Source organism: Ranitomeya imitator, chromosome 10 (assembly GCF_032444005.1).
Source record: "Ranitomeya imitator isolate aRanImi1 chromosome 10, aRanImi1.pri, whole genome shotgun sequence".
NCBI lineage: Eukaryota > Metazoa > Chordata > Amphibia > Anura > Dendrobatidae > Ranitomeya > Ranitomeya imitator.
In genome coordinates this window covers 14,466,663-14,533,972 of record NC_091291.1, presented here as the reverse complement: position 1 = coordinate 14,533,972, position 67,310 = coordinate 14,466,663, and the positions used below count along the sequence as shown (strand labels likewise).

General features: G+C 44.3%; 1 protein-coding gene across 1 annotated transcript; it reads right to left on the bottom strand.

Moving 5' to 3' along the window:
- Positions 1-11,866: 11,866 nt before the first annotated feature.
- On the bottom strand, positions 11,867-48,031 carry LOC138651415 (carcinoembryonic antigen-related cell adhesion molecule 1-like). The gene is made up of 8 exons (XM_069741597.1): positions 47,897-48,031; positions 47,435-47,743; positions 27,619-27,894; positions 23,269-23,505; positions 21,979-22,308; positions 17,202-17,300; positions 15,516-15,595; positions 11,867-13,271 (listed from the first exon to the last, which is right to left on the bottom strand). The coding sequence occupies exons 1-8, from the start codon at positions 47,970-47,972 to the stop codon at positions 13,212-13,214; spliced, it is 1,467 nt and encodes a 488-aa protein (XP_069597698.1). The 5' UTR covers positions 47,973-48,031; the 3' UTR covers positions 11,867-13,211.
- Between the last annotated feature and the right edge of the window lie 19,279 nt (positions 48,032-67,310).

The window sequence follows — 67,310 nt, the reverse complement described above, 5'->3', positions numbered from 1 at the left end:
GGGTTCATCAACTTTATTACTGGTGTGTTATATTAATAGGAAATTATTTCAACAGCTTAGTGGGAGGAAAAAAATGTGAACATGTGAACCTGGGTGGGTCGAAATCTGGGGAAATTTCATAAGTTGTGAAGTCATCGACTAGTTTGCAGGAGTCACTGAAAAGTCACTGACCGATTCCCTGTCGACAATCGCTGCCCGTAATGAAAGTTTCGAAATGTAAACCAGCTGTGATTAAAGAAATTACACAGATAGAATTTTTCTGATGGGTTTAGAATAGTTTGATAGAGATAATTAGCTCTTGTCCTCTGTATTTATGTTGACCTAATAATTCTTTGAGTCAGAATTGTGACCTGTGCAAATCTTTATGACTAGATGCTGTTATTTTGCATTACTGGACTTTTGCCAACTCTACCCTAATCTGCCAGGTTGGCAAAGAAGAACTTAACCATGTTGGCCATTAACAAAATATGAGAAACGTGACTGATGAAGAATAGAAAAAAGATGAGACTAGTAGTACTAGAGGAGAAGAGAAGAAAGATGTTCCTCTAGGACTATGTCCCCCAACTCCAGTCCTCAAGAGCCATCAACAGGTCGTGTTTTCAGGATTTCCTTAGTATGGATCAGGTGATGGAATTGTTGCCTGTCTAGGTGATGGAATTCTCACCTGGGCAATACTAAGGAAATCCTGAAAACATGACCTGTTGGTGGTGGATCGCCCTGAGACACAGGGCCACAGGTACTCGGTACCGGTCCTTTCTGTCTCAGTTCTGGGGTTGTCACGGTAGCTGGACCCGGCCGTGACCCTGCTAAGGGGCGTCCAAGAAAGGTGATAGTACAGTCTGTCAGGGGTTCGTGACGCCACCTGTGGTGTTCGGTCAGGGTGACCGACGCTGCTGTGGGGTCCGCTGGGGTGATGGAATGGCAGCTGGGTGGTACAACTTCCCACAGGTGAAGTATGTCCCCAGGGCTTCCCAGTAAGGTGGATGGTGATGGTGTGAGGTGCAGGCAATAACGAGGACACAAGGTTGCAGTCTCTTTACCTCTTTACTGAAGACTCCAAGATCCTCAATCCAGAGCACGTTTAACCGGGCTATCAGAGACCGGCCGGTCCGATGGGCACATCCAGAGTTTTCTTCGCAGATGGAAATCGTTGCTTACCAATAGCGCCTGTGTGTTGTAGTCCTACCCTGCTGAGCATTCGGAATAGTCCTCACAACTGCTGTTCTCGTTTGTTCATTCTCTACAGCTCTCTCTCTCTCTCTTTAGTTCCAGATGTTGCTAGTTTCTCGTCCCCCAGTATGTTTTGGCTAGGACGCACCCGTATGACGGGAAGGCTTGGAGGTCTTCCGGGACCCTAGAGACGCCCCTCTCCCAATGTTGCCCCCTATGTCTTCTTAGGAAATTTAAGGTAGACAGCCAACCTATAATTGACTGTCCGGCGGAGTTTGAAGTAAGGCCTGAAGTCAGTTACTCCTACGGTGTTCCGGCCACCGACTACGCACCTCAGTAAGATGTTGCCTCTCTCTCTCGGCACGACTCTTACTGGCTCTCCTTTGTGCTTGATCTCGATTACACTGTTCCACAATATCCTTCCCTTCGTGTCTCTCTCTTGGATACCGCCGCAGGGTGTGCAGGCGCGGTTCCGTTACGTTCTGTTCTGTTCGCTAGGCACCTGCCAGGTTCCCACGCCTGACAGGGACCTCCCTGTGCCTTCTCCCTGCAACACCCCCTGCCACGGGATGTTGCCTGGTTCCAACCCAGTCAGCTTCTCACTAACTTCCTCCCCAGCCATTAGTTTTACCAGTGTGAGGAGTGGCCCAATAAATAAAGCCTTTTTCTCCCCCTAGTGGCCAGAGTGTGAAGTGTAATGTGTTCTGGTGATACCTGGTCAGGAGAACTCCTTAGTGCCATTAGACGTACCGCCACTCTCCTTAGCGGCAGAGTGCCATACTGCAACGACCAGGTCTCTGGGGCGCTGCACTGGCTCTTGAGGACTGAATTTGGGGAACACTGCTTTAGTAGATAGGGATAGATATAGGGTTAAGTTATGTTGAAGTACAGTCAGTAGAGTTAGAATCTCCGCCATACCACCGGGCAGAGAAGGATCGTTAGATACATCAGTAAAGATGGTACCAGGAGAAATTCTGGCAGTGAAAGGTAGATTCGTTCAAGACGTTGGCCCAGTGAAACTGTTAGAAGATGCTAATGGAGTGAGAAGGGTCTCATCGCAACCCGGAGAGAGAGCTGCAACAGTGATTGTCCAATTACAGGTGGTGGAAGTCCAGGGACACTATCGACCATGGAAAGGGAGAGGCGACTTATGTGTTTTCTCAAAGATTACGTTCTTAAATGTTGTGATGTTCCTCAGTATCGGAAGAATTCTGCATTTGAAAAGTGTCTCCTCTACAAAGTCATATCTATGTTTCCTACTGACGTCGGATGTAAAAGACTCGGCTCTCTCACCCTTACAAGTCATCATTACATGGAGTCCCTTAAAGGAATATCACTGTACAAAAAAACTTAAGAGTTTCCCCCTTTCAGAAAACTTTCTTCCATAGAAGAAACCTTCTTCCAAAGTGTTACTTACTCTTCCTGGGTCCAGGACACAGTCTCCACCGCTGCCCTGGTCTTTTTTTAGTTTGTCTGCAGCGTTGACATTACTTCAACATCACTGCAGCCAATCAGTGAAGTGAGCTTAGTGGCTCTGGGCATGAGTCGCTAAGCTCACTGGTTGGCTGCAGCACTGTCGTCGATGTGACGTCAGCGCTGCAGACAAACAGCAGGGAAGACCTGGAAAGGGTACGTAATACTCACTTTGTTTTTTTTTTATAATTTATTGATTATAGAATAATGATATTTTAATATATAAGAATATATAATACATTTATTATTCAGAAAGACAGATAGAAGAGAAATGTTTATTTTCCTCGGACCTCACTGATGGTCACTAGGTATCCCATGAACGACACATTTAGTAACTGATGTACACGTGTTAGATGGACAGACAACTGGATTGTCTCCTCTCCTAGACTCTTACACTAGTATTGCACAATTTTGGCAGGAGGTTATTGTTCCTTGATTATTATAAGGCGAGTATCGAGTGATCCCCATAACTACCACAGAGAAAGAGAACGATCCCTGTTAATCATTATCTGTAATAAGTGATATTATAAACATAAGGTTTACTAAAGGGACTATTCCGTGTCTGAAAACTCCTTTTTCCTGGTGCAGTTTGTTTTTACAAACAAACACTGCTTTACTCCCCCTCCCCAGGTCCAGTGTCAAGTCTCTGCTCCTGGTATCTGTTATTGTCTTTGGCACAGACATCACATTTACAGTCATTTCCACAATATTTGCATAAAACACTTGTACAAACAAATGCAAGACATTTTATATTACATTTTTAGCAAAGAAATATGCTTCTTTTTCTACTTAAGAGCCATTTTTAGTCTTCCTTCTGCCTCCTGAACTCATTACTTCCTCAAACATGCTGCTAAATAAGTTTATAGTTGGCTATTGAACTCTTTGGAAATGGATTGAGGAGATAGAAGCATACAGATAGAGACAGAGATAGTGCTTCTTCTTTCTTGTAAGTATTTTATTGCGTTTCAGAGCTGGATTCACATCTACACTGCTTAGTACAGATCTTTAATAGCTTCCCCGCTGCTGCTTTCAAACATATGCTAAAGAAAGACAGGAGAGCAAGTGTCACGGGTGTATCAGGGATGACTGACACTCATCCTGGACCCGGCTGTAGAAGGTCTTTGCAATTAGCTCACTCACCTTCTTGATCTTTGTATCTGTGTTGTGGAGCGATACCCCTCTCCCTTTAGGTATACCTCCACCTTCTGCTGCTAATTAGACACCTTTGCTGAAGGTTTATATTCATTCTGTGTCTGCAGCATGTTGCTGGTGTTAGCTCTTACATGTCTCTGTCTAGTTGGAAGTACTAACAGTCGATTAGTTCCTTCTCAGAGGACCATTGGTGGATTGCTGGCGTGACATCTCGGTTGTCTTGTCAATCTAAGGGTTTCCCTCGTTCGTCTACCCTCTCTGTCTTTATCAACGCGAAGGGATTTTAAATATTTGCAATGTCAAAAAATATCCTTCCTATTGAGTACTGAGACAGATTTGATTACTTTACTAAGAGAAACTGAGGTGTAGGTGACATAATGCTGGAGTTGGTGCTGATATGAAACACATAAGGCTCCACTAAAAAGGGTGCACAAATAGGATACCACTCCAAATAGTCTAAAAAATAAATTTGGCACTCCAAAGTTAAATGTAGAAATCTTAGATAGTGATTTATTACCATAGGTACTTCCACTGTGTATAAACGTTGACGTTTCGGCCAGCACTAGGCCTTCATCAGAAATAATCCTCAGTTCTTGGAGACAACACAACAGGTCAGGTGTAACAGGGCATCCTCAGCACTTTAGTGCATGAACCCAAGCGCTTTATTTCATCACACAAAGACTCCACTGCCCTGCTACACCTGACCTGTTGTGTTGTCTCCAAGAACTGAGGATTATTTCTGATGAAGGCCTAGTGCTGTCCGAAACGTCAACGTTTATACACAGTGGATGTACCAATGTTAATCAATCACTATCTAAGTTTTCTGCATTTAACTTTGGAGTGCCAAATTTATTTTTTGGTACTGATATGAAAGTTACCAACAGAAAAGTTTATATTTAAGGCTGGTTTCACATTGGCGTTTTTTCGGGTGCGTTTTTGCGGTAAAAAACGCAAAAAAACGCATGGTGAAAAAACGCATGTAAACGCTGCGTTTTTTTGACGCATGCGTTTTTGCATGTGGTGAAAAAAACGCGGCGTTTTGACGCGTTTACATGCGTTTTTACATGCGTTTGCGTTTTTTAAACACATGCTGAGAAATGTGTGACAGCTGCCAATCATCAAAATAAAGTAAAAAACCCACTATAAACAGAAATAGTTAGGGTTAGGGTTAGGGGTAGGGTTAGGGACCATAACCCTAACCCTAACCCTAAAGGGATCCTACCCCTAACCCTACTCCTAACCCTAACCCTAAGGGATCCTAACCCTAACCCTAACCCTACCCCTAACCCTAACCCTAAGGGATCCTAACCCTAACCCTACCCCTAACCCTAACCCTACCCCTAACCCTAACCCTACCCCTAACCCTAAGGGATCCTAACCCTAACCCTAACCCTACCCCTAACCCTACCCCTAACGGATACTAACCCTAACTCTACCCCTAACCCTAACCCTAAGGGATCCTAACCCTAACCCTACCCCTAACCCTAACCATAAAGGGATTAGGGTTAGGGTTAGGGGTAGGGTTAGGGTTAGGATCCCTTAGGGTTAGGGGTAGGGTTAGGGTTAGGGGTAGGGTTAGGGGTAGGGTTAGGTTCCCTTTATCACCTTTATGTTGGGGGGTGGCATATCAGTGTGTTTTCTGTTTTTTTAATAAAAAAACGCATGCGTTTTTTACCGCAAAAAACGCATGCACCAAAAAACGCATGCGTCCCCATTGACTCCAATGTATTTTTTGACCCAAAAAAAACGCATGAAAACGCATGCGTTTTTTTTTGGTCCAAAAAACGCTTCTAAAAATACTACAAGTAGCATTTCAGAAAATGAACGCATGCAGTAAAAAAACGCATGCGTCAAAATACGCGACCAAACGCGTACACAAAAAAACGCATGCGTTTTCAATGTTGAATATAGGAAGAAAAAAAACGCATGCGTTTTTTTGAAAAAAAACGCTGCAGACAAAAACGCAAGTGTGAAACCACCCTTAGCTAGTGCTGTATGTATCAGAGCAATTGTGGAATCGGTAAGTACAAATGCTTTTAATGAAGATACAAGGTAAGTATAAAGTAAAGATCCCATCCAGCTATACTCCCATAAGTGACCCCAATCTCAATGACATTAACGAAGGAGTAACTTAGTCATACCAGGTGAGAGGTGAGGGGACGCTAATGTGGCACCATTGAAATCAGGACTAAGTTACTCCCTCTGATACATACAGCCCTAGCTTAAATATAAACTTTTCATATCAGCACCAACACCAGCATTATGTCACCCACACCTCAGTTCCTCTTAGTAAAGTGATGAAATCTGTCTGTTAAGTACTCAATAGGAAGGATATTTTTTGACATTGCAAATCCCTTCTTTGTACGTCTATGTATTTTTGCAATTTATTTTATGCGGCCACAGCAGCGTACCCGTTGGACATTTTGCTTTTTGAAGATTAATTAACCTTGTTATTTATTTTAATGGATCTCTCCAGTGCTTGGCTTCCGTGAGTCTAAGCTGCGTGTTGAAATTGTTAATAGAAGTTCCAATCAATATATATGTGGATATTAATGAACGATCTCTCTGTCTTTAGTTGTAGTGGGGACTGACTAGTGCATCCCTTCCACTCCCTAACCAGGGCCTATCACTAGGGTCAGGCAGGGATTAGGTTCCTGCTCGGCTATAGGTGCAGAACCTACATAGGGATGGTTAGGGCAGACAGGGTGAGTTTAGATCTGCCTAAGGGTCTCCACTCCCCACTTCACTAGTGTTTGGGCTCTGCCCTCCCTCTCCCTTTTGTTGTGCACTTACTTATCCTTCACCTAGCGTGACAGCAGGAATCCCTCATGTGTGTGTGTGCTGTGTATTGCAGACATAATTGCAGCAATTCTCCCCCCACTGGCTCAGAAACAAATGAAAATTAGAGATGAAAGGCTGGAAAGATGGATTTTAGCTGTGTTTCTGAGTAGATGGGGATTTCAACTTAGATGATATCCTGGTATTCTCATCTGACAAACAAGATCACATGATGCACGTTTCATGTTTCAACACACAGTATGATGCCCCCACTCTACTCATACACAATATGATGCCCCCACACTCCCCATGCACATTATGAAGCCCCCACACTCCCCCATACACAGTATGATGCCCCCACACTCTCCTATACACAGTATGATGCCCCCACACTCCCCCATACACAGTATGATGCCCCCACACTCTCCCATACACAGTATGATGCCCCCACACTCCCCCATACACAGTATGATGTCCACACTCCCCCATACACAGTATGATGCCCCCACACTCCCCCATACACAGTATGATGCCCCCACACTCCCCATACACAGTATGATGCCCCCACACTCCCCCATACACAGTATGATGTCCACACTCCCCCATACACAGTATGATGCCCCCACACTCTCCCATACACAGTATGATGCCCCCACACTCTCCCATACACAGTATGATGCCCCCGCACTCCCCCATACACAGTATGATGTCCACACTCCCCATACACAGTATGATGCCCCCACACTCCCCCATACACAGTATGATGCCCCCACACTCCCCCATACACAGTATGATGCCCCCACACTCCCCCATACAGTATGACGCCCCCATACTTCCCATACACTGTATGATGTCCACACTCCCCATACACACTATGATGCCCCCTCACTCCTCATACAGTATGATGCCCCTACACTCCCCATACAATGAATGATGACCCCACTCTCCCCATACACAGTATGATGCCCCCACACTCCCCCATACACAGTATGATGCCCCCACACTCCCCCATACAGTATGATGCCCCCATACTTCCCATACACAGTGTGATGTCCACACTCCCCCATACACAGTATGATGCCCCCACACTCCCCCATACACAGTATGATGCCCCCACACTCCCCCATACAGTATGACGCCCCCATACTTCCCATACACTGTATGATGTCCACACTCCCCATACACACTATGATGCCCCCTCACTCCTCATACAGTATGATGCCCCCTCACTCCTCATACAGTATGATGCCCCTACACTCCCCATACAATGTATGATGACCCCACTCTCCCCATACACAGTATGACGTTCCCACTATTTCACTCAGAGCGTTCAATGCCTGCTACAGAGTATGATTCCCCTCACACAGTATGATGCCCCTACACATTACAATGCCCCTACTGTATGATTCCCCACACAGTGTTTTGCCTCCCACAGTGCCCAAACCTGTATATTGACCCAACATTGCCCTCTGCAGTCTGCATGCAGTCTTAAAAATTGCAAACATTACTAATACGTGAAAAATAAAGCACATAGTGACACTGATGTATAACAGTGCCCAATGATAAAGATGCAGCACTTGTTTCACTACGAGCTCAGCAACATTTGGTGTCATTGACAAGCATTAACAATAGTGTCACCTACTGGCACGATTTGAGTAGAGCACCATCAGAGGCAAAAAGTGCAAATTTAAAGGGAACCCGTCAATAGATTCAATTGATTCATGCTGCCCAAACCACAAGAAGCTTGAAGCAGTGTCTGTGTGAACGATTGCAGCCAGTTATGGTTTTCTCTGAATCACTCCAAAATTTCCGGAAAAAAAAAAACAAGGTTTGAAAAGTCGTCTATTCCAGTTGATTGACAGGTCTCTCCAATATGTGTACATTGGGAAAATGTTCTTTAACCCCTGATTTCTTGTTTTTTTAAATATTGCACCAAACCCTCCATTGGGATGTCAATATTTTGTAAATTCACCAACATTACGAGAACTTGTCTACGGTTAGATTTGCAGAGAAATCAGCAACAGAATAAGTCATTTTATCACTCGGGATTTAACTAAGCAGTTATCAACTGGTGATATCAATAAAGCGGCTCTGATCGGTAACTGCTGTGCACATAAAGGGGCAGCGCTGGTCTAATCCAATCGGATGAAATCGATGCACGAGATCTTCCTCTTTGACTTTAGGGGCCACGGAGGGTCGTGGGATCCGGCACTGCTCCTCTTATGACCCCCACATAGTAATAATACCCATTTAAAAAGCAATAACCCCCTTTGTTACCTCTCAACTGTAAAAAAAATTCCATCTAGAAAATAATAATGCTCCTTTTGAAAGTTAAAATTTTCCAATGACCCCGTTATAAAATAATAATGTTCCAAGAGTGAGGGCCATTATGTGTCCCCCAGAATGTGCAGAGAAGCATACCGAACCACTGATCGACGATATCCGATATTTTTTGGTTATCGGCCGATCCAATCCGATAACGATACTTCTGGATATCGGAAGGTATCGCTCAACACTAAACAACACTGATATTGACGCCATATGCTGACCGGTCCGGAAGAACATATAAGAGATTACAGCACAGTACAACATAGTAGTATAGATAGCGACTCACAGAGGACGTTCTTTCTGATGGAGCTCTGTTCATGTTTCCCGTTATTTCCATCTGGCCCAGACCGACATGACAACTTCTCCGGGCAAGACTCATCTGCTGAGATTACCACAAAGGCACATTTCACTTCTCATGTTTCCAACACCGTCCTCATCCTGCTGATGGCCAATGCTTCTCAATTTTACTGCTCCTGCTGTTTAGCACAAAAAACAGTGCTCCATTTAGTACCCCACAGAATAATGCCAACCACTGTGCCCCTTACATCGTAATAATGCCTCTTTTGTGTCCTCTAGATGATAAAATTGCCAGGTAGAAACTATTAATGTCCTGTGCAAATGCCTTTGAAAACAATGTTCACATTTTGCCCCTTTGATGGCCACAATACTTTGAGTGCCCCATAGCAATAATGCTGCTTAAGTGCCCACTTAACATTTAATATTGTCATCTGAATCCCCCAATGAACAGCTCCTCTATACACAGTATGGTGCACCCACCGCTCACCGATACACAGTATAATGGGCCCACAGTTCCCTTATACAGAGTATGATGTCCCCACAGCTCCACTATCCACAGTATATTGGGCCCGCAGCTCACATGCATTAGCCCCTTAACTGTTTAACAGCCCCACATTAGCCACCAAACTGTATAATGGCCCCTGCATTAGAACCCAAATTGTATATCTGGCTTCATATTAGACCTCCAACTGTATAATGGCCCCCACATTAGATTGTGTCTTCCTGCACTACCGCATGGCATAGCGTGCTGATACAGTTGAGGGTAGCGTAGCTCCAGATGAGACCCTCAGATGGCAGGGCCTATGTTAATCGTGCCCTTTGCCCCCTCTAGTAGCTATGCTGCTGGTTCCTACAATACAAGTTATAAGTGTCCACTAATAAAAAATGTCTGAATACCCCCTACAAGTTATAATGTCCCCTAAATGCTTCATAAAAAAGTAATACTATCCTTAAGTTCTTATATATCAAGTAATAATGTAGCAAGTGCTCCTTAACAAGTACCACCCAAAAGTAATAATACTCGAGCCCTAAGTGCCTCTTAAAAACCAATGCCCCATAAATCCCCACTTAACGAACAGAGCCCCAAGTGGCCAATTAGCAGGTAAAATTGCCCCGCAGATGCCCCCCCCCAAAAAGTATTAATGACTCTAGTGCCCTCAAAATCTAATCATGGCACAAGTACTCCCAAAAAGTAACAATGCCTCCTGAGTGACCCACTAACAGTAATGATGTCCTGAGTCCACCCTTTCCAAAAAGTAATTGAGTAGCCCGCCAGGGCCGTGGGGTACCCGGTACCGGGTCCGGTGGTGTTCACAGGGTGATGTCACGGTGGCGACCCAGTCCGTGACCCTGGGTGCCCATGTAAAAGGGAATAGTCTTTAAAGGGAATAAAGTTTATGTTCGTGAGGCCACCTGTGGTATTCGGTCAGAGGGGACCGACGCTGCTTTAAGGGGTCCTCTGGGGTGATGTTAAGGCAGCTAGATGGTATACCTTCCCACAGGTGAAGTGTATCCCCAGGGCTTCCCAGTGTGTAGATGGTGGATGGTGAGAGGCGCAGAGAAGAACGAGGACACAGGGTTGCCGTCTCTTTACCTTGTTTGCTGAAGACTTCAGGCAGTCACAGTCCAGGGCACCAGATCACGGAACAGGCAGGGTCCGGCCGGCTTGGAAGCGAATCCAGAGTCCCCTTTACCAAGTGGAGTTAAAAGCCTTCCTCTAGCGCGGTGGTGTTGTAGTCCCTTACTGCCTACAGCTTCAGATAAGGTCCGCACAGATGTTCTCTCTCTGTCCCTGGTATAGGATATGACAATACCCATATGACTGGTGACTTGAGCCTGTTTATAGGGACTCTAGCATGCCCCGGGCTCTAAAGGTGTCACCATGTCTTCAGGTGTGTGTGTGGGGACAGGTAACTTGCAATTCAGCTGCCCTGCCATTTTCTGCTGTAAGTCGTAGAGTCCTTACAACCTCGGTGGTCCAGCTACCGGTTATCTGCACTTCAGAGGGAGGCAGCCTGATCTTAGCTGGTCTCCCCTGATGTTACTCTCCCGTGCTTCGCTCTCCTGCACGCTCACTGAACAATGTTCTGCTTTCTGCATGTCTCTTCCTCCAGGGGCTGCAGTACTTCAAACTACAGGCCCCTTCAGACCTTCCGACACTCTATGTCAGTCTGCTCTTTTCTGTGTCTCTCACTTTCTTAACTGAAACTGAAACTGAACTTTTTCCCTCCAGATCAGGATGTATTTAAAGGGGAGTTCACCTTAAACAGGTTTAGAGCTCCCCTTTCTGGTCTGGAGTGTGAACATGTTGTATGCATTGTGGTTACCTGATAAAAGATCTCCTTCATCGCTTCCAAACGTAATCCCCGTGAGGAAAGCAATGCTACTGTGACGACCAGGACCCTGGGGGGTCACATAATCATGACCCAAATGCCTTTAGAACACAATACAGCATTAAATGCAATAAAAAAGTAATAGTGGCCACAGTGGCTGTTAAAAATGGTTAATGCCCAAGAAAAAAAAATCCTGACCTAGATTCCAAAAATCCAACCAGCTGAGTTCTTTTCTACACCGTGAAAGCGTAGGCGGAGCGATGAGGTCATGTCTAGGACACTTACATTCTGTATGTGCTTCTGCTCTTCTAGAGGCCACAGGGTGCTTTACATCTACGGTCTACAAGGAATTTATTGTTCTATATATATTTATGAAGTGTACGCAGAATCACAAACAGGAAAAGGTTCCAAAAACTTATACAAATTGGTAACCATATACCGGTAATATAAAAAGACATAACAGAAACCAGCACCCCTAGCAATATTTTGAAAAAGCATTGTGGGACACAAAGGGGTTGTTCCTTCGACTCCAATGTTTCACGTATGGAGAGCAAAAAAAAGAGAAACTTGCACATACAAAAAAATAGAACAGAGCAGAAGGAGCAGAGAGAAAGGAAAATTACATCAAAAAGGGGTTAGGGCATAGATTAGACCAAGGATAGGTAACACACTGGGGAATTAGGAAAACAAAGACTTCCGCCAAGAGAAAGACCACTCAGGACAAGTTTTGAAGAATATTACAATAATTATTGAAATTGTCAAAAGAGTCATAATAAAGTGAAGACGCCAAGTTCTCCATGCACATAAGTTCATCAGTCGTGGAGCCCCATTGCACATATATATTTTTTTCTAAGCAGGGGAATACGTGCCTGGGTAGCCATCACCAGTAAACGGAGACAGGACCACCTATATGTTGAGATAATATTCTCATGGTGATAAAGGAGGAAGAGAACTGGATCCAGATCCATTGACATCAGATATTACGGTACTCATTCCACATTTTCTCAAAAGGTTATCGGGCATCACATTCCCAATATGTCTACCAATAGTTGGCATAACAGCAAAGATGAGACCTCTTTACCAACAGAAGAGTCCTTTATATCCAGTTTCTCGGAAGGATTTATGGGTTAGAATGAGTATATGGTGCTTTTGTTCAGAGATGAGCGTCATCCTCAAGATCTGCCTCGTAAGCAGGATCATGGAATGGGTTGGTCTCGGGGGCCTTGAAGAAGGGAGTAAATCACTTTCATAGAATTGTATCAGTAGCTATTTAGAATCAGTCCAGACGATTAGATCATTTACGTAGTGGTCGATGGTCAAAGGTTTGATGGAGCAGCTGGATGTCAAGAGGTCCCTTTCCGGTTTGACCATCAAAAGTTGCCAAAGTGCGCTACCATTTTATTGCCCATGGTTGTTCCGATGTGTTGTAGATATGTTTTGACAATAAAATGAGGGTTAACTTAGTGGAGAGCAACAATATATATTTTACTGGTTAACATGGTGCCAAAGTTTTTACTTTCAAGCATTAAAAAAATATTTCTGTTGCAACAGAGGAAAAATGATTTCAGTGTCACAACGCAAATGTTAGTCTTACACAACAGCAGAGATCAAATTAAAATGATGCATAAAAAATAATGGAAAAAAAATACTGTATAAATGTGTAATTACTACCAACCACCATCAATTCTTCCGGCCTGCCAGAACATTGCAGTATAAAGATTCTTCTGGATATTCCATTTGCTGGATAAAAAGAAAAGCACAATCATTTAGTTCTAACCAAGGGGCCACAGGACCTGCTACAAAGAGAACTGTCAATCAAAAGGACTTTATGACTTTTTGTCAGGGCAGAAATTAAAGAGGACGTGTCACTTGCCATAAATATGTAATGGTTTTGCCCAATGTATAAATTGTTCTCCAATATACGGCATTTATTTTTTTGTTCCGTGCCTCTCTGTAGGAGGTATCTGTTTACGTTACAGCTTATGCATTAAGCCCAGTCAATAAACTTGATAAGGGGTATTCCTCCCTTCACATTTAAGGCAACCTATCAGGCGATTCATGCTGCCCAAATCTTTGGGAACGCGAATCACAGCTAGGGATGAGCGGACCCGAGGATGTTCGGGTTCATTGGGTTTGACCAAATTTTAGTCCAAAGTTCGGTTCGGGTACCAGAACTCTACACAAGGTTGAGCCAGAACCCAAATTCCACAGAAGTCAATGTGGACTCAAACTTTGGTGCTGTAAAATGGTAGTAGTAAGGGAAGGGAGCTGCCCAAGAAGCAGAGTCTCTCTCTCTCTCTCTCAACACTAAAACGGACAGTACAGACACAGAGGACTAATAACTGCATAAAGTGTATGAGAACATGATGCAAGGAACCTGATTATGGTTTAAGTTTTTTGAATGGGCCACACAGGGATAGTTAGGATAATGCGTTGAGGCGGTAGGCCAGTCCGAACAAATGAGTTTTTAGGGCACACTTAAAACTGTGGGGATTAATCGTATTAACCTGGGTAGTGCATTCCAAAGAATCGGCGCAGCATGTGAAAAGTCTTGGAGACGGGAGTGGGAAGTTCTGATTATTGACGATGTTAACCTCAGGTCATTAGCAGAATGGAGAGCACGGGTAGGGTGGTAGACTGAGACCAGAGAGGAGATGTAGGGTGGTGCTGAGCCATGGAGTGCTTTGTGGATGAGGGTAGTAGTTTTGTACTGGATTCTGGAGTGGATGGGTAACCAGTGTAATGACTGGCACAGGGTAGAGGCATCGGTGTAACGATTGGTGAGGAATGTGGTGTGGAAATACATGCCACAACTAATATTGTAGCAATTTCTCGGATGGGTTTTTTCTGTTTTCGCAGCTTAAGGATGGCTTGTCTCACCTGCATGGAGAGCTCCTTTGACCGCATGTTTACTTCACAGCAAAACCTTCCAAACGCAAGCACCACACCTCAAATCAACTCCAGGCCTTTTATCTGCTTAATTGAGAATGACATAACGAAGGGATTGCTCACACCTGTCCATGAAATAGCCTTGGAGTCAATTGTCCAATTACTTTTGGTCCTTTTAAAAACAGGGTGGCACATGTTAAGGAGCTGAAACTCCTAAACCCTTCATCCAATTTTAATGTGGATACCCTCAAATGAAAGATGAAAGTCTGAACTTCAACTGCATCTGAATTGTTTTGTTTAAAATTCATTGTGGTAATGTCTATAACCAAAATTAGAAAAATGTTGCCTCTGTCCAAATATATATGGACCTAACTGTATTCTCTGAATTGCCGGAGTGATTCACAAAGTAATAATCGTGCAACCAGATGATAAGTCATGGTGGTCAATGTTTGGGCAATATAAAGCCTCTAACAGGATTTCTTCCCCCAACTATCCATATGTCCATGTAGGTCTTTCAAAGACAAGTCCAGCAATACCTTTACCTGGCCAATCTGTTTCTCCGTTACTGAGATATCAGGGTTTGAATTAATATGTAAATGAAGCTTAGATCTGAAACCTCTGTCACTCCAGCTCTATTCTCCATCCAGAGCTGCCTTAACCTGATAGACTGACAGCCTTTTTGCTGTGTGACTTAAGGCAAAGGAGCTTTCAGTCAAGGAGGAGGAGGTGACACTGGGGAATAGAGCTGGAGTGACAGAGGCTTCAGATCTACCATAGCTTTTCAGCCTCATTTGCATAAAATTTCAACAACTGATTTCTCAGTAATGGTGGTACGGATTGGCCACGTAAAGGTATTGCTCGACTTGTCTGTGAAAGAGCTACATGCCTATATATATAGTTTTGTGGGTGAAATCTTCCTTGAAGGAGATTCTCTAGTGGTTAGACCCTACGGAAGCTGGTGGGCTGCAGAGACTCCAAGGAATTTACCCCTTTCCCCCCCCCCCCATTATATACAAGGCCGATCTGGCAATGTTGTGGGATTATAGAGGTCTACCATACTTGTACTATTCATCTGGAAAATCTTACTTATCTTACCTTTGCTCCTGGTGCAGTGTTTTCATAGATGTGCGATGGCGGCGCATTACGTTTTTCATGAACTAATGCTTTAGGCTTCACTGGGAAAAGGTCACAAAAAAGAATGAGATTGAATACACGTATAGAACGAGAACCCACTTTATTTATCATGGCTTTTCCCGTGGGCGGCACGGTGGCTTAGTGTGGGCGGCACGGTGGCGCAGTGTTTAGCACTACAGCCTTGCAGCGCTGGGGTCCTGGGTTCAAATCCCACCAAGGACAACATCTGCAAAGAGTTTGTATGTTCTCTCCTTGTTTGCGTGGGTTTCCTCCGGGCACTCCGGTTTCCTCCCACATTCCAAAGACATACTGATAGGGAATTTAGATTGTGAGCCCCATCGGGGACAGTGATGATAATGTGTGCAAAAATGTAAAGCGCTGCGGAATATATACACGCTATATATATATATGCGCTATATAAAAAATAAAGATTATTATTATTATTATTATTAAGCTTTCATAAGCTTATTATGCTTATTATTATTTTATTATTATTTTATTATTTTCTTCGTTAAAATACATTTCATTTTTTTAAATCAATTTATACATTTTATACATTTTATACATTTATACATTTATACATTTATAATTTAGCCTTTTATTAGCCTATTATTATTATTATTATTATAGATAAGTCAGTAGATACATGATACAATACACATAAGTGTATTGTATCATGCATCTATTGACTTATCTATAATAATAATATTATTTTTTATTTAATTTGTTTCTGGAATATATTTGTATTTAAAGGGAAGATATCAAAAGATGAGGGTTTTTTTTTAAATCGATTTTTTACTTTAAATTTACTTTTTATTTATGTTTTGTTTTTCTTTTTTCTTATATTACAATTTTTATTAAAAACAAACAAAAAAAAATTTCACACTTGTCACTGTGGCTTTTTTTTTTTAGATTCTCAGACTCTTACTTCAACCACATAAATTAGCCACAATGGTCAAACCCTGCCAACCCCAACTTTTGTATTAACCCTGCTGCTGTCTTCGGTCTGGGGAGACCGATTTTGAACTTTGGTATTTTTTGGGGTGTTCAAGATGCGGTTCTGAAACTTGTGATTGATTGACTTAAATGAAGATGGGTCGGTCGGCCACGGGTTTCAGAGCCGCATCGTGAATATTTTAAAGAATATTGAAGATCAAGGTCGGTCGTTTTTGACCGAAGACAACAGCCGAGTTAAAGATGTTATGAGCATGTGCAAACGTCATTGTGAAGGGGTAGGACCGGGGTCGGCTGTGACATCGCTTATTGTGATTGGTTGATCTTGTGTTATAAAGGTGATAAAAAAAAAAAAAACTTCTGTAAACTCTTCCTGAAAGGACAGGAAGTTAGAGTCTAAAAAAAAGCCCCAGTGGCTGATGTAAAAATTGCAAGATTATTAATGTTTTTTTTTTAAATAAAGATTTGAAAAAAAAACATTGTCAAAATTAAAAAAAAAATACAAGGAACACAAAAACTTTATTTAGACATGTTCTGTGCCGCAGCTGCATGTGTGTTGGGTTCTCCATGCACGTGCTGTGACTCTTACACATCTGCGGCACAGGACAGCACCAACTAATCTTCTATTAGCAAATTAAAGAATATAATCATGAAGAGACATAAAAAAAAAACTTTAAAAAAAAAATCACAAACCTTTTTTCCTCTTCAGGATGAAGTATGTAACGACACCGATGGTGATAACTGCGATAAGTATGCCAATTACAATTCCAGCTATCGCATCAACATTCAGTTCTGTGGACAAATCCCCCCAAACATATGTATTATTTAATAATTTTTTTTAGCGATATGGCAATATTAGTTTTTTTTTGCCCTGGCAACAAGAGCAAACTCGATACAGAGACATTTCCTTATTACTGCAGCTCATTTATCAACTTTGCTTTGCTGTGTAGACTGGGACAGGGTCAGCAGAGGACAGAGGATTTAATGCTCAGTTCTACTGCAATTCAAGAGGCAGGAGTGGAAGCTATTCTCTATCATTTTTCGATTAATTGAACGCCCATTCATTTCAGCTGATATAAAGCTCCTACCTAAAGTTTGTACAGATAATACAGGGAATTCACACTGAATCTGTCCCTCTCGGTGCTACAATGCCGAACGTGAGGTCATTATTGTCCAGGACGCTGTTGCCTTCACTAGCTCTCATGTATCAGCATAGCTTCATTTCTGTGCTACTTTCTCCTTCTACAGCCCATAAGGAACCTACCATAACTGTAGAAAAAAAAAGATGTGGACTGCAGAACCATAAACAACCCCTGGCACAAATTATGGAATCACCGGCCATGGAGGATTGTTTAATTTTGTAGAAAAAAAGCCGATCACAGACATGGCACAAAACTAAAGTCATTTCAAATGGCAACTTTCTGGCTTTAAGAAACACTAAAAGAAATCAAGAACAAAAATGTGGTAGTCAGCAATGGTTACTTTTTGTAACCAAGCATAGGGTAAAAATTATGGAATCACTCAATTCTGAGGGAAAAATTATGGAATCACCCTGCAAATTTTCATACCCAAAAATAACACCAGCATCAAATTACGTAGATCTGCTCATTAGTCTGCATCTAAAAAGGAGTGATCGCACCTTGGAGAGCTGCTGCACCAAGTGGACTGACATGAATCACGGCTCCAACACGAGAGATGTCAATTGAAACAAAGGAGAGGATTATCAAACTCTTAAAAGAGGGTAAATCATCACGCAATGTTGCAAAAGATGTTGGTTGTTCACAGTCAGCTGTGTCTAAAATCTGGACCAAATACAAACAACATGGGAAGGTTGTTAAAGGCAAACATACTGGTAGACCAAGGAAGACATCAAAGCGTCAAGACCGGAAACATAAAGCAATATGTCTCCAAAACAGGAAATGCACAACAAAACAACTGAGGAATGAATGGGTGGAAACTGGAGTCAACGTCTGTGACCGAACTGTAAGAAACCGCCTAAAGGAAATGGGATTTACATACAGAAAAGCTAAATGAAAGCCATCATTAACACCTAAACAGAAAAAAACAAGGTTACAATGGGCTAAGGAGAAGCAATCGTGGACTGTGGATGACTGGATTAAAGTCCTATTCAGTGATGAGTCGCGAATCTGCATTGGGCAAGGTGATGATGCTGGAACTTTTGATTGGTGCCGTCCCAATGAGATTTATGAAGATGACTACCTGAAGAGAACTTGCAAATTTCCACAGTCATTGATGATATGGGGCTGCATGTCAGGTAAAGGCACTGGGGAGATGGCTGTCATTACATCTACTATATAATTGTTTAAGGGTCACTTCCGTCTTTCTGTCTGTCTTTCTGTCTGTCATGGAAATCCCAAGTCGCTGATTGGTCACGGCCAGCTGGCCGCGACCAATCAGCGATGGGCACAGTCCGGCCGCGAAATGGCCGCTCCCTACTCCCCTGCACTCAGTACCTCCTCCATACTCCCCCCAGTCAGCGCCCACCGCCCACATAGTGTTGTAGCAGTCCGTTAAACCGATTGCGTTACACGGTGGCATAACGCGGTGTAACACAGTCTGTTAACGTTGCTATTAACCCTGTGTGACAAACGTTTTACTATTGATGCTGCCTATGCAGCATTAATAGTAAAAAAATCTAATGTTAAAAATAATAACAAATTAAAAAATCGTGCTATTCTCACCTTCCGGCGCCTTTCCCGTTCCTCGCGATGCTCCGGGCCATGCATTGCAATCTTGCGAGATGATGACGTAGCGCTCTGGCGAGACCGCTACGTCATCATCTCGCGAGACCGCAATGCATTCTTGGGATCGGAGCGTCGCGAGGAGCATCGCTAAACGCCTTGCCTCATCACTAAACGCCTTGCCCGGATCCGGGGACCGCCGGAGGGTGAGTATATAACTATTTTTTATTTAATATTTTCTATTTTAACAGTGATATGGTGCCCACACTGCTATATAGTACTTGGGCTGTGTTATATACTGTGTGACTGCTATATACTACGTGGGCAGTGTTATATACTACGTGACAGTGTTATATACTGCGTGGGCAGTGTTATATACTGCGTGGGCAGTGTTATATACTACATGGGCAGTGTTATATACTGCGTGGACTGTGTTATATACTACATGGGCAGTGTTATATACTGCGTGTGCTGTGTTATATACTACGTGCCTGTGTTATATACTACGTGGGCTGTGTTATATACTATGTGGGCTGTGTTATATATTACGTGGGCTGTGCTATATATTACGTGGGCTGTGTTATATACTACGCAGCTGTGCTATATCCTACGTGTTATATACTAAGTGGCTGCTATATACTAAGTGGCTGCTATATACTACATGGCTATGCTATATACTACGTGGCTGTGCTATATACTATGTGGCTGCACTATATACTACGTGACTGTCTGTGTTACGTGGGCGGTGTTATATACTGTGTGGGCTGTGCTATATACTGCGTGGGCTGTTATATACTACGTGGCTGTGCTATATACTACGTGGTGCCTATATACTACATGGCTGTGTTATATACTATGTGGCTGCTATATATTACATGGGCTGTGTTGTATACTACGTGGCTGTGTTATATACTACGTGGCTGCTATGTGCTATGTGGCTGTGCTATATACTATGTGGCTGTGGTATATACTACTTGGCTGTGCTATATACTACGTGGGCTGTGTTATATACTACATGGCTGTGCCATATACTATGTGGGCTGTGTTATATACTATGTGGCTGATATATACTACGTGGCTCCTATATACTACGTGGTTGTGCTATATACTATGTGGCTGTGCTATATACTATGTGGCTGTGCTATATACTACGTGGGCTGTGTTATATACTATGTGGCTGTGCTATATACTACGTGGGCTGTGTTATATACTAAGTGGGCTGTGTTATATACTACGTGGCTGCTATATACTATGAGGTTCCTATATACTACGTGGCTGTGCTATATACTACGTGGCTGATATATACTACGTGGCTCCTATATACTACGTGGCTGTGCTATATACTATGTGGCTGTGCTATATACTACGTGGCTGTGCTATATACTACGTGGGCTGAGTTATATACTATGTGGCTGTGCTATATACTACATGGGCTGTGTTATATACTACGTGGCTGCTATATACTATGAGGCTCCTATATACTATGTGGCTGTGCAATATACTACGTGGCTGTCTGTGTTACGTGGGCTGTGCTATATACTATGTGGCTGCTATATACATTCATACATACATATTCTAGAATACCCGATGCGTTAGAATTGGGCCACCATCTAGTCTTCAATAAATGCACACGTTTATGTTGATATTTTGGATACTTTTCTTATCCCATCAACTGAAAGGATGTTTGGGGATGATGAAGTCATTTTTCAAGAAGATAATGCCATAGAGCAAAAACAACACATTCTTTGAAAAAAGACACATAAGGTCAATGTCATGGCCTGAAAATAGTCCAGATCTCAAGCCAATTGAAAATCTTTGGTGGAAGTTGAAGGAAATGGTCCATGACGAGAATCCAACCTGCAAAGCTGATCTGGCAACAGCAATCAGAGAAAGCAGGAGCCAGATTGATGAAGAGTCCTGTGTGACACTCATTAAGTCCAGGCCTCAGAGACTGCAAGCTGCTATAAAAGCCAGAGGTGGTGCAACAAAATACTAGTAATGTTTTTTTGTTTGTTTGTTTTTCATGATTCCATAATTTTGTCCTCAGAATTGAGTGGTTCCATAATTTTTTCCCTATGCTTGGTTAAAAAAAAGTAGCCATTACTGACTACCACATTTTTGTTCTTGATTTCTTTTAGTGTTTCTTAGAGCCAGAAAGTTGCGATTTGAAATGACTTTAGTTTTGTGCCATGTCTGTGATTGGCTTTTCTTTCTACAAAATTAAACAACTGAATGAACATTCTCCGAGGCCGGTGATTCCATAGTTTTTGTCAGGGGTTGTATTATAATACACTAAGGCTAAGCAAAAATTTTTTAAAAATGACCACAATGGATCTCTTCGATCTCTTTTACTGTGTGGTGACAGACACGGATTCTGTTGAATTTGGGATTTTCCCATCCCTCTCCGTGCAGAGGATATCATGGGCGCTCTGCTTTCTGTCTACACTCATGCACAACCTAGGTGATCTTTCCCGTATCCCCTTGCAATTTGCCTTTCTCCCTGTTTAGAGCCTTTGTCATCTGACATCTCTAAAGAAACTTCAAACCGGATTCAGTCTCCTTCTAAACTCTCTGCTCCCATTACCAATACTGATAGAAAAGAAAGGGAGAGCAGAGAAACCCAATACAGTCAAAGGGCAGTGTGATTTAGAATCGATGCAGCAGGATAACCAGCTAGATGAAGGAGTTGTACAGATATTACACCAGTAATAGGTTTTGAATGTATGGAATAAGCATTCATCTTTATCCACTGATTGAAGTTCACTTACCCCGAGATTTCGCATTGAGGGTGAAAGAGAAGTCCTGGTCACCCATAATATTTTTCACTTTACATAAATAGTTTCCAGAATCCATTTTAGTCACCCGTAAAATCCGGAGACTGGAAAAATGATTGTTAGTGGTCACTTTGAATTTCTCATCATTCTTTATAGGAGTGGTGTCGGCTTCATAAAACCAAGAGAAATTAGCAGGGAGAACCTGAAGAGAGGGGCGATTTCGTGACTGGAGTTCTGGCTGTAAATTCAGTGTCAAGACGGCAGTTTTTCCTTCTACTACATCTATTTCTGAGTTCTCATCATGCTGTGGGCACTGGGGAGGCTCTGATGGTGGAGAAACAGAAAAAAATATATATTTAGTAAGAACACATTATCCAACATTTCCAGGTATTTAAAACCCTGCTGTTGTCTTCGGTCTGGGGAGACCGATTTTGAACTTTGGTATTTTTTGGGGGTGTTCAAGATGCGGTTCTGAAACTTGTGGTTGATTGACGTAAATGAGGATGGGTCGGTCGGCCACGGGTTTCAGAGCCGCATCATGAATATTTTAAAGAATATTGAAGGTCGGTCATTTTTGACCGAAGACAACAGCAGGGTTATGATTTTGTGGATCACACAGAAAGATGGACAAGAGAGATATGTATTATGCGTCCTGCTTTACTTCCACTGAAAAGTTTTTCTTAGTGTGCATATGGGTGGTGGCCCACGGTATGGCCGGCCTTAAACAGGTATTCCCAAGTTTGAAAATTATCCCATCTCCTTGAGTTTACTATAGTTGGTGGTCTGACTGCAGTGGTTCTCAGCGATCCAGATAGAAAGAGATCCAAAGAGCCCTGGTTGAATGGAACGGAGGTCCATCTTGTGCCCAACTGCTCCATTCATTCGAATTGGAGTGCTGAAGGTCGCATTAGGCAAAATCGGGCACTCCCGTTAAGAATAAATGATTGACCACCATTCCGTACACATGGGGTTCTTCCGAGCCCAAGTTCTTGGGATCTCAGGGGGCTTCGTTGGATCCCAAGTGATCAGAAAGTGGAAAAGGAATAATTTTCAAACTTTTAATGTAAACCAGATATAAGCAGGAGCAGGAAAAAACGCAAAAGGGGATAAAGTTACAGAACTTTTTATGACAATGGTTCAAAATGGTGCCACTGTTTCCAATAGTTATTCTACAGTACAGAAGCAAATAAGGGGGGAATATCGATTTACAATCAAAATGGTTTTATGGAGTACGTAGATCTGGAGATATGTTGAGTCCAGTCAATGAGAAATTAGATTTCTTACCCAATATTAGTATGCAGCTTGAGCTTTTTCCCAATTGGGTTCCGATACAGGTGAAATTGGATCCACGGATAAATTTGGTCACAGACAGGTAAACTGTGTTGAACAATGTCAGACTTACAGTCGCGTTATAGAAAATAGTCACATTCGCTGCAGGGTTTCCTCCTGGCCAAGAACAGCCGACTGTATCGTTCCCGGTATGGTTTTGGGCAGTACAGAGAATGTTGCCCTTTGGATACCCTATAAGACAAAATATTATAAATCATATCTAACTCTATTAATTATGTTTTGGAAGAGCTCTGGGAAACAAAATGTTGCACCTTTTATCACCCCATGTATTCACATATAAGTAGATAAACGTTTTTTTTTAGCCATTTTTTGAATTTTTTTTGCAGAAAACAAATCTTGCAGTTTTCACACTGGCCACTAGGCTGACCCTACCCTTTGTATTGAAGCATCTAACGAGCATGTGCAGAATGGAGGAAGAATAGGAGGAGCCATTTCAACACCTATTGTGATTGGTAAATCCTGTGTTATCGGCTTCGTATAGAGGTGTTACCTGTCATTGTAATCCTGCCTCTGTTGATAAGGAGTTTGCTGAAAACTCTCCATGAAAAACTAGGAGTATGAATCCAAAATTGCTCTAGTGGCCAGTCAGGAAATTGCAAAATTATCCATTGTATAGTATAAAATACTATGCACAAATTATGGCAATTTTTTAAAAAAATATATGAAAAAAATACCCGATTAAAACAATAGGTAATCTCCTGATAACACACTTCATTTCCATCTTATGTGGTTCCATAGAACCGCGAAAAAACAACAGAACTGAAAAGTTGATCTTTGTTTTCATACAAATATCATTAGATTTGAATATCTTTTTTTAGGATTCTTATCTGTCCCATTGTGTCCTAGTTCCTTTTTGTTCAATTTCTCGCTGTTAATTATTAATCTAAGTAGGCAAATGATGTCCATTAGTATTTTATCTTCTATGCTCAGTTGTTGTCTTGCTATGTAACTTTTTACCTTTCAGATCTTAATTTCAAACCATGAGTGTTGAGTCTCTGACAATCTTTGGGTTCTTGCATTTTGCACTGATCTTGAATTCTTGGGTTTGTTCTTCCAGACCATTTTCACTCAAAATGTGCTCAGATTTAGGCTCTTTTCGCATTGTGCCATCCCAATATAAATCTCACGGGGTAAGGAGGATAAAAACTTGAAAGATAGTCCTGGCGCTGCAAGAGGATATGGGGTGTTCGGAGACCGGTTTGAAGAAAAGTTTCATTGAATAGTACATTTTGGAGTTGATCTAACTCCTTTATCAGGTACCTGATGAAGGAATTAGATCAACTCCGAAATGCGTTATTTCAATAAAACCTTTCTTAATCAGGTACCTGATGAAGGAGTTAGATCAACTCTGAAACAAGTTATTTTAATAAAACCATTCTTCATCAGATACCTGATGAAGGAGTTAGAGCAACTCCAAAATGCGCTGTTTCAATAAAACATTTCTTCATTAGGTACCTGATGAAGGAGTTAGATCAAGCCCGAAACATGTTTATTTCAATAAAATCTTCATCAGTGACCTGATGAAAGAGTTAGATCAACCCCGAAACACGTTATTTCAATAAAACCTTTCTTCATCAGGTACCTGATGAAGGAGTTAGATCAACCCTGAAACGCGTTTATTTCAATTAAACCTTTCTTCATCAGGTACCTGATGAAGGAGTTAGATCAACTCGAAAACGCATTTATTTCAATAAAACCTTTCTTCGTCAGGTACCTGATGAAGTTAGATAAACTCTGAAACGCATTGTTTCAATAAAACCTTTCTTCATCAGGTACCTGATGAAGGAGTTAGATCAACCCCAAAATGCGTTGTTTCAATGAAATCTTTCTTCATCAGGTACCTGATGAAGGAGTTAGATCAACTCCGAAATGCGCTGTTTCAATAAAACCTTTCTTCATCAGGTACCTGATGAAGGAGTTAGATCAACTCCGAAATGCGCTGTTTCAATAAAACCTTTCTTCATCAGGTACCTGATGAAGGAGTTAGATCAACTCCGAAATGCGCTGTTTCAATAAAACCTTTCTTCATCAGGTACCTGATGAAGGAGTTAGATCAACTCCGAAATGCTCTGTTTCAATAAAACCTTTCTTCATTAGGTACCTGATGAAGGAGTTAGATCAACTCCGAAATGCGCTGTTTCAATAAAACCTTTCTTCATCAGGTACCTGATGAAGGAGTTAGATCAACTCCGAAATGCGCTGTTTCAATAAAACCTTTCTTCATCAGGTACCTGATGAAGGAGTTAGATCAACTCCGAAATGCTCTGTTTCAATAAAACCTTTCTTCATTAGGTACCTGATGAAGGAGTTAGATCAACTCCGAAATGCGCTGTTTCAATAAAACCTTTCTTCATCAGGTACCTGATGAAGGAGTTAGATCAACTCCGAAATGCGCTGTTTCAATAAAACCTTTCTTCATCAGGTACCTGATGAAGGAGTTAGATCAACTCCGAAATGCGCTGTTTCAATAAAACCTTTCTTCATCAGGTACCTGATGAAGGAGTTAGATCAACTCCGAAATGCGCTGTTTCAATAAAACCTTTCTTCATCAGGTACCTGATGAAGGAGTTAGATCAACTCCGAAATGCGCTGTTTCAATAAAACCTTTCTTCATCAGGTACCTGATGAAGGAGTTAGATCAACTCCGAAATGCTCTGTTTCAATAAAACCTTTCTTCATTAGGTACCTGATGAAGGAGTTAGATCAACTCCGAAATGCGCTGTTTCAATAAAACCTTTCTTCATCAGGTACCTGATGAAGGAGTTAGATCAACTCCGAAATGCTCTGTTTCAATAAAACCTTTCTTCATTAGGTACCTGATGAAGGAGTTAGATCAACTCCGAAATGCGCTGTTTCAATAAAACCTTTCTTCATCAGGTACCTGATGAAGGAGTTAGATCAACTCCGAAGTGCTCTGTTTCAATAAAACCTTTCTTCATTAGGTACCTGATGAAGGAGTTAGATCAACTCCGAAATGCGTTGTTTCAATAAAACATTTCTTCATCAGGTACCTGATGAAGGAGTTAGATCAACCCCGAAATGCGTTGATTCAATAAAAACGGACGCCGAACTTTACTGTTCAGGTTCGCCCATCTCTACTTACGAGTCCAGGAACCAGCGGGCGAAGTCATTTACCGTGGATTTACTCATGTCCTCCTACCCTCTCAAGTGTTGTGCCTGCTTTGCACAACCTAATCAGGTGAGCAACATACGATCATTCCCCAAACTTTCAGATCTACTAATCCAAACAAGAAGCGCTTTTCTTTTCTCTATTTCTTACAGCAGAAATCTGAGACACCAACATTTATTGGAATTTGGTCCTGGATGCCTCAACTGACTGTGCAATTCCGTACAACAATAAAATGAAAACTCCGACTTCTAGAAAAATGACCAAGGCTAAAAAAGTCACCACCATCTGGTAAATAGAGACCTATAGATTTGCAAAGTTCTCATGATGTGTTTAGGAAAAAAAAAAAAAATTTGCAGCGAGAAGGAGCCTATACTAAAAATACATATTGCTATTAAAGGGATTTTCCACTCTGCGTAAACTTTCGGCAGACAGTGCAGCCTACTGAGTCCCAACAGTGTGTAATATCAATACTGTTAGGATTCATCTCTGCTTGCCGGATCAAACGGTCAACCTAGTGGCATCACTGTTAACCGTTGACATCACTCCAGTCCGGCTAATAAAAAAAACTCTTTGGAGATGCTGCAAGGTGAGAGATTTGAGAGCCTCCAGTCCAGCGGCAAGACCTGGGCGATGGAATCGAGACCAACATAGCAATCTTCTCATCTCTAGTGGCTGCAGATATGAGAATGACAAACTTCTGGTAACATGTTGACTAGCTTCTCATCAATGTTGAGAGAAGAAGATGAGAAGCATGTCAACACATGATCCCAAGCAAGCAAATTGTTATGCGATGACCGCTAGATGTGGAAAGCAGAGCTGAATCCTAACAGTGATTATATTACACACTTTTAGGACTCTGAAAGCTGCACTGGAAGCTTTCTAGCAGTTCATCCTTTCATGCAATCTATTTGTAAACTATTTTCAGCCTGTTTATGCAACTAGTTGCTATACTTGAGACAGATTAGGAACGACCCTTGTCACAGTGGGAAGGCTTTTATAATTTTTTTTATCAAAATGGCATTAACTAAGTGATGTATGTTATTTACATGCACTATTACTATTTATTTGCTCTAGGGAATATGCTCATTTTTTTTCTTGGGTTTTATTTTTTGCACAAATATTAAAACGTCAAGGAGCATAGAGCACAAACTTACATGATACCGTCAAATTCATGGAGCCGCTGGTGATGGTATGGCTACAATGATGGATTGTGCAGGTGTAGGATCCTTTGTCGGTCTCAGTTATGGGGGTGAAGACCAGGGTTGATCCCTTGCAGGACACATGTGGCTCAGAGCAGATATTCTTATGACCATCACGATCGAAAGTGTAAGAAGTCACAGTCTGGTTCCCGGCATCACACTGGAGGGTCACACTGGTGCCATTGAGAAATGTCTGGTTGACAGGTTTGAGAATTGGAGCTAAAAGATGAGCTGCAGAAAAATAAAAATAGGATAGAAAATTAAAAGTTTATTGATAAACACTGTAAAAAAAGGGTAGATAATTTACTAGACTGCAACAAAGTGGAGATAAAATAACATTACATGGGAATAACAGCTGTATGCACAGCACAAAGGTGGGTACTTATCTATGGCATACTTAGCCCTCTGCCTCAGGTGGTATTGTCGACACTCTTGTGCAAAGAGTAAGCTCTTATGGTCAGTGTGGTCCTCTCTCTCCTGTAGAGTGTAAGTTCTTATGGTCAGTGGGGTCCTCTCTCTCCTGTAGAGTGTAAGCTCTTATGGTCAGTGGGGTCCTCTCTCTCCTGTAGAGTGTAAGCTCTTATGGTCAGTGGGGTCCTCTCTCTCCTGTAGAGTGTAAGCTCTTATGGTCAGCGGGGTCCTCTCTCTCCTGTAGAGTGTAAGCTCTTATGGTCAGTGAGGTCCTCTCTCTCCTGTAGAGTGTAAGCTCTTGTGGTCAGTGGGGTCCTCTCTCTCCTGTAGAGTGTAAGTTCTTATGGTCAGTGAGGTCCTCTCTCTCCTGTAGAGTGTAAGCTCTTATGGTCAGTGGGGTCCTCTCTCTCCTGTAGAGTGTAAGCTCTTATGGTCAGTGGGGTCCTCTCTCTCCTGTAGAGTGTAAGCTCTTATGGTCAGTGGGGTCCTCTCTCCTGTAGAGTGTAAGTTCTTATGGTCAGTGGGGTCTTCTCTCTCCTGTAGAGTGTAAGATCTTATGGTCAGTGGGATCCTCTCTCTCTCCTGTAGAGTGTAAGCTCTTATGGTCAGCAGGGTCCTCTCTCTCCTGTAGAGTGTAAGCTCTTATGGTCAGTGTAGTCCTCTCTCTCCTGTGGAGTGTAAGCTCTTATGGTCAGTGGGGTCCTCTCTCTCCTGTGGAGTGTAAGCTCTTATGGTCAGTGGGGTCCTCTCTCTCTCCTGTAGAGTGTAAGCTCTTATTGTCAGTGAGGTCCTCTCTCTCCTGTAGAGTGTAAGCTCTTATGGTCAGTGGGGTCTTCTCTCTCCTGTAGAGTGTAAGCTCTTATGGTCAGCGGAGTCCTCTTTCTCCTGTAGAGTGTAAGCTCTTATGGTCAGTGGGGTCCTCTCTCTCCTGTAGAGTGTAAGCTCTTATGGTCAGTGGGGTTCTCTCTCTCTCCTGTAGAGTGTAAGCTCTTATGGTCAGTGGGGTCCTCTCTCCTGTAGAGTGTAAGCTCTTATGATCAGCAAGGTCCTCTCTCTCTCCTGTAGAGTGTAAGCTCTTATGGTCAGTGGGGTCCTCTGTCTTCTGTAGAGTGTAAGCTCTTATGGTCAGTGAGGTCCTCTCTCTCCTGTAGAGTGTAAGTTATTATGGTCAGTGGGGTTCTCTCTCTCTCCTGTAGAGTGTAAGCTCTTATGGTCAGTGGGGTCCTCTTTCTCCTGTAGAGTGTAAGCTCTTATGGTCAGTGGGGTCCTCTCTCACCTGTAGAATGTAAGCTCTTATGGTCAGTGGGGTCCTATCTCTCCTGTAGAGTGTAAGCTCTTATGGTCAGCGGGGTCCTCTCTCCTGTAGAGTGTAAGCTCTTATGGTCAGCGGGGTCCTCTCTCCTGTAGAGTGTCAGCTCTTATGGTCAGCGGGATCCTCTCTCTCTCTCCTGTAGAGTGTAAGCTCTTATGGTCAGTGGGGTCCTCTCTCTCCTGTAGAGTGTAAGCTCTTATGGTCAGCGGGGTCCTCTCTCTCCTGTAGAGTGTAAGCTCTTATGGTCAGCAGGGTCCTCTCTCTCCTGTAGAGTGTAAGCTCTTATGGTCAGCGGGGTCCTCTCTCTACTGTAGAGTGTAAGCTCTTATGGTCAGCGGGGTCCTCTCTCTCCTGTAGAGTGTAAGCTCTTATGGTCAGTGGGGTCCTCTCTCTCCTGTAGAGTGTAAGCTCTTATGGTCAGTGGGGTCCTCTCTCTCTCCTGTAGAGTGTAAGTTCTTATGGTCAGTGGGGTCTTCTCTCTCCTGTAGAGTGTAAGCTCTTATGGTCAGTGGGGTCCTCTCTCTCCTGTAGAGTGTAAGCTCTTATGGTCAGTGGGGTCCTCTCTCTCCTGTAGAGTGTAAGCTCTTATGGTCAGTGGGGTCCTCTCTCTCTCCTGTAGAGTGTAAGCTCTTATGGTCAGTGGGGTCCTCTCTCTCCTGTAGAGTGTAAGCTCTTATGGTCAGTGGGGTCCTCTCTGTCCTGTAGAGTGTAAGCTCTTATGGTCAGTGGGGTCCTCTCTCTCCTGTAGAGTGTAAGCTCTTATTGTCAGTGGGGTCCTCTCTCTCCTGTAGAGTGTAATCTCTTATGGTCAGTGGGGTCCTCTCTCTCCTGTAGAGTGTAAGCTCTTATGGTCAGTGGGGTCCTCTCTCTCTCCTGTAGAGTGTAAGTTCTTATGATCAGTGGGGTCCTCTCTCTACTGTAGAGTGTAAGCTCTTGTGGTCAGTGGGGTCCTCTCTCTCTCCTGTAGAGTGTAAGTTCTATGATCAGTGGGGTCCTCTCTCTCTCCTGTAGAGTGTAAGCTCTTGTGGTCAGTGGGGTCCTCTCTCTCCTGTAGAGTGTAAGCTCTTATGATCAGTGGGGTCCTCTCTCTCTCCTGTAGAGTGTAAGCTCTTGTGGTCAGTGGGGTCCTCTCTCTCTTGTAGAGTGTAAGCTCTTATGGTCAGTGGGGTCTTCTCTCTCTTGTAGAGTGTAAGCTCTTATGGTCAGTGGGGTCCTCTCTCTCTCCTGTAGAGTGTAAGCTCTTATGGTCAGCGGAGTCCTCTCTCTCCTGGAGAGTGTAAGCTCTTATGGTCAGCGGGGTCCTCTTTCTCTTGTAGAGTGTAAGCTCTTATGGTCAGTGGGGTCCTCTCTCTCCTGTAGAGTGTAAGCTCTTATGGTCAGTGGGGTCCTCTCTCTCCTGTAGAGTGTAAGCTCTTATGGTCTGTGGGGTCCTCTCTCTCCTGTAGAGTGTAAGCTCTTATGGTCAGCAGGGTCCTCTCTCTCCTGTAGAGTGTAAGCTCTTATGGTCAGCGGGGTCCTCTCTCTCCTGTAGAGTGTAAGCTCTTATGGTCAGTGGGGTCCTCTCTCTCCTGTAGAGTGTAAGCTCTTATGGTCAGTGGGGTCCTCTCTCTCCTGTAGAGTGTAAGCTCTTATGGTCAGTGGGGTCCTCTCTCTCCTGTAGAGTGTAAGCTCTTATGGTCAGTGGGGTCCTCTCTCTCCTGTAGAGTGTAAGCTCTTATGGTCAGTGGGGTCCTCTCTCTCTCCTGTAGAGTGTAAGTTCTTATGGTCAGTGGGGTCTTCTCTCTCCTGTAGAGTGTAAGCTCTTATGGTCAGTGGGGTCCTCTCTCTCCTGTAGAGTGTAAGCTCTTATGGTCAGTGGGGTCCTCTCTCTCTCTCCTGTAGAGTGTAAGTTCTTATGGTCAGTGGGGTCTTCTCTCTCCTGTAGAGTGTAAGCTCTTATGGTCAGTGGGGTCCTCTCTGTCCTGTAGAGTGTAAGCTCTTATGGTCAGTGGGGTCCTCTCTCTCCTGTAGAGTGTAAGCTCTTATTGTCAGTGGGGTCCTCTCTCTCTCCTGTAGAGTGTAAGTTCTTATGATCAGTGGGGTCCTCTCTCTACTGTAGAGTGTAAGCTCTTGTGGTCAGTGGGGTCCTCTCTCTCTCCTGTAGAGTGTAAGTTCTATGATCAGTGGGGTCCTCTCTCTCTCCTGTAGAGTGTAAGCTCTTGTGGTCAGTGGGGTCCTCTCTCTCCTGTAGAGTGTAAGCTCTTGTGGTCAGTGGGGTCCTCTCTCTCTTGTAGAGTGTAAGCTCTTATGGTCAGTGGGGTCTTCTCTCTCTTGTAGAGTGTAAGCTCTTATGGTCAGTGGGGTCTTCTCTCTCCTGTAGAGTGTAAGCTCTTATGGTCAGTGGGGTCCTCTCTCTCTTGTAGAGTGTAAGCTCTTGTGGTCAGTGGGGTCCTCTCTCTCTTGTAGAGTGTAAGCTCTTATGGTCAGTGGGGTCTTCTCTCTCTTGTAGAGTGTAAGCTCTTATGGTCAGCGGGGTCCTCTCTCTCCTGTAGAGTGTAAGCTCTTATGGTCAGTGGGGTCCTCTCTCTCCTGTAGAGTGTAAGCTCTTATGGTCAGTGGGGTCTTCTCTCTCTTGTAGAGTGTAAGCTCTTATGGTCAGCGGGGTCCTCTCTCTCCTGTAGAGTGTAAGCTCTTATGGTCAGTGGGGTCCTCTCTCTCTCCTGTAGAGTGTAAGTTCTTATGGTCAGTGGGGTCTTCTCTCTCCTGTAGAGTGTAAGCTCTTATGGTCAGTGGGGTCCTCTCTCTCCTGTAGAGTGTAAGCTCTTATGGTCAGTGGGGTCCTCTCTCTCTCTCCTGTAGAGTGTAAGTTCTTATGGTCAGTGGGGTCTTCTCTCTCCTGTAGAGTGTAAGCTCTTATGGTCAGTGGGGTCCTCTCTCTCCTGTAGAGTGTAAGCTCTTATGGTCAGTGGGGTCCTCTCTCTCCTGTAGAGTGTAAGCTCTTATGGTCTGTGGGGTCCTCTCTCTCCTGTAGAGTGTAAGCTCTTATGGTCAGCAGGGTCCTCTCTCTCCTGTAGAGTGTAAGCTCTTATGGTCAGCGGGGTCCTCTCTCTCCTGTAGAGTGTAAGCTCTTATGGTCAGTGGGGTCCTCTCTCTCCTGTAGAGTGTAAGCTCTTATGGTCAGTGGGGTCCTCTCTCTCCTGTAGAGTGTAAGCTCTTATGGTCAGTGGGGTCCTCTCTCTCTCCTGTAGAGTGTAAGCTCTTATGGTCAGCGGGGTCCTCTCTCTCCTGTAGAGTGTAAGCTCTTATGGTCAGTGGGGTCCTCTCTCTCCTGTAGAGTGTAAGCTCTTATGGTCAGTGGGGTCCTCTCTCTCCTGTAGAGTGTAAGCTCTTATGGTCAGTGGGGTCCTCTCTCTCCTGTAGAGTGTAAGCTCTTATGGTCAGCAGGGTCCTCTCTCTCCTGTAGAGTGTAAGCTCTTATGGTCAGCGGGGTCCTCTCTCTCCTGTAGAGTGTAAGCTCTTATGGTCAGTGGGGTCCTCTCTCTCCTGTAGAGTGTAAGCTCTTATGGTCAGTGGGGTCCTCTCTCTCCTGTAGAGTGTAAGTTCTTATGGTCAGTGGGGTCCTCTCTCTCCTGTAGAGTGTAAGCTCTTATGGTCAGTGAGGTCCTCTCTCTCTCCTGTAGAGTGTAAGCTCTTATGGTCAGTGGGGTCCTCTCTCTCCTGTAGAGTGTAAGCTCTTATGGTCAGTGGGGTCCTCTCTCTCCTGTAGAGTGTAAGCTCTTATGGTCAGTGGGGTCCTCTCTCTCCTGTAGAGTGTAAGCTCTTATGGTCAGTGGGGTCCTCTCTCTCTCCTGTAGAGTGTAAGTTCTTATGGTCAGTGGGGTCTTCTCTCTCCTGTAGAGTGTAAGCTCTTATGGTCAGTGGGGTCCTCTCTCTCTCTCCTGTAGAGTGTAAGTTCTTATGGTCAGTGGGGTCCTCTCTCTCCTGTAGAGTGTAAGCTCTTATGGTCAGTGGGGTCCTCTCTCTCTCTCCTGTAGAGTGTAAGTTCTTATGGTCAGTGGGGTCTTCTCTCTCCTGTAGAGTGTAAGCTCTTATGGTCAGTGGGGTCCTCTCTCTCCTGTAGAGTGTAAGCTCTTATGGTCAGTGGGGTCCTCTCTCTCTCCTGTAGAGTGTAAGCTCTTATGGTCAGTGGGGTCCTCTCTCTCCTGTAGAGTGTAAGCTCTTATGGTCAGTGGGGTCCTCTCTCTCTCCTGTAGAGTGTAAGCTCTTATGGTCAGTGGGGTCCTCTCTCTCCTGTAGAGTGTAAACTCTTATGGTCAGTGGGGTCCTCTCTCTCCTGTAGAGTGTAAGCTCTTATTGTCAGTGGGGTCCTCTCTCTCTCCTGTAGAGTGTAAGTTCTTATGATCAGTGGGGTCCTCTCTCTACTGTAGAGTGTAAGCTCTTGTGGTCAGTGGGGTCCTCTCTCTCTCCTGTAGAGTGTAAGTTCTATGATCAGTGGGGTCCTCTCTCTCTCCTGTAGAGTGTAAGCTCTTGTGGTCAGTGGGGTCCTCTCTCTCCTGTAGAGTGTAAGCTCTTATGATCAGTGGGGTCCTCTCTCTCTCCTGTAGAGTGTAAGCTCTTGTGGTCAGTGGGGTCCTCTCTCTCTTGTAGAGTGTAAGCTCTTATGGTCAGTGGGGTCTTCTCTCTCTTGTAGAGTGTAAGCTCTTATGGTCAGTGGGGTCCTCTCTCTCTCCTGTAGAGTGTAAGCTCTTATGGTCAGCGGAGTCCTCTCTCTCCTGGAGAGTGTAAGCTCTTATGGTCAGCGGGGTCCTCTTTCTCTTGTAGAGTGTAAGTTCTTATGGTCAGTGGGGTCCTCTCTCTCCTGTAGAGTGTAAGCTCTTATGGTCAGTGGGGTCCTCTCTCTCTTGTAGAGTATAAGCTCTTATGGTCAGTGGGGTCCTCTATCTCCTGTATGGTGTAAGCTCTTATGGTCAGTGAGGTCCTCTCTCTCCTGTAGAGTGTAAGCTCTTATGGTCAGTGAGGTCCTCTCTCTCCTGTAGAGTGTAAGCTCTTATGATCAGTGGGGTCCTCTCTCTCCTGTAGAGTGTAAGCTCTTATGGTCAGTGGGGTCCTCTCTCTCCTGTAGAGTGTAAGCTCTTATGATCAGTGGGGTCCTCTCTCTCCTGTAGAGTGTAAGCTCTTATGGTCAGTGAGGTCCTCTCTCTCCTGTAGAGTGTAAGCTCTTATGGTCAGTGGGCTCCTCTCTCTCCTGTAGATTGTAAGCTCTTATGGTCAGTGGGGTCCTCTCTCTCCTGTAGAGTGTAAGCTCTTATGGTCAGTGGGGTCCTCTCTCTCCTGTAGAGTGTAAGCTCTTATGATCAGCGAGGTCCTCTCTCTCCTGTAGAGTGTAAGCTCTTATGGTCAGTGGGGTCCTCTCTCTCCTGTAGAGTGTAAGCTCTTATGGTCAGTGGTGTCCTCTCTCTCCTGTATAGTGTAAGCTCTTATGGTCAGTGGGGTCCTCTCTCTTCTGTAGAGTGTAAGCTCTTATGATCAGTGGGGTCCTCTCTCTCCTGTAGAGTGTAAGCTCTTATGGTCAGTGGGGTCCTCTCTCTCTTGTAGAGTGTAAGATCTTATGGTCAGTGAGGTCCTCTCTCTCCTTTAGAGTGTAGGCTCTTATGATCAGTGTGGTCCTCTCTCTTCTGTAGAGTGTGAGCTCTTATGGTCAGTGGGGTCCTCTCTCTCCTGTAGAGTGTAAGCTCTTTTGATCAATGGGGTCCTCTATCTCCTGTAGAGTGTAAGCTCTTATGGTCAGTGGGGTCCTCTCTCTCTTGTAGAGTGTAAGCTCTTATGGTCAGTGGGGTCCTCTCTCTCCTTTAGAGTGTAGGCTCTTATGATCAGTGTGGTCCTCTCTCTTCTGTAGAGTGTGAGCTCTTATGGTCAGTGGGGTCCTCTCTCTCCTGTAGAGTGTAAGCTCTTTTGATCAATGGGGTCCTCTATCTCCTGTAGAGTGTAAGCTCTTATGGTCAGTGGGGTCCTCTCTCTCTTGTAGAGTGTAAGCTCTTATGGTCAGTGGGGTCCTCTCTCTTCTGTAGAGTGTAAGCTCTTATGGTCAGTGGGGTCCTCTCTCTCCTTTAGAGTGTAGGCTCTTATGATCAGTGGGGTCCTCTCTCTCCTGTAGAGTGTAAGCTCTTATGATCAGTGGGGTCCTCTCTCTCCTGTAGAGTGTAAGCTCTTATGGTCAGTGGGGTCCTCTCTCTCCTGTAGAGTGTAAGCTCTTATGGTCAGTGGGGTCCTCTCTCTCCTGTAGAGTGTAAGCTCTTATGGTCAGCGGGGTCCTCTCTCTCCTGTAGAGTGTAAGCTCTTATGGTCAGCGGGGTCCTCTCTCTCCTGTAGAGTGTAAGCTCTTATGGTCAGCGGGGTCCTCTCTCTCCTGTAGAGTGTAAGCTCTTATGGTCAGTGGGGTCCTCTCTCTCCTTTAGAGTGTAGGCTCTTATGATCAGTGGGGTCCTCTCTCTCCTGTAGAGTGTAAGCTCTTATGATCAGTGGGGTCCTCTCTCTCCTGTAGAGTGTAAGCTCTTATGGTCAGTGGGGTCCTCTCTCTCCTGTAGAGTGTAAGATCTTATGGTCAGCGGAGTCCTCTCTCTCCTGTAGAGTGTAAGCTCTTATGGTCAGCGGGGTCCTCTCTCTCCTGTAGAGTGTAAGCTTTTATGGTCAGTGGGGTCCTCTCTCTCCTGTAGAGTGTAAGCTCTTATGGTCAGCGGGGTCCTCTCTTTCCTGTAGAGTGTAAGCTCTTATGGTCAGCGGGGTCCTCTCTCTCCTGTAAAGTGTAAGCTCTTATGGTCAGTGGGGTCCTCTCTGTCTCCTGTAGAGTGTAAGCTCTTATGGTCAGTGGGGTCCTCTCTGTCTCCTGTAGAGTGTAAGCTCTTATGGTCAGTTGGATCCTCTCTCTCCTGTAGAGTGTAAGCTCTTATGGTCAGTGGGGTCGTCTCTCTCCTTTAGAGTGTAGGCTCTTATGATCAGTGGGGTCCTCTCTCTCCTGTAGAGTGTAAGCTCTTATGGTCAGCGGGGTCCTCTCTCTCCTGTAGAGTGTAAGCTCTTATGGTCAGTGGGGTCCTCTCTCTCCTTTAGAGTGTAGGCTCTTATGATCAGTGGGGTCCTCTCTCTCCTGTAGAGTGTAAGCTCTTATGATCAGTGGGGTCCTCTCTCTCCTGTAGAGTGTAAGCTCTTATGGTCAGTGGGGTCCTCTCTCTCCTGTAGAGTGTAAGATCTTATGGTCAGCGGAGTCCTCCCTCTCCTGTAGAGTGTAAGCTCTTATGGTCAGCGGGGTCCTCTCTCTCCTGTAGAGTGTAAGCTTTTATGGTCAGTGGGGTCCTCTCTCTCCTGTAGAGTGTAAGCTCTTATGGTCAGCGGGGTCCTCTCTTTCCTGTAGAGTGTAAGCTCTTATGGTCAGCGGGGTTGTTAGCCGGAGTATTACCACAGCAGCGCGTGTTACTTCATATAAGCAGCAGAATCCAACGTAAGGCAAACTGTGTTTAATATATGCAGCTTGAACTGGAACAAAATAAGAAAGCTTTGACAGTAACTACCGATATAATCTAGTCCATGTAACACATGTCTCTCTGTGAAGGAAACAGCAGCAGAATGATGCAATCAGTGAGAGTCCTCTGACCTTTTTGTACAAACTTTAACAATCACAGCATAGCTGACAAATGAACACTCATAGACATTCAATGCAGACTACAACAGGAATGGAGTTGTTGCATTTAAACTTATTCCAACACCCCCACTCAACAACTGCTTATCCTGTTAGTCCCATTGCAGTTCTGAATTCTTCAAACTTGGCTCTTGACAATGGCTTTGTCAAAACATCTGCTAACATCTTGTCAGATTCACAGTAAACGAACTTTAGAACTTCACGCTCTACTAAGTCACGCAAGTGATGATGTTTAACATCAATGTGCTTTGTTCTTGCACTTATCCTTTCACTGCTGGCGAGCTTGATACATCCTTGGTTGTCCTCATAGATAACAGTTGGTTCAGCTAGTGGTTTGCCGAATTCTTCCAAAAGTTGCTTCAACCAAATTAACTCTTGACTTGCATGAGCAGCTGATGTATATTCTGCTTCTGTAGAAGACAATGCAACTGACACTTGTTTTCTACTGGACCATGAGATTGAAGTGTGTCCTAACTTGAACAAGTAACCACTTGTTGATCTTCGATCACTTGAGTCTCCAGCCCAATCTGCATCTACATATCCTCTGAGAATTAGATCTCCTGATGCAGAAATCTTTAGACTTAACTCTTGGGTTGCCTTAAGATACTGAAGAAGTCTCTTAATTGCATTCCAATCTCTTTGGCGTGGCTTGCTTACACGTCGGCAGAGAATTCCCACTGTGGCTGAGATATCTGGACGGGTTGTGGTTGCTATGTATAGAAGTGCCCCCACTGCTTGTCTGTAACTGTCATTTGTGGGTAGCAGATCTTCTTCTCCTTCCAATTTTAGGTAAGATGGATCCATTGGAGTTGATATGCCTTTGGCTTCTGACATTCCAAACTGGTTTAGAACTGTGGAGATTTTAGAATTTTGATTAAGAAGAAAACTTCCATCTTCCTCTCTCTGGATTTGGATTCCCAAATAGTATGTCACATCTCCAAGGTCCTTGGTCTCGAAATGCTTGTTCAGAATTTGACCTAGTTTTGAAATTTCTCTCTCTTCTTGATGCGCTATTATTACATCATCCACATATAGAATAACATACATCCAATCTTGTGATACACCTTTTGTATACAAACATGGATCCGCTTGAGACCTTTTAAATCCTTCGTCGATTAACACTTTGTTCATCTTAGTGTTCCATGCTCTTGCTGATTGCTTAAGGCCGTAGAGAGATTTTTGCATTCTGCAAACAAGGTTCTCTTTACCCCTTTTAACATAGCCTTCTGGTTGAGTCATGTACAGCTCTTCTTCAATGTCTCCATGTAGAAAGGCTGTTTTGATGTCAAAATGTCTTACTTTCATCTGCTGAACAGCAGCTATGGATAATAAAGTTCTGAATGTAGTTTGCTTGGCAACTGGAGCAAAAGTAGCATCATAATCTTCACCATATTTTTGTGAATATCCTTTTGCGACCAATCTTGCTTTAAAACGGTGAACATTACCTTCGGAGTCATATTTGTTCTTAAAGACCCACTTACATCCAATTGCTTTCTTGCCTTGAGGTAGCTCTGTGAGCTCCCATGTTTTGAGCTTATGAAGGGATTCCATTTCTTCATCAGCAGCTTTTATCCATTTTTGCTTCTTATGAATAGGCAGTTTTTGCATTTCCTGCCATGACTGTGGCTCTTCTTCTGGAATTGATCTGACCATATAAGAAAGGCGTTTAGCTGGAATTCCTTTATTTGATCTTCCTGATCTTCTGATCTCCTGAGGTTGGCTTGGTTCTTCTGTTTCTTTTTCAGTACTTTCAGAGCATATCCAGACTTCAGTATTTTCTTTGAGATTCTCTTCAATGTCTGGAATCACTGACTGAAATTCTTGTTCCTTAGGTTGAATTATTTGCGTAACCTCATGAAATTTGAGCGATACTGAGTTTTCATCAATCACTACATCTCTGCTGATTGTTACTGTGTTGGTCTGTGGGTGCAGGATTCTGTATCCTTTCTGAGTTTCACTGTACCCCACAAGAACTCCTTCCTTTGCATGAGATTCCCACTTAGAACGTTTTTCTTTGGGAACATGCACAAAAGTTTTGCTTCCGAATATCCTGAGATGCTTCAGGTTGGGCTTCTCACAGTTCCATAGCTCATATGGAGTTTTACTTGTAGCTTTACTTGGCAGTCGATTTTGAAGATAGGTAGCAGTCATGATGGCTTCTCCCCAATATGTTGTAGGTAGGTTTCCATCAAATAGCATACTTCTTCCACTTTCACAAAGAGTTCGGTTCTTTCTCTCTGCTGTGCCATTCTGCTCTGGGTTGTATGGAACGGTTGTCTGGAACACGATTCCATTCTTTTTCAGGATGGTTTGCACTTTACCACTTGTATATTCAGTTCCATTATCTGCTCGCAGTACCTTTGGTATTCTTCCAAATTTGTTAAGAACTGCAGCAAGATATTCTTCAAGTTTCTGTGGAACTTCATCTTTACTTTGAAGTAGGTAAGTAACAGTATATCTGGAATAATCATCAATGAATGTGAGAAAATATCTCTTCTTGCTGGGAGTAAGAACACTCATTGGACCACACACATCTGTATGTATCAAATCCAGTATCTGTGCAGATTTAGTAGTGCTTACTTTAGGAAACGATTTTCTGGACATTTTCCCTTTTAGGCAACTTGTGCACTTCATTGTTTGATTACACTGGTTGATTGCAATACCATTTGCAAGTTGAGCTAGTTTCTTTACTGCTTCTGGATCTCTGTGGCCTAGGCGTCTGTGCCACACATGAATACAGTCCTTATGAAAATCTTGTCTAGCACTGTAAACAGTTTCATTGCATTTCAGCTGATAAAGTTCATCTTTGATTTTTCCTTCGGCAAGGGTATGACCCTTCTTTGAAATGATGCATCTGTCATCCTTAAATGTAACTATATTTCCCTGTTGTGCAAGCTTCTTTACAGATAAAAGGTTACTTTCAAGTTTGGGAACATACAGCACGTCTTTAACTGGGATTTTTCTGACTTGTGCTGAGGATTGAACTTGACAATGGAGATAACCATCTCCTATTCCTTCTGATGTCATATAGTGACCATTAGCTAAAATTACCTTTTCAGACTTGCTTTCATCTAGATTAATGAAGAAATCTTTATCACGTGTCATGTGAGCAGTCGCTCCAGAGTCAATACACCAAACATGGTTTGCATATGGGCTTGTGCTGACCCCAAATGCAGTCGCAATACATGCATCTTCCTTCTTTACAGCTGTTTTAACCTTTTGATGACTGTCCTGCTTTTTAAACTGATTCATTCTTGCTTTCCACACTCTGCAGTCTGCTTTAAGGTGACCAGGCTTTTTACAGACAAAACATTCACGAGTTTCCTTTAAATGACTCTGAGCTTTAGAAAAGTACTGTGTCTTTAATGCTGCTTCTGCTTTGCATATATTATTGCTAATAGTCTCTGACTTTCTCTTGTATTCATCTGCAAGTTTCCCTTTCACATATTCTAGTGTGAGTTCATCATCTGGTCTGGCATCTAATGCAGTCACAAGCGTGTCATAACTTTCTGGAAGACCACTTAATAGTAATGCAGCAACATGAAAATCTTTAATTTCTTCACCAATACCCCTTAGGCGCTCCACAATCTCTAGGGTGTTTCTGATATAGTCCTGCATATGCTGGCCATCACTTAATTTAGACTGATACAGCTTTCTCATAAGATATAGCTTATTGCTGAGATTTGACCTTTCATGCACTTTCTGTAATTCTTCCCACATTTTCTTTGCAGTATCACATTTGCATACATGTACAATCTGGTTATCATCTATGCTGAGGGAAATAGTGCTTTGTGCTTTCTGATCAGTCTCTAGCCAATCACCCGGTACTGGGTCAGGCACAGGCTGTTCAATACATTTCCATGTACCTTCTCTTATAAGTAACATCTTTACCTTGAATTTCCAGGAGCTGTAATTGTGATTTGTGAGACTTGGCACTGTGTACTTCACTGCATTCCTTTCTGTAGACATTCTTGTCTCTTGTACCTTTTTTTTTTTTTTTTTGTTGTTACTGGCCCTTTAAGCTGCGCTGTCCGGTGCTCTGTACACTGCGGTACCTTTGCGTTCCGGTGTCCTTGTATTCCGGGGGTTCCTCTGTGCTGTCTGCGCTTGGCTCGCTGCTTATTCCGGTGACTGGGCTTTTTACCATTTACTTTCCGGTGGCTGGGCCCATAACCTGTTAGCCGGAGTATTACCACAGCAGCGCGTGTTACTTCATATAAGCAGCAGAATCCAACGTAAGGCAAACTGTGTTTAATATATGCAGCTTGAACTGGAACAAAATAAGAAAGCTTTGACAGTAACTACCGATATAATCTAGTCCATGTAACACATGTCTCTCTGTGAAGGAAACAGCAGCAGAATGATGCAATCAGTGAGAGTCCTCTGACCTTTTTGTACAAACTTTAACAATCACAGCATAGCTGACAAATGAACACTCATAGACATTCAATGCAGACTACAACAGGAATGGAGTTGTTGCATTTAAACTTATTCCAACAGGGGTCCTCTCTCTCCTGTAAAGTGTAAGCTCTTATGGTCAGTGGGGTCCTCTCTGTCTCCTGTAGAGTGTAAGCTCTTATGGTCAGTTGGATCCTCTCTCTCCTGTAGAGTGTTAGCTCTTATGGTCAGTGGGTCCTCTCTCTCCTGTAGAGTGTAAGCTCTTATGGTCAGTGGGGTCCTCTCTCTCCTGTAGAGTGTAAGCTCTTATGGTCAGTGGGGTCCTCTCTCTCCTGTAGAGTGTAAGTTCTTATGGTCAGTGGGGTCCTCTCTCTCCTATAGAGTGCAAGCTCTTATGGTCAGTGGGGTCCTCTCTCTTCTGTAGTGTGTAAGCTCTTATGGTCAGTGGGATCCTCTCTCTCCTGTAGAGTGTAAGCTCTTATGGCCAGTGGGGTCCTATTTTTCCTGTAGAGTGTAAGCTCTTATGGTCAGTGGTGTCCTCTCTCCTGTAGAGTGTAAGCTCTTATGGTCAGTGGTGTCCTCTCTCTCCTGTAGAGTGTAAGCTCTTATGGTCAGTGGGGTCCTCTCTCTCTCCTGTAGAGTGTAAGCTTTTATGGTCAGTGGGGTCCTCTCTCTCCTGTAGAGTGTAAGCTCTTATGGTCAGTGTGGTCCTCTCTCTCCTGTAGAGTGTAAGCTCTTATGGTCAGTGGGGTCCACTCTCTCCTGTAGAGTGTAAGCTCTTATGGTCAGTGGGGTCCTCTCTCTCCTGTAGAGTGTAAGCTCTTATGGTCAGTGGGGTCCTCTCTCTCCTGTAGAGTGTAAGCTCTTATGGTCAGTGGGGTCCACTCTCTACTGTAGAGTGTAAGCTCTTATGGTCAGTGGGGTCCTCTCTCTCCTGTAGAGTGTAAGCTCTTATGGTCAGTGGGGTCCTCTCTCTCCTGTAGGGTGTAAGCTCTTATGGTCAGTGGGGTCCTCTCTCCTGTAGAGTGTAAGCTCTTATGGTCAGCGGGGTCCTCTTTGTCCTGTAGAGTGTAAGCTCTTATGGTCAGCGGGTTCCTCTGTCTCCTGTAGAGTGTAAGCTCTTATGGTCAGTGGGGTCCTCTGTCCTGTAGAGTGTAAGCTCTTATGGTCAGTGGGGTCCTCTCTCTCCTGTAGAGTGTAAGCTCTTATGGTCAGTGGGGTCCTCTCTCTCCTGTAGAGTGTAAGCTTTTATGGTCAGTTGGGTCCTCTCTGTCCTGTAGAGTGTAAGTTCTTATGGTCAGTGGGGTCCTCTCTCTCCTGTAGAGTGTAAGCTCTTATGGTCAGTGGAGTCCTCTCTCTCCTGTAGAGTGTAAGCTCTTATGGTCACCGGAGTCCTCTCTCTCCTGTAGAGTGTAAGCTCTTATGGTCAGCAGGGTCCTCTCTCTCCTGTAGAGTGTAAGCTCTTATGGTCAGTGGGGTCCTCTCTCTCCTGTAGAGTGTAAGCTCTTATGGTCAGTGGGGTCCTCTCTCTCCTGTAGAGTGTAAGCTCTTATGGTCAGTGGGGTCCTCTCTCTCCTGTAGAGTGTAAGCTCTTATGGTCAGTGGGGTCCTCTCTGTCCTGTAGAGTGTAAGTTCTTATGGTCAGTGGGGTCCTCTCTCTACTGTAGAGTGTAAGCTCTTATGGTCAGTGGGGTCCTCTCTCTCCTGTAGAGTGTAAGCTCTTATGTTCAGTGGGGTCCTCTCTCTCCTGTAGAGTGTAAGCTCTTATGGTCAGTGGGGTCCTCTATCTCCTGTATGGTGTAAGCTCTTATTGTCAGTGAGGTCCTCTCTCTTCTGTAGAGTGTAAGCTCTTATGATCAGTGGGGTCCTCTCTCTCCTGTAGAGTGTAAGCTCTTATGGTCAGTGGGGTCCTCTCTCTCCTTTAGAGTGTAGGCTCTTATGATCAGTGTGGTCCTCTCTCTCCTGTAGAGTGTAAGCTCTTATGGTCAGTGAGGTCCTCTCTCTTCTGTAGAGTGTAAGCTCTTATGGTCAGTGGGGTCCTCTCTCTCCTGTAGAGTGTAAGCTCTTTTGATCAATGGGGTCCTCTATCTCCTGTAGAGTGTAAGCTCTTATGGTCAGTGGGGTCCTCTCTCTCTTGTAGAGTGTAAGCTCTTATGGTCAGTGGGGTCCTCTCTCTTCTGTAGAGTGTAAGCTCTTATGGTCAGTGGGGTCCTCTCTCTCTCCTGTAGAGTGTAAGCTCTTATGGTCAGTGGGGTCCTCTCTCTCCTGTAGAGTGTAAGCTCTTATGGTCAGCGGAGTCCTCTCTCTCCTGTAGAGTGTAAGCTCTTATGGTCAGTGGGGTCCTCTCTCTCCTGTAGAGTGTAAGCGCTTATGATCAGTGGGGTCCTCTCTCTCCTGTAGAGTGTAAGCTCTTATGGTCAGCGGGGTACTCTCTCTCCTGTAGAGTGTAAGCTCTTATGGTCCGTGAGGTCCTCTCTCTCCTGTAGAGTGTAAGTTCTTATGGTCAGTGGGGTCTTCTCTCTCCTGTAGAGTGTAAGCTCTTATGGTCAGTAGGGTCTTCTCTCTCCTGTAGAGTGTAAGCTCTTATGGTCAGCGGTGTCCTCTCTCTCCTGTAGAGTGTAAGTTCTTATGGTCAGTGGGGTCCTCTCTCTCCTGTAGAGTGTAAGCTCTTATGGTCAGTGGGGTCCTCTCTCTCCTGTAGAGTGTAAGCTCTTATGATCAGTGGGGTCCTCTCTCTCCTGTAGAGTGTAAGCTCTTATGGTCAGTGGGGTCCTCTCTCTCTCCTGTAGAGTGTAAGTTCTTATGGTCAGTGGGGTCCTCTCTCTCTCCTGTAGAGTGTAAGCTCTTATGATCAGTGGGGTCCTCTCTCTCCTGTAGAGTGTAAGCTCTTATGGTCAGTGGGGTCCTCTCTCTCTCCTGTAGAGTGTAAGCTCTTATGGTCAGTGGGGTCCTCTCTCTCCTGTAGAGTGTAAGCTCTTATGATCAGTGGGGTCCTCTCTCTCCTGTAGAGTGTAAGCTTTTATGGTCAGTGGGGTCCTCTCCCTCTCCTGTAGAGTGTAAGCTCTTATGGTCAGTGGGGTCCTCTCTCTCCTGTAGAGTGTAAGCTCTTATGGTCAGTGAGGTCCTCTCTCTCCTGTAGAGTGTAAGCTCTTATGGTCAGTGGGGTCCTCTCTCTCCTGTAGAGTGTAAGCTCTTATGGTCAGCAGGGTCCTCTCTCTCTCCTGTAGAGTGTAAGCTCTTATGGTCAGTGGGGTCCTCTCTCTCCTGTAGAGTGTAAGCTCTTATGGTCAGTGGGGTCCTCTCTCTCTCCTGTAGAGTGTAAGCTCTTATGGTCAGTGGGGTCCTCTCTCTCCTGTAGAGTGTAAGCTCTTATGGTCAGTGGGGTCCTCTCTCTCCTGTAGAGTGTAAGCTCTTATGGTCAGTGGGGTCCTCTCTCTCCTGTAGAGTGTAAGCTCTTATGGTCAGTGAGGTCCTCTCTCTCCTGTAGAGTGTAAGCTCTTATGGTCAGTGGGGTCCTCTCTCTCTCCTGTAGAGTGTAAGTTCTTATGGTCAGCGGGGTCCTCTCTCTCTCCTGTAGAGTGTAAGCTCTTATGGTCAGTGGGGTCCTCTCTCTCCTGTAGAGTGTAAGCTCTTATGGTCAGTGAGGTCCTCTCTCTCCTGTAGAGTGTAAGCTCTTATGGTCAGTGGGGTCCTCTCTCTCCTGTATAGTGTAAGCTCTTATGGTCAGTGGGGTCCTCTCTCTCCTGTAGAGTGTAAGCTCTTATGGTCAGTGGGGTCCTCTCTCTCCTGTAGAGTGTAAGCTCTTATGGTCAGTGGGGTCCTCTCTCTCCTGTAGAGTGTAAGCTCTTATGGTCAGTGAGGTCCTCTCTCTCCTGTAGAGTGTAAGCTCTTATGGTCAGTGAGGTCCTCTCTCTCCTGTAGAGTGTAAGCTCTTATGGTCAGTGGGGTCCTCTCTCTCTCCTGTAGAGTGTAAGTTCTTATGGTCAGCGGGGTCCTCTCTCTCTCCTGTAGAGTGTAAGCTCTTATGGTCAGTGGGGTCCTCTCTCTCCTGTAGAGTGTAAGCTCTTATGGTCAGTGAGGTCCTCTCTCTCCTGTAGAGTGTAAGCTCTTATGGTCAGTGGGGTCCTCTCTCTCCTGTATAGTGTAAGCTCTTATGGTCAGTGGGGTCCTCTCTCTCCTGTAGATTGTAAGCTCTTATGGTCAGTGGGGTCCTCTCTCTCCTGTAGAGTGTAAGCTCTTATGGTCAGTGGGGTCCTCTCTCTCTCCTGTAGAGTGTAAGCTCTTATGGTCAGTGGGGTCCTCTCTCTCCTGTAGAGTGTAAGCTCTTATGGTCAGTGGGGTCCTCTCTCTCCTGTAGAGTGTAAGCTCTTATGGTCAGTGGGGTCCTCTCTCTCTCCTGTAGAGTGTAAGCTCTTATGGTCAGCGGGATCCTCTCTCTCTCCTGTAGAGTGTAAGCTCTTATGGTCAGTGAGGTCCTCTCTCTCCTGTAGAGTGTAAGCCCTTATGGTTAGCGGGGTCCTCCCTCTCCTGTAGAGTGTAAGCTCTTAAGATCAGTGGGGTCCTCTCTCTCCTGTAGAGTGTAAGCTCTTATGGTCAGTGGGGTCTTCTCTCTCTTCTGAAGAGTGTAAGCTCTTATGGTCAGTGGGGTCCTCTCTCTCCTGTAGAATGTAAGCTCTTATGGTCAGTGGGGTCCTCTCTCTCCTGTAGAGTGTAAGCTCTTATGGTCAGCGGGGTCCTCTCTCTCCTGTAGAGTGTAAGCTCTTATGGTCAGTGGGGTCCTCTCTCTCCTGTAGAGTGTAAGCTCTTATGGTCAGTGGGGTCCTCTCTCTCCTGTAGAGTGTAAGCTCTTATGGTCAGTGGGGTCCTCTCTCTCCTGTAGAGTGTAAGCTCTTATGGTCAGCGGGGTCCTCTCTCTCTTGTAGAGTGTAAGCTCTTATGGTCAGTGGGGTCCTCTCTCTCCTGTAGAGTGTAAGCTCTTATGGTCAGTGGGGTCCTCTCTCTCCTGTAGAGTGTAAGCTCTTATGGTCAGCGGGGTCCTCTCTCTCCTGTAGAGTGTAAGCTCTTATGGTCAGTGGGGTCCTCTCTCTCTCCTGTAGAGTGTAAGCTCTTATGGTCAGTGGGGTCCTCTCTCTCCTGTAGAGTGTAAGCTCTTATGGTCAGTGGGGTCTTCTCTCTCTTCTGAAGAGTGTAAGCTCTTATGGTCAGCGGGGTCCTCTCTCTCCTGTAGAGTGTAAGCTCTTATGGTCAGTGGGGTCCTCTCTCTCCTGTAGAGTGTAAGCTCTTATGGTCAGCGGGGTCCTCTCTCTCCTGTAGAGTGTAAGCTCTTATGGTCAGTGGGGTCCTCTCTCTCTCCTGTAGAGTGTAAGCTCTTATGGTCAGTGGGGTCCTCTCTCTCCTGTAGAGTGTAAGCTCTTATGGTCAGCGGGGTCCTCTCTCTCCTGTAGAGTGTAAGCTCTTATGGTCAGTGGGGTCCTCTCTCTCCTGTAGAGTGTAAGCTCTTATGGTCAGTGGGGTCCTCTCTCTCCTGTAGAGTGTAAGCTCTTATGGTCAGTGGGGTCCTCTCTCTCCTGTAGAGTGTAAGCTCTTATGGTCAGCGGGGTCCTCTCTCTCCTGTAGAGTGTAAGCTCTTATGATCATTGGGGTCCTCTCTCTCTCCTGTACATTAGAGAGAGCACATAGAGAATCTAAACTTTCAGGCCCGCAGTAGGATCCCCTCTTATTCTCTTACCTATAGATAGTTGACGAGAGGACAAATAAAAGCCCTAATAATTGTGAGATCAGACATCTGACTGCAGTCTGCTCTTGTCGAGACACACAGGAGCTGTATGTACAGTAGATATAGGAGATCTGCCTGCAAATGTGCAATTGAAAAAGCACAAAAGTGCAAAAACAAAGGCAAGTGCAAAATTTATAGCACCCTGTCGATACTGATGTACCAAAAAATTGTATATTTATGTATATTGTACATTGGCCATACTTACGGCATATATGAAGGTCATACTCTTCAGTCCTAAATGTGAATTCCTTCAAGTCAAAGACATCGACTGTATAGTTTCCCCGATCCCTATATGTGATATCTTCCAGCTTCAGGGTACCATTGTCAAACAATTGACACCTTTCACTGTACGAAGGATTATAGGCTGGTATTTCTAGTGCAGGAACCCGTGCTGCAATGATAGATTTGTTTGATTTTTCCATTCTCCAAAAAACCTCAGAACTTGAGCTCGTATTCAAAAGGAGATACACGGATTGTCCTACAGTCCCATTCGCTACCGGAGCAGATACAGAACCTGTAATAAGAAGGCACAAAATGATAAGAAAGTGACATAAACTCGTCTTAAGGAGTCAAGTTACGTTCTACGCATCAGTCGGAAGTTTATAAAAAAAAAAAGTAGCATAAAGTTTGCATCGAATACTTTACTTTCATGCCGCCCCGAGCTTACCGAATAGTAAAAATATGATAAAGAAGAGTAAAAGCCCCATGAAATCCATCCAGTTATTAGATGAGTAGTCCTCCATAGGAAGTGCAGGTTATTATATTAGGTCGTCTCATCTGCTCGGTTCACAATCTGTGGTTTATTTATTAACAGGTCGTGCTTGACACAACGAACGAAGACTTCCCTCCCGAAAACTTTGCATCCGTACGTGCATCATCGAGGTACAGACATGGGCGGTGTTTTCTTTTTTTCTTTTTCTTTTTCATCGAGAAGAGACTTTCTCACTTTTGTTTTAATATTTTATTTTATATTTATTTATTATTTAGTGTATTTATTTATTATCTTTTTGCATTTTTATTTTTTACAATTTTTTGCTTTTCTTTAGAGATCAGGTTAGCAAGGAATACATGATCGTGTTCACTGCTGCGCCCCTAACAATAGCCTTTCGACATTTTGTTCTTCTGCTCCATTTTTTTGGGGGAAACAGAGACAAATAGAATTAACCCTTTCTTTAAAGAGCCATAACTTTTTTTTTTATTTCTCCCTCCACGTAACCGTATTAGGGCACGTTGTAGTTTTTAAATGACGCCATTCATTTTATGATACGACGGGGAAAAAAATTGCAAGTGCGATGAAATTGCAAAAAAACAAACATTTTTTTACAAAAAATATTATTTACCATGTTCATTATATGGTAAAACTGACCTGGCGATATGCTTATTGGTGAAAAAAAAAATCAGGAAATTTGTAAGGAAAAAATGTTTTGCTTGTGTCGCCGTTTGGCGAGACCCGTAACGTTTTCATTTTTCAGGATCTGGGGCTTATGTTTTGCACCCTATTTCTATTGATACCCCTTTGAGGTAGATATGATGTTTTGATCACTTTTTATTGCATTTTAGCGGCCCCCGAAAAATGAAATTCTGTTTTTTTTTTTCATAGCACCATTATCAATCGGATAAATTTATTTTATATTTTGATAGATCAGACTTTTACGAAAGCGGTGATACCAAATATGTGTTGTTTTTTGTTGTTTTTTTTTCTAATGGGGAAAAGCAAGGATTTAATTTTTGTTTTATATCTAAAAATAAAAATTTTCACCCACTTTTACTCTATGTAGTAGTCCCCTTAGGGCAGGGGTCCCCAACTCCAGTCCTCAAGGCCCACCAACATGTCATGTTTTCAGGATTTCCTTAGTCTTGCCCAGGTAATAATTGCATCACCTGTGCAATGCAAAGGAAATCCTGAAAATATGACCTGTTGGTGGGCCTTGAGGACTGGAGTTGGGGACCCCTGCCTTAGGGGATTTGAAACTGCGATCGTTTGATCGCTTGTGCTGTGCATAGGAGCGCATTAGCTAAAATTGGGCGTTCACAGGAGGGTCGTAAGGACAGGCATGGGAGTCTTCAGCTTCTGTTGTCCTGTTAAGTCCCACACGCGTGTTTGCAGAGGGTGGTGTCGTTCCACTCTCTCGTCACCTCCCTACGGTCACCCCGCCGGTAGGAGCATGGAACGACATGCCTCCTCTGTCGCCGCGTGTTAAATGCCGCTGTTACAGATTGACAGTAGGATGTAACATGTTAACAGCTGCACATGGAACTTCCCTCCACTCCATGCATGACTGTTAAAGGCACATGATGGCTGATTAAATCAGCCATCATATGCGGGGAAAGATGCAGGCTTGCAGGCCGAGCCCACATCAAAGTCGGGAACACTACTTTTGACGTGCAAAGTCATGAAGTGGTTACTGTAAAAAAAAAAACCGAACCCCTTGCATGTCTGATGCAGATAACATGTGTATGACATATAGCCCTGCGCCAAGCAACAGCAGAAGGGAAGTTATGGCACAACATGGTATTTGCATAGATTACGGCAGACGTTTTGCCTATTGTCCCAGCTTCGACTTAAAAAGTCTAATAAAATGCAGAACTGAGACAACGTGTGGAACAACATTACCAAAGTCCACATTTAAGTGAATATGCTTTCTATGTAATACAGCAGTCTATTAGGACCTTTTGTGTCCCACCATGTCCACCAAGCTCAAATCTCCGAGAGAAGCCTACACCATCTGTAAAAAAAAGAGCGATTTGCTCATACTTGGAGTTGGCTACTGCTTCTCATTCCCCACTGCAGCTCCGCACACATGGTTTCCACCCATCCACTATCTAGAAAGTTAAGGAACTTACACCTCCCAAATAAGCAATTAGTTCCAATGGGACTTGGTAACAACCAATATGGACCCCTCATCCCCTTCTGGACAGAACCGAAGTCAGAAATAAAGAATGACTAATCAAGAAAAAAAAAGGAAAATATACTGATTGGTAGGAGTTCACTGGGACCCCTCAATCCTGAGAATGACCTCTGAAATGTCCAACCACTATAGATTGGTGGCCATGCATGTGCAATTCCGCTTTATTCATTGCCTGGTCTGCTGGAGACAGTCAAATACAACTTTCAGCTATCTCCAATATTCTTATAGACTGTGACTGGAGCGGCCGTACACATGCATGGCTACCGATCCATTCCAACATGGCATTTCAGAGCCCCTTTCTGATCCGTCTGACCCCTGGGACCCTACTGATCAGCAAGTCATTACCGATCTGGTGGATTTTGCTACCGATTTATACTTCTGTGGACACTAGGTGTGAAACTACCCTACACAGGAAAGGCTATGATTTCCATCTGTATATTAAACTTCTTCTCCCTATTTCCGTCCACTGCATTCTTCATATACATCTGTGGAGACGTGGCCTCACGCAAACGTGGACATCGTCCCATTGTGGGTCATGGAACATGTGGTGACAGGAGTGAGGTGGTTTGTTCTGGGGCATGTACCTGTATGTATTCTAGATCTACTCTATATTTATATGGGGGAGGACTGCTATGAAGTATGTTATTGTTTAGGGGTCTGGTCTTGGGTCTTTGTTACTTCCGGGATCTAGTCTGGCTCTGTAATAATTTTGATGTTTGACAGCGGAACTTATTGGAAGGGTAGCGTTTTTGGAAGAGATGAAAATGTCCTATGCCGTACTCGCGATTAATGCACCGGATTGGTGGTGTTTGTAGGCATGCGCTATGTAAATGGATGAATATAGGATAAAAAGTTCTGCGCTTCCCTTGTCAGATCTCTTTTTAGAATCTCCTTAATGTCAAAATAAGGTGAGTAGGAATTGATATGAAGGGTAGACACAACTTGCCTTATCTGCCTGTGGACCAAAATTACTCTGGGCAGGAGAAGTCAAGTCAAGTCAAGTCAAGTATTTATTCCCAGTTTATGACATTGCACCAACATGTTTTGCGGCGCTGTACTGGGATAATTTATTTTACGGATAATTTGGAAGAAAGTCCCAATTTAACCCATCAGTATGTTTTTGGCATGTGGAAGGAAACCGGAGAACCAGGAGGAAACCCACGCAGACACGGGGAGAACATACAAACTCCATGGTCAGATTCGCTTCCACGACCCAGGTGCTGCAGACTCCAGTGCTAACCACTGAGCCACCGTGCTGCCCGCGAGATGGTGAGAAGACGCTGTTATGGTGGAAGCCTGAGATGTGACTTTCCACCAGTCTTTAGGATGATATTGTCCATGTGCTGCCATCTTGTCCAGCCGATCTTATGGCTGATAGATCCCCTCAGGTTGGGGTAAGAAGAAAAAATTTGTTATGACAGCGGCTGCACACGTTCTCCTCGGTGTTCAGAGAATTTGTCCAACGTCCAATTCTATGGAGAGATAAAATGCTTATATAAAAGACTGTTCCGAAAGGTACAAACACATCCAAAATCAATGACAGAGTCCCTCCATGTCTGACTGCAGAATCGTAAAGTAACTAAAAACATAAAAATACAGAACTATCCCCCCATCCAGTATCAGGCAATGTCCATGGTAAATATGAGTCTTATCTTACCTGCCCTGGCACCCTGAGCACTGGTATAGCACCGGGTAGTGGAACTCCCAAGTGTTGAATACCAAAATGGGCGGGAGGTCAGGGTGGATCTGTGCCGCCTTCTCACAGTATTGCATCCATAGCTGGTTATGGCCAAAGTCTCCATTGCCATCGATGAGCCAGCAGGCGGCATGACACATCTCATGGATCAATGTGTCTCTGAGTCGATCTAAGGACAAAACAGCAATTAATTACAACCATGTGTAAAGACGTACGGAAAATGTCACCCAGCAAATCCATAAATTGTGCCCTATATGAAGCCTACCGGCAGAGTCGCAGATTTTATCCGATAACTGGATGATGGCGGAGCGCTGCCCATTATTCAGAACGAAGCCGGTGCGCCCGGCCACTTTACGCAGCCTTTTATTCCAGCTGATGTCCAAATCTGCAGGAAGCTACAGAGGAAAGAAGGAGAAAATACAGAATATAGAGGTATATACTATATATACTGGATATACTAACCCTAGCTCTATCCCTTCATCCCCGTATCACCCTATACCTGCAGAATATAGAGGTATATACTATATACACTGGATACACTAACCCTAGCTCTATCCCTTCATCCCCATGTCACCCTATACCTGCAGAATATAGAGGTATATATGGAGCGCCCCCAGACACAGGGCCGCGGAGAACTCAGTACCGGTCCTCTCTGTTTCGGTGCTGGGGTTGTCACGGTGGCTGGACCCGGTCCGTGACCCTGCTAAGGGGCGTCCAATGAAAGGGTGATGTAGATTGTCGAGGGTTCGTGACGCCACCTGTGGTACTCAGTCAGGATGACCGACGCTGCTAGGGGGTCCCACTGGGGTGATGGAATGGCAGCTAGATGGTATACCTTCCCACAGGTGAAGTGGATCCCCAGGGCTTCCCAGTAGTGTAGGTGGCAATGATGTGAGGCGCAGGTAATAACGAGGACACAGGGTGGCAGTCTCTTTACCTTTTACTGAAGACTTCGGGATCCGCAATCCAGAGCACTGCTAACAGGGCTGGCTGAGTCCGGCCGGTCCAAAGGCACATCCAGAGTTCCCTTTGCAGGTGGAAATCAGTGCCTACCAACTAGCGCCTGTGTGTTGTAGTTGTTCCCTGCTGAGCATTCGGGATAGACCCCGCAACTTTTGTATCTGTTCTTTCTCTTTCTCTCCGTCCCCCTAGTTATTGTGTGGATAGAACGCACCCGTTTGACGGTAAGGCTCGGAGCAATTCTGGGACCCTAGAGACGCCCCTCTCCAACTTTGCTCCCTATGTCTGCTTAGGTGATGTAAAGTAGACAGCCAACCTAAAATCAACTGTCCTGACGCTGTTCGAAGTAAAGCTTGGAATCTGTCACTTCCTCGGCGTTCTGGCCACCGGCTACACGCCTCAGTAGGATGTTGCCAATCTCGGGGCACGACTCCTACTGGATATCTCCTTGTGCTGCGATTTCGTTTCTCACTTCTCCACAATATCCTTCGCTTCGTGTCCCTCCTTAGGATGCCGCCGCAAGGTAGTGCAGGCGCGGCTCCGTAACGTTCTGTCCTTTCTGCTAGGTACCTGCCAGGATCCCACCCCTGACAGGTCCTCCCTGGAGCTCTCCCAGGCTGCGTTCTGATCTAACTTTCTATCCAACCCCCAGTTTTACCAGTGTGAGGAGTGGCCTAATACATAGCGCCTTTTGCTCCCCCTGGTGGCTGGAGTGTGAAGTGTAATGTGTGACTGTGATACCTGGTCAGGTGAACTCCTTTAGTGCAATCAGACATAACATCACTCCCCTTAGTGGCAGAGCGACATTATTGCAACGACCAGGACTCTGGGGCGCTGCACTCCCCCCCGGTTAAATCCAGTACACCCGGACTGGGAAAAGAAGAACAACAATACATGTTAGGGAAAAGACATACAAAATTTTGACATGCTATGAACAAGAAAATACAACAATGCTTCCCTTTATGGGAGGTGAGGTCACTTGAACGTTACAAACAGAAACATTTTAAATAACATTCTAATCTACTGACTATCAATAATTTCCTATTACCCAGCCGGGTATTCTACTAAGTGCAAATCGTTGAACAATAATTTAACTTTTCCTTTAAGGGCGTATAGGCTGAACCCACTAGAGGCTTACTACAAAACACTATGGTACAAAACTAACATTCTCTTTACTTCTTCAGCTTCTCACATGCAGGACCGCCTAGCTACTCGTCTGGGCCTACTGCATCCCTTCTTCTAGGTCCACGGCAAACCATCTCTCTATGGTTCTCAGGAGGACTCACTAACCCCTACGGGTTCACTTACTAGCTCTCTAGCTACACGTCATCTACTATGTAAACATTATTTCTATCTTACTAGTTAAGGTAACATTATCAAGTGCAACAAGTAAACATTCCCTTTAAGAGGAGAATCAGTCTTTTCTGAGGTAGTGCAATCAATCAACAAGTCACTAATAAACTTTAAGACAAGAGAAACTTTCACGTCGTCATCAGGAACAGTTTCTTCGCAAAGTCTTCTTTCCTTGTAAAACCAGCAGGGAGCACCTTTAAGAAGGTGCAAACTAATTACAACACAGTTTGTGAATCATTCACCGTCCATGATTCGGCAGTCTTTTGAAACACTGATAACTTTGTGCAAAGAGAAAACATAAAACAATAGGGATCCCGGGTCAACAAAGGGATCCCTTTTAAGAAAAAACCCTAGACGGGTTTAAGGCAGTAAAAACAGGAAACAGTTAACTATTTACATTTGTCGGGGTTTCGAGGTTTAGTGCTGTAACTCAGGGGATAGCACCGGTGGGGGTAGCCCAGCGGGATACTGGCGGCTACCAGGTGCCACATAAGGAGCTCCCTCACTCCACACAGGGGTCTGGGTACCCACAGTTCTTTGTGTCAGGGCAGTTGGAGCGCCGACCGCCACGGCAGTCGACTCCCCGGTGACTACGGTAGTAGTAGTGGTGACAGTGCAGGTGGTGGTCTTGACACTGATACCTGTCGGGACGATGACGGTGGTGGTTGTGACCGCAGAAGTCTGGCCACAAGGGGACACTGTTGCCATGGGAGACAGTTGAGCTGGCGCCTTAGCCTGATGTGCTGCCGGATCTCTCTTCTTATGCATATCCAAGGCAAACCAGCCCTTTTCCCCAAAGTGTCTGGTATACGTGAGGATGTCCCCCGGGTAAAGATCTTGTTCCGGGTGTCCCTCCAGGAGATGCGACTCCACGTCCCGGCGGTTGACAAACACCTCTGCATACAGCCCGGGCTCCTTAATAAAGCCCCATCCCCCGTGGAGCCGGAAGGCTACGACTTGGCCCTGCTTCCGCGGGGCCGGGTGCGTGCTGCAGTCCTTGCGGACCTTGGCCTTGACCGCCCGGTCCTTCCGATCGTAGGCCTGACGCTTGGCCTGATATTCGGCCTCCTCCTCCCACTTCTGGGCAAGTTGGGCCCGGTATCTCTCCCAGCAGAGGACCTCCACTCTCTCTCCTCCCTGCCCTTCGGCCCTGGGGAACCCCATGAAGTCCGACCCGGGGTTTACCCAGCGGCATACAGTCCGCTCTGCGTACACTTCACTCAACAGGGTAGTGGGCTCAATCGGAGCCTTGAGGAACAACTCCATACCCGTGACTTGGTCCCAGGGGTCGAGACGCTGGAGGCGGTGAGTGCCGTGGGGTGGTGACACTGCGACCGGGCCCACCAACAAGTCCTCCATCTCCGGGGCAGGGGAAGTGTACTCACCCGGCACCACGGTGTCCTGGGGGTCGCTGGCTCTGCCGACGGCGGGCGCCGAGACGGGGTCGGCAAGGGTTCCGGTTGCGGCACCAACGCTGATGGACTTCCCGCAGGTGCTCCCTGAGACGAAGACTTGGTCTCCACCCGCAACTGCAGGAGTTGGTCGATCAGCTCCTCCATCCTGAGCTGCAGGGAATCGGCACCAGCAGTGAAGGCTCTGCCACAATGCTCCTCCGGGTAGATGAGGAAGTCTCCAGCTTTGACTCCACACTCCGGCTCCGGGTAACCTGTTATGGCATCCTCCACGTGGCTGCTGTCCTTTTCCCGCTCTCTCCTCTGTGGGCGGTTTCGTTTCTTTGGTCTCCGCCCTCCATTAAGAATCAGGAGGCGGATTTCGGCTGCTGACGGACACGTCCTCAAGGTACAGAGATATTTAGACTGGGCGGCCATTGTCGTTCGCGCTCTTCAGCTTGTCCACGCCCTTCTTCTTCTCCTGCGCCCCTCTTGGCGCTGTAATGGCGGCAGTTTTGGTGGGAACTTTTGGCGGCAAATAGCAACACACAGTCTTTAGGTCACAGTTCAAGCACAATTCAATCACAGTTCCAAGGCACACATGACCTGATTCTTCAGGCTTAAATACAATCCTGTTCGTGACGCCAAGTTGGAGCGCCCCCAGACACAGGGCCGCGGAGTACTCGGCACCGGTCCTCTCTGTTTCGGTGCTGGGGTTGTCACGATGGTTGGACCCAGTCCGTGACCCTGCTAAGGAGCGTCCAATAAAAGGGTGATGTAGATTGTCGAGGGTTCGTGACGCCACCTGTGGTACTTGGTCAGGATGACCGACGCTGCTACGGGGTCCCACTGGGGTGATGGAATGGCAGCTAGATGGTGGTGTACCTTCCCACAGGTGAAGTATATCCCCAGGACTCCCCAGTAGTGTAGGTGGCGATGATGTGAGGCGCAGTTAATAACGAGGACACAGGGTTGCAGTCTCTTTACCTTTTACTGAAGACTTCGGGATCCACAATCCAGAGCACTGCTAACAGGGCTGGCTGAGTCCGGCCGGTCCGAAGGCACATCCAGAGTTCCCTTTGCAGGTGGAAATCAGTGCCTACCAACTAGCGCCTGTGTGTTGTAGTTGTTCCCTGCTGAGCATTCGGGATAGTCCCCGCATCTTTCGTATCTGTTCTTTCTCTTTCTCTCTGTCCCCCTAGTTATTGTGTGGATAGGACGCACCCGTTTGACGGGAAGGCTCGGAGCTATTCTGGGACCCTAGAGACGCCCCTCTCCAACTTTGCCCCCTATGTCTGCTTAGGTGATGTAAGGTAGACAGCTAACCTAAAATCAACTGTCCTGACGCTGTTCGAAGTAAAGCTTGGAGTCTGTCACTTCCTCGGCGTTCCAGCCACCGGCTACACGCCTCAGTAGGATGTTGCCGATCTCGGGGCACGACTCCTACTGGCTCTCCTTGTGCTGCGATTTCGTTTCTCACTTCTCCACAATATCCTTCGCTTCGTGTCCTTCCTTAGGATGCCGCCGCAAGGTAGTGCAGGCGCGGCTCCGTAACGTTCTGTCCTTTCTGCTAGGTACCTGCCAGGAACCCACCCCTGACAGGTCCTCCCTGGAGCTCTCCGAGGCTGCGTTCTGACCTAACTTTCTATCCAACCCCCAGTTTTACCAGTGTGAGGAGTGGCCTAATACATAGTGCCTTTTGCTCCCCCTGGTGGCCGGAGTGTGAAGCATAATGTGTGACTGTGATAACTGGTCAGGTGAACTCCTTTAGTGCAATCAGACATAACATCACTCCCCTTAGTGACAGAGCGACATTATTGCAATGACCAGGACCCTGGGGCGCTGCATATACTATATACACTGGATACACTAACCCTAGCTCTATCACTTCATCCGCGTGTCACCCTATACCTGCAGAATATAGAGGTATATACTATATACACTGGATACACTAACCCTAGCTCTATCCCTTCATCCTCGTATCACCCTATACCTGCAGAATATAGAGGTATATACTATATACACTGGATACACTAACCCTAGCTCTATCACTTCATCCGCGTGTCACCCTATACCTGCAGAATATAGAGGTATATACTATATACACTGGATACACTAACCCTAGCTCTATCCCTTCATCCCCGTATCACCCTATACCTGCAGAATATAGAGGTATATACTATATACACTGGATACACTAACCCTAGCTCTATCCCTTCATCCCCGTGTCACCCTATACCTGCAGAATATAGAGATATATACTATATACACTGAATACAATAACCCTAGCTCTATCCCTTCATCCCCGTATCACCCTATACCTGCAGAATATAGAGGTATATACTATATACACTGGATACACTAACCCTAGCTCTATCCCTTCATCCCCGTATCACCCTATACCTGCAGAATATAGAGGTATATACTATATACACTGGATACACTAACCCTAGCTCTAACCCTTCATCCCCGTATCACCCTATACCTGCAGAATATAGAGGTATATACTATATACACTGGATACACTAACCCTAGCTCTAACCCTTCATCCCCGTATCACCCTATACCTGCAGAATATAGAGGTATATACTATATACACTGGATACACTAACCCTAGCTCTATCCCTTCATCCCCGTATCACCCTATACCTGCAGAATATAGAGGTATATACTATATACACTGGATACACTAACCCTAGCTCTATCCCTTCATCCCTGTGTCACCCTATACCTGCAGAATATAGAGGTATATACTATATACACTGGATATACTAACCCTAGCTCTATCCCTTCATCCCCGTATCACCCTATACCTGCAGAATATAGAGGTATATACTATATACACTGAATACAATAACCCTAGCTCTATCCCTTCATCCCCGTATCACCCTATGCCTGTAGAATATAGAGGTATATACTATATACACTGGATACACTAACCCTAGCTCTATCCCTTCATCCCCGTATCACCCTATACCTGCAGAATATAGAGGTATATACTATATACACTGGATACACTAACCCTAGCTCTATCCCTTCATCCCCGTATCACCCTATACCTGCAGAATATAGAGGTATATACTATATACACTGGATACACTAACCCTAGCTCTATCCTTTCATCCCCGTATCACCCTATACCTGCAGAATATAGAGGTATATACTATATACACTGGATACACTAACCCTAGCTCTATCCCTTCATCCCCGTATCACCCTATACCTGTAGAATATAGAGGTATATACTATATACACTGGATACACTAACCCTAGCTCTATCCCTTCATCCCCGTATCACCCTATACCTGCAGAATATAGAGGTATATACTATATACACTGGATACACTAACCCTAGCTCTATCCCTTCATCCCCGTATCACCCTATACCTGCAGAATATAGAGGTATATACTATATACACTGGATACACTAACCCTAGCTCTATCCCTTCATCCCCGTATCATCCTATACCTGCAGAATATAGAGGTATATACTATATACACTGGATACACTAACCCTAGCTCTAACCCTTCATCCCCGTATCACCCTATACCTGCAGAATATAGAGGTATATACTATATACACTGGATACACTAACCCTAGCTCTAACCCTTCATCCCCGTATCACCCTATACCTGCAGAATATAGAGGTATATACTATATACACTGGATACACTAACCCTAGCTCTATCCCTTCATCCCCGTATCACCCTATACCTGCAGAATATAGAGGTATATACTATATACACTGAATACAATAACCCTAGCTCTATCCCTTCATCCCCGTATCACCCTATACCTGCAGAATATAGAGGTATATACTATATACACTGGATACACTAACCCTAGCTCTATCTCTTCATCCCCGTATCACCCTATACCTGCAGAATATAGAGGTATATACTATATACACTGGATACACTAACCCTAGCTCTATCCCTTCATCCCCGTATCACCCTATACCTGCAGAATATAGAGGTATATACTATATACACTGGATACACTAACCCTAGCTCTATCCCTTCATCCCCGTATCACCCTATACCTGCAGAATATAGAGGTATATACTATATACACTGGATACACTAACCCTAGCTCTATCCCTTCATCCCCGTATCACCCTATACCTGCAGAATATAGAGGTATATACTATATACACTGAATACAATAACCCTAGCTCTAACCCTTCATCCCCATGTCACCCTATACCTGCAGAATATAGAGGTATATACTATATACACTGGATACACTAACCCTAGCTCTATCCCTTCATCCCCGTATCACCCTATACCTGCAGAATATAGAGGTATATACTATATACACTGCATACACTAACCCTAGCTCTATCCCTTCATCCCCGTGTCACCCTATACCTGCAGAATATAGAGGTATATACTATATACACTGGATACACTAACCCTAGCTCTATCCCTTCATCCCCGTATCACCCTATACCTGTAGAATATAGAGGTATATACTATATACACTGGATACACTAACCCTAGCTCTATCCCTTCATCCCCGTGTCACCCTATACCTGCAGAATATAGAGGTATATACTATATACACTGGATACACTAACCCTAGCTCTATCCCTTCATCCCCGTGTCACCCTATACCTGCAGAATATAGAGGTATATACTATATACACTGGATACAATAACCCTAGCTCTAACCCTTCATCCCCGTATCACCCTATACCTGCAGAATATAGAGGTATATACTATATACACTGGATATACTAACCCTAGCTCTATCCCTTCATCCCCGTGTCACCCTATACCTGCAGAATATAGAGGTATATACTATATACACTGCATACACTAACCCTAGCTCTATCCCTTCATCCCCGTGTCACCCTATACCTGCAGAATATAGAGGTATATACTATATACACTGGATACACTAACCCTAGCTCTATCCCTTCATCCCCATGTCACCCTATACCTGCAGAATATAGAGGTATATACTATATACACTGAATACACTAACCCTAGCTCTATCTCTTCATCCCCATGTCACCCTATACCTGCAGAATATAGAGGTATATACTATATACACTGGATACAATAACCCTAGCTCTATCCCTTCATCCCCGTATCACCCTATACCTGCAGAATATAGAGGTATATACTATATACACTGGATACACTAACCCTAGCTCTATCCCTTCATCCCCATGTCACCCTATACCTGCAGAATATAGAGGTATATACTATATACACTGAATACAATAACCCTAGCTCTATCCCTTCATCCCCATGTCACCCTATACCTGTAGAATATAGAGGTATATACTATATACACTGGATATACTAACCCTAGCTCTATCCCTTCATCCCCGTATCACCCTATACCTGTAGAATATAGAGGTATATACTATATACACTGGATACAATAACCCTAGCTCTATCCCTTCATCCCCGTATCACCCTATACCTGCAGAATATAGAGGTATATACTATATACACTGGATACACTAACCCTAGCTCTATCCCTTCATCCCCGTATCACCCTATACCTGCAGAATATAGAGGTATATACTATATACACTGAATACAATAACCCTAGCTCTATCCCTTCATCCCCATGTCACCCTATACCTGCAGAATATAGAGGTATATACTATATACACTGGATACACTAACCCTAGCTCTATCCCTTCATCCCCATGTCACCCTATACCTGCAGAATATAGAGGTATATACTATATACACTGGATACAATAACCCTAGCTCTATCCCTTCATCCCCGTATCACCCTATACCTGCAGAATATAGAGGTATATACTATATACACTGGATACACTAACCCTAGCTCTATCCCTTCATCCCCGTATCACCCTATACCTGCAGAATATAGAGGTATATACTATATACACTGGATACAATAACCCTAGCTCTATCCCTTCATCCCCGTATCACCCTATACCTGCAGAATATAGAGGTATATACTATATACACTGGATACACTAACCCTAGCTCTATCCCTTCATCCCCGTATCACCCTATACCTGCAGAATATAGAGGTATATACTATATACACTGGATACAATAACCCTAGCTCTATCCCTTCATCCCCGTATCACCCTATACCTGCAGAATATAGAGGTATATACTATATACACTGAATACAATAACCCTAGCTCTAACCCTTCATCCCCATGTCACCCTATACCTGCAGAATATAGAGGTATATACTATATACACTGAATACAATAACCCTAGCTCTATCCCTTCATCCCCGTATCACCCTATACCTGCAGAATATAGAGGTATATACTATATACACTGGATACACTAACCCTAGCTCTATCCCTTCATCCCCGTCTCACCCTATACCTGCAGAATATAGAGGTATATACTATATACACTGGATACACTAACCCTAGCTCTATCCCTTCATCCCCATGTCACCCTATACCTGCAGAATATAGAGGTATATACTATATACACTGAATACAATAACCCTAGCTCTATCCCTTCATCCCCGTATCACCCTATACCTGCAGAATATAGAGGTATATACTATATACACTGGATACACTAACCCTAGCTCTATCCTTTCATCCCCATGTCACCCTATACCTGCAGAATATAGAGGTATATACTATATACACTGAATACAATAACCCTAGCTCTAACCCTTCATCCCCGTATCACCCTATACCTGCAGAATATAGAGGTATATACTATATACACTGGATACAATAACCCTAGCTCTATCCCTTCATCCCCGTATCACCCTATACCTGCAGAATATAGAGGTATATACTATATACACTGGATACACTAACCCTAGCTCTATCCTTTCATCCCCATGTCACCCTATACCTGCAGAATATAGAGGTATATACTATATACACTGGATATACTAACTCTAGCTCTATCCCTTCATCCCCGTATCACCCTATACCTGCAGAATATAGAGGTATATACTATATACACTGGATATACTAACTCTAGCTCTATCCCTTCATCCCCGTATCACCCTATACCTGCAGAATATAGAGGTATATACTATATACACTGAATACACTAACCCTAGCTCTATCCCTTCATCCCCGTATCACCCTACACCTGTAGAATATAGAGGTATATACTATATACACTGGATATACTAACCCTAGCTCTATCCTTTCATCCCCATGTCACTCTATACCTGCAGAATATAGAGGTATATACTATATACACTGGATACACTAACCCTAGCTCTATCCCTTCATCCCCGTATCACCCTATACCTGCAGAATATAGAGGTATATACTATATACACTGGATACACTAACCCTAGCTCTATCCCTTCATCCCCGTATCACCCTATACCTGCAGAATATAGAGGTATATACTATATACACTGGATACACTAACCCTAGCTCTATCCCTTCATCCCCGTATCACCCTATACCTGCAGAATATAGAGGTATATACTATATACACTGGATACACTAACCCTAGCTCTATCCCTTCATCCCCGTATCACCCTATACCTGCAGAATATAGAGGTATATACTGTACTATACTAGATTGTGGCCCGATTCTAATGCATCGGGTATTCTAGAATATGCATGTCCCCGTAGTATACGGACAATGATGATTCCAGAATTCGCGGCAGACTGTGCCCGTCGCTGATTGGTCGAGGCAACCTTTATGACATCATCATCGCCATGGCAACCATTATGACATCATCGTCGCTGTGCCCGTTGCTGATTGGTCGAGGCCTGGTGGCCTCGACCAATCAGAGACGCGGGATTTCCAGGACAGACAGACAGACAGAAAGACAGACAGACAGACAGAAAGACAGAAAGACAGACAGACAGACGGAAAAACCCTTAGACAATTATATATATAGATATACTATACAGTATACACTGGATGCAATAACCCTAGCTCTAACCCTCCAGTCACTATCCTCCATATCCCTATACCTGCAGAATATAGAGGTATATACTATATACACTGGATACAATAACCCTAGCTCTATCCCTTCATCCCCGTATCACCCTATACCTGCAGAATATAGAGGTATATACTATATACACTGAATACAATAACCCTAGCTCTAACCCTTCATCCCCATGTCACCCTATACCTGCAGAATATAGAGGTATATACTATATACACTGAATACAATAACCCTAGCTCTATCCCTTCATCCCCGTATCACCCTATACCTGCAGAATATAGAGGTATATACTATATACACTGGATACACTAACCCTAGCTCTATCCCTTCATCCCCGTCTCACCCTATACCTGCAGAATATAGAGGTATATACTATATACACTGGATACACTAACCCTAGCTCTATCCCTTCATCCCCATGTCACCCTATACCTGCAGAATATAGAGGTATATACTATATACACTGAATACAATAACCCTAGCTCTATCCCTTCATCCCCGTATCACCCTATACCTGCAGAATATAGAGGTATATACTATATACACTGGATACACTAACCCTAGCTCTATCCTTTCATCCCCATGTCACCCTATACCTGCAGAATATAGAGGTATATACTATATACACTGAATACAATAACCCTAGCTCTAACCCTTCATCCCCGTATCACCCTATACCTGCAGAATATAGAGGTATATACTATATACACTGAATACAATAACCCTAGCTCTATCCCTTCATCCCCGTATCACCCTATACCTGCAGAATATAGAGGTATATACTATATACACTGGATACACTAACCCTAGCTCTATCCCTTCATCCCCGTCTCACCCTATACCTGCAGAATATAGAGGTATATACTATATACACTGGATACACTAACCCTAGCTCTATCCCTTCATCCCCATGTCACCCTATACCTGCAGAATATAGAGGTATATACTATATACACTGAATACAATAACCCTAGCTCTATCCCTTCATCCCCGTATCACCCTATACCTGCAGAATATAGAGGTATATACTATATACACTGGATACACTAACCCTAGCTCTATCCTTTCATCCCCATGTCACCCTATACCTGCAGAATATAGAGGTATATACTATATACACTGAATACAATAACCCTAGCTCTATCCCTTCATCCCCGTATCACCCTATACCTGCAGAATATAGAGGTATATACTATATACACTGGATACAATAACCCTAGCTCTATCCCTTCATCCCCGTATCACCCTATACCTGCAGAATATAGAGGTATATACTATATACACTGGATACACTAACCCTAGCTCTATCCTTTCATCCCCATGTCACCCTATACCTGCAGAATATAGAGGTATATACTATATACACTGGATATACTAACTCTAGCTCTATCCCTTCATCCCCGTATCACCCTATACCTGCAGAATATAGAGGTATATACTATATACACTGAATACACTAACCCTAGCTCTATCCCTTCATCCCCGTATCACCCTACACCTGTAGAATATAGAGGTATATACTATATACACTGGATATACTAACCCTAGCTCTATCCTTTCATCCCCATGTCACTCTATACCTGCAGAATATAGAGGTATATACTATATACACTGGATACACTAACCCTAGCTCTATCCCTTCATCCCCGTATCACCCTATACCTGCAGAATATAGAGGTATATACTATATACACTGGATACACTAACCCTAGCTCTATCCCTTCATCCCCGTATCACCCTATACCTGCAGAATATAGAGGTATATACTATATACACTGGATACACTAACCCTAGCTCTATCCCTTCATCCCCGTATCACCCTATACCTGCAGAATATAGAGGTATATACTATATACACTGGATACACTAACCCTAGCTCTATCCCTTCATCCCCGTATCACCCTATACCTGCAGAATATAGAGGTATATACTGTACTATACTAGATTGTGGCCCGATTCTAATGCATCGGGTATTCTAGAATATGCATGTCCCCGTAGTATACGGACAATGATGATTCCAGAATTCGCGGCAGACTGTGCCCGTCGCTGATTGGTCGAGGCAACCTTTATGACATCATCATCGCCATGGCAACCATTATGACATCATCGTCGCTGTGCCCGTTGCTGATTGGTCGAGGCCTGGTGGCCTCGACCAATCAGAGACGCGGGATTTCCAGGACAGACAGACAGACAGAAAGACAGACAGACAGACAGAAAGACAGAAAGACAGACAGACAGACGGAAAAACCCTTAGACAATTATATATATAGATATACTATACAGTATACACTGGATGCAATAACCCTAGCTCTAACCCTCCAGTCACTATCCTCCATATCCCTATACCTGCAGAATATAGAGGTATATACTATATACACTGGATACAATAACCCTAGCTCTATCCCTTCATCCCCGTATCTCCCTATTCGGGGGGGTGTTGTAACTAAATACCTTGTTCTCAAAGACGGTCCGATTAAAAAACTTGTATAAACTTCGTGTCAATCTCTGTTTGTACTTATGGAAGTTGATGACGTATGTGGATGTGGGAGAAAACAGATCTTTGAGGAAGCAGTTATTGATGGGACGCTCCTGTCTCCTGGTTAGCAACATCGAAGATATATATATTATGGTCGTACACGACCTGCAGACACTCAGCTGACGCCTCATCTGAGAATATGCCAATAACAGTGCCACCCCGTGACCAGATAACATGACCCGATTATACGGATATATAGGAATACATTACCTCGCTGTCTCCTCCTGCAAAAAGTTGGATTGGGAAGAATCGGGCTCTGAAGAAAAGAACAAATATCATCATTTACTTCCGCGTCGTTTAGTTTTCCTAAACAATAAAACGTCTAATTTTTTATTTTGTAGGAAGGAGTTTATGATCTTTCCAGACGCTTTATTACATACCTGACTCCGTATGTATCAGGTGGAGACCAGAACCGCCATCTTCATCTTCAAGGCTCCTCGGAGACCTCGGAATAAGTGCATGAGACTGAAATAAAGAAACACAAAGACCCAAACATTGAGATTTAAGAAGCAGCGATATAGCGGTATAATCTCAGAATGCCGCGTCCATTTCTTCTTTAAACCCAAAGCCGCAGACCGCGCTGGAGAGAAGCGAGCGCTCACCTGATGGACGTTCTCATCACTGCTGCCGTCCTGGATGTCGGACGCAGAAACTCTGCGGCGTTTTCCATTGACCGGTGACTGGGAAGAAAAACAATAAAAATTATAATAATTTTTTATTCCAGTTTTTAGACATTTTAAACCAAAATATATTCGTATTATCGAGAGTCAATTTTAAAATATATGTAATATTGTGTAGGGTATAAGGTCTGGTCCTGGGGTTCAGCAGAGGAGACTTACAAATCTACTAGTGCTTAACACTTAGGGCCTGATCCATTCCTATATCTGTGTATGTTTTTTGGTGTTTTGCCATCAAATTCACCATATTTGAAGACTATTTTATATGAGTTCGCCCATTTTTTGTGCTTACTACTGGTGTAGGAATTTGGGTTTTCCAGATATTTTTCCCTTCTTAATTTCTTGCGAATTTTCAAAAAGATGCAAAATTTGTCCCAAATGTTCTCTAGTCTTACCCCGGAGTGATTCATAGTGTCATAGTTTTTAAGGTCGGAGTTTAATATTTCTGACATTTTGGAAAACATTTGACATTTCTGTGCTCAAAAGTCGAAAAAATAGTTAAAGGCAGGGGGAAAAAAAAGACCATTGTTTTTTTTACTTTGGTTAAAGTTCATGAAATGAGTTCACCGTGTTAATGAATGCGGCAAAAAAAAGTAAGTCATCAAATGCCGCAAGTAAAAAAGAAACAGAAAAGTGACTTTAAAAAAACCCTAAAA

Bases quoted from the DNA above. Each gene is read 5' to 3' on its own strand.
- LOC138651415 (XM_069741597.1), bottom strand. From the start codon at position 47,972: ATGGAGGACTACTCATCTAATAACTGGATGGATTTCATGGGGCTTTTA. The intron at 47,744-47,896 runs GTAAGCTCGGGG...TTCTTATTACAG, and splicing joins TATCATATTTTTACTATTCG to GTTCTGTATCTGCTCCGGTA. The intron at 13,272-15,515 runs GTAAGATAAGTA...CTTTTTATCCAG, and splicing joins ACACTGCACCAGGAGCAAAG to CAAATGGAATATCCAGAAGA.